This window comes from Lampetra fluviatilis, chromosome 29 (assembly GCF_964198595.1).
Source record: "Lampetra fluviatilis chromosome 29, kcLamFluv1.1, whole genome shotgun sequence".
NCBI classification, from domain to species: domain Eukaryota; kingdom Metazoa; phylum Chordata; class Hyperoartia; order Petromyzontiformes; family Petromyzontidae; genus Lampetra; species Lampetra fluviatilis.
In genome coordinates this window covers 12,353,178-12,415,677 of record NC_136303.1, presented here as the reverse complement: position 1 = coordinate 12,415,677, position 62,500 = coordinate 12,353,178, and the positions used below count along the sequence as shown (strand labels likewise).

The 62,500-nt window shown below is 56.0% G+C and overlaps 2 protein-coding genes across 2 annotated transcripts; one reads left to right on the top strand and one right to left on the bottom strand.

Annotated features, from left to right (window-relative positions):
• Positions 1–5,360: 5,360 nt before the first annotated feature.
• PEX16 (peroxisomal biogenesis factor 16) lies at positions 5,361–19,380 on the top strand. Its single transcript, XM_078870158.1, has 11 exons — positions 5,361–5,579; positions 7,883–7,918; positions 9,989–10,065; positions 11,880–12,013; positions 12,183–12,295; positions 12,967–13,080; positions 13,410–13,565; positions 14,898–14,970; positions 16,590–16,709; positions 17,273–17,337; positions 18,266–19,380. Exons 1-11 carry the CDS (start codon positions 5,465–5,467, stop codon positions 18,322–18,324), a joined length of 1,062 nt encoding a protein of 353 aa, XP_078726284.1. The 5' UTR covers positions 5,361–5,464; the 3' UTR covers positions 18,325–19,380.
• Positions 19,381–36,423: 17,043 nt separating this feature from the next.
• Positions 36,424–59,598, bottom strand: LOC144943022 (uncharacterized). Its single transcript, XM_078870157.1, has 7 exons — positions 59,182–59,598; positions 44,333–44,420; positions 42,488–42,574; positions 41,715–42,323; positions 40,584–41,048; positions 39,956–40,074; positions 36,424–39,190 (listed from the first exon to the last, which is right to left on the bottom strand). The coding sequence occupies exons 2-7, from the start codon at positions 44,382–44,384 to the stop codon at positions 38,969–38,971; spliced, it is 1,554 nt and encodes a 517-aa protein (XP_078726283.1). The 5' UTR covers positions 44,385–44,420; positions 59,182–59,598; the 3' UTR covers positions 36,424–38,968.
• Between the last annotated feature and the right edge of the window lie 2,902 nt (positions 59,599–62,500).

Here is a 62,500-nt window from a genome sequence, read left to right as displayed (position 1 = left end):
GTGCCAGCCCAGTCAGTGTCTGTGACCCGGGCATTAAAGCCCGCGAGCCACCTGGCCGCTCGTCTCTAAACCCCCTCTTATCCTCAAATCCTGTTACGTGCGGAGGCCGAGAGATCGACCGTTCCGTCTTCTTATCCCCTGGATCCCCGACCACTCACACGCGTGTCCGGTGATGGAGGGGGGAAACCATGCTGGCTAGGAGATGTTAACTACCTCGCCTGGTATGCAGGAGGTCATGGCTTCGATCCCTGACGCCTGCTGCTGTATATTTTGAGTTTGCGTGTCTCTCTCCCCGTGGTCGCGTGGATTATTTTCCGGGTCCTCCAATTGGCACGTTCTGTTTACGTGACAACCCTTACTAGTTGGCTGTGTCGGATGGTGGCGGGCCTTAACGACACATTTATATATTTACGCGATCTAACCCAAAAACCTATATTATGGATTTTATTGGTCGCGAAAGCCTTCGTGTTAACATGTCCACGTGATAAGCCATTTCATTGAAATATCGTTTGTGGCCAGGTCGCTTCTGAAAAATAGATATGCAGCTCAGTGGGCCTTAGCTGGTAAAAATAAAATGAAAAAAGTTGTTTAGTTTTTAGCAGAGCAGGCAGTGTTGATCAGTGGTTCTCAACGGTGGGGGGGGGGGTACGCAGACCCCTCGGGGCACGACGTGTCAATGTCCCAGGGGGTACGTGTGGTGATTCTTAAATGTGTGAAATGATTTCATATATCACAGTCATTGGTGAATACTCACGTAGGAATCTGGCAATATAAAATAACTACGATAAAGATCTGGATTTGAAGCTTTCGTGACTGCAGGAATTCCTACTCATTGGCTCTTTCGGTAAAGTCGCGTGGGTAGAACAGCAGTTTCCCTGCTGTGATTGTCTCACTTGATGACGGTCGCTTGTGTTGTGATCGAAACGTCGTGATTTGTTTTTTTCTACCCACGTGACTTTACCGAAAGAACCAAAGGGTACGATAAAAATGTAAACCTATATGATAACCTATAACGATATAAAATACCTTTCTAAACGCATTGATCGTAAACAATGTGGTTTCTAATCGTAAGCAGCGAGTGTGAACAAACGACGTCATGCATGTAGAGCGTCCGTTGAATTTTTGTTATTCGCTTGCAGTTACTAACGAGTTCGGGGATAACCTCACAAGATGGACAACTGGTTAAAATATCGATATTCATTATTCATTACTTTTATTTCCCAGGACCACATTGGGTCAGGCAAGGGAGCTACGACTCGGTTGAAACGAAATTCAACTCGGGGGTACAGCAGCAGGCAAGCAATGTTGAGAACCACTGCTGTGTGGATGGATGTGCATGGTGATTATGAACTCCTGCTGCACGGCTCGCGTGAACTGGGAGTGCAGGGAGGTGGGGCGAGCCGGCTGCCGCACGGCCCTGACAGCGCCGATTACAGCCCAGTGACGACGTCGCGGGGTGCAGCAGACACAATGCACGGACTTCGGGCGACCACAGCGACGAATGTTTAAACCGACAAGGATGCATTGAACCATCTCTCTTCTTGTTGTGCTTCCTCCACCCAGCGCCCAATGTCGCTTTCGCTCCTTCTCGCCGCTTGCCCCCTTCCACTGGAACAAACCCCCTTTCCACGTGCGACTCCCCCCCCCTCGCTCTCCTCTCCTAGCACAGCCCTCGGCTCGTCCTGTCTCTTTCCTCTACCTCGCATTTCCGCCTTCCGCTACCCCAACCAGCACCACCTCGACGTCCTGGACGCCTCCACTGTCGCAGCCTCCACCTCGCTCCCGCCACCCGAGTCACGAACCGATCCCCATTCCGTATCTTGTCAGTTTGTACTGGAGTCAGCAAGCATTGTTAAGCGCCTTGGTGAAAGGCGCTTTATAGAGACGGAATAGAATGAGAGTAACACGAGGCTGTATTCCCTTACTGGCGCCATTACAGGTGCAGCAGACCGCGACGCCTTACTGTGATTGGTGTCAAATTGGCGTCTTGATATGTTAACACCTCCCGTGTTTACGCCCGCAAGTACCGAGCCTATTTCACTAATCACTCTCGTGGCACGGGCGACAGGATCCAGTCGCTGCGTCACGAGGACATTAAGTGGTCCCTCTCGCATGCAAGCAACTGGTTGCCTGCAGCAACTGGTTACAGCGGAGACGCGCAACGCGTTCCCGAGCGAGTCCTTTGAGTGCAATCGAGTCGCACGCAACCGATCGGCCAGCGTGACGGAGACGCGTGGCCGGGACTGTGGCGCTTTGATGATCTGGAGGAGGAGGGGGGAGGGATGGAGGGGGTTGAGAGCCGGGAGTAATTCCCCTCCTGAGATCGCCTCACACCGCTCGTTAATTATCGTGAGCCTCTTCAGCCGCACCTGCGCCAGTCGCAGTTACCTCGCGTAAACAAAACAACTCTGACACGTGAAGTGCTCATGGGGAAATGGGCCATTGCTCGAAACGTCGCCCATTACATGTATATTGCTGACCCGCCCATACTGGACGTCTGTGAAAAAAAGAGCTTTACAGCTCATCGGATTCCTCCTGCAGTCTAAATAAACAAACTCTGAGTCTGAAGTGTATGTTCCCCCTGCATAGAGCAGCGTTAGTGGTGGCTGTGTTGAGTCTCGGTTGTTTCTGCTCGTGCACCACTGCCAATGCAGCGTCACCAGATAAGCTGTCATGTTCACTAACGACAGCTGTTGCGGTGATCAGAAGGCGTTTACTGTCCAACCTCAAACCGCACCTCTGATTAGCAGGGGCGGCTACGTACGGTGCGAAAGAAGTTCAACATTAAAACTAAACTTTTTTTTGTTATTTTACCAGGTAAGGCTCTACTGAGCCATTCGCTTTTTTTAGAAGCGACCTGGCCACAAATAATAGCTCAACGAAGTGGCTTATCACGTGGAAATATATAGCAGCCAAATACTATAAACGCGTTTTTTTTTTTTATAAATGTGGAGTGAAAAAGCGAAGGGCCTGGAGAAAAATCCACGCAACACTCGTGGATAGAGACACGCCAACTCCAACCATACAGGCGAACATTCACACAAACCGAGGAGGAGAGACGAGAGGCAGAATTCCCTCCGCAGTGGAGACCCAAGAGAGGGAGAGAGGAGTCGTGGCGGGCGGGACGGGGCAAGAGACTGGGGGTGGCTGTGGAGGCGGCAGCAGCGGCAGCGAGGCGCCACCGCCGAGTTGGGAGGCCGGGCACGGAGCGGAGCAGCCGCGGGCGTGGTGGTGCTGGTGGTGCTGGTGGTGGTGCTGGTGGTGGTGGTGGGTGGGGAGCGGACCTCTTGCGGCAGTGGGGAGTCCTCGGCTCGCAACGACAACCACAACAATAACGGCAACTGCATCACGCAAGTCGCCACCACGAGACGTTTGCAAGCGGTTTAACACAGCATGTCAGCAGGGTGAGGCTGTGAGTGATGCAACTGGAAACACGCCAAGTTGATTCCTTGTAGAACTGATCGTCAAGAGGCCAGTGTTCATCATGGCAAGGCCCTGGCGGGCCACTGGCGACCCCTAGTGGCCTTTAGTGGGGCCCCTGACGTGCGGCCCTCGACAACACACCACGTGTGACAACACCCCCCATTGTCATCGTGCTACTGCCAAACCCAACAATAGTTTAAAATGTGTGGCGGCCCTCACACTATTGATGATGTCGTATCGGCGAAAGTGGCCCCCCATTCAAAATTAGTGAAGGACACTGATCCATACAATTGATAATCAATAGATGATTTTCCGGAATCGATCATCTTGGCTTGATCTTCGAGCATTGGTCATCGACTGAGATCACCCACCATCGTCTCTCCCGAAGCTCTTACTAGCGCGCTCATTTCACGAAATGCGTTGACTCTCATCCACTAACACAACCAACATTGCCTGCATGGCCTGATGATGCTGGTTGCAATCACCAGTGCAACGTCGTGCTCAATAGTCGAGGGTGTGGGTTTGCCCTCTGACGCAACCATCCAGCGGTGCCGTGTACGTGACAAGCCTTACTATTGGCTGTGTCGGGAGGAGGTGGGTGTACTACACATTTACAATTACGCGATCTAAACCAAACAGCATTATAATGAATAACATTGGCCGTGACCCCTCCGTGTTAAATTCACACCACGCCATTGGCCGTGACCCCTCCGTGTTAAATTCACACAACACCATTGGTCGTGACCCCTCTGTGTTAAATTCACACAACGCCATTGGTCGTGACCCCTCCATGTTAAATTCACACAACGCCATTGGCTGTGACCCCTCCGTGTTAAATGCACACAACGCCATTGGCCGTGACCCCTCCGTGTTAATATCACACAACGCCATTGGCTGTGACCCCTCCGTGTTAAATTCACACAACGCCATTGGCTGTGACTCCTCCGTGTTAAATTCACACAACGCCATTGGCTGTGACCCCTCCGTGTTAAATTCACACAACGCCATTGGCTGTGACCCCTCCGTGTTAAATTCACACGCCATTGGTCGTGACCCCTCCGTGTTAAATTCACACAACGCCATTGGTCGTGACCCCTCCGTGTTAAATTCACACAACGCCATTGGCCGTGACCCCTCCGTGTTAAATTCACACAACGCCATTGGCTGTGACCCCTCCGTGTTAAATTCACACAACGCCATTGGCCGTGACCCCTCCGTGTTAAATTCACACAACGCCATTGGCTGTGACCCCTCCGTGTTAAATTCACACAACGCCATTGGCTGTGACCCCTCCGTGTTAAATTCACACAACGCCATTGGTCGTGACCCCTCCGTGTTAAATTCACACAACGCCATTGGCCGTGACCCCTCCGTGTTAAATTCACACAACACCATTGGTCGTGACCCCTCCGTGTTAAATTCACACAACGCCATTGGTCGTGACCCCTCCATGTTAAATTCACACAACGCCATTGGCTGTGACCCCTCCGTGTTAAATGCACACAACGCCATTGGCCGTGACCCCTCCGTGTTAAATTCACACAACGCCATTGGCCGTGACCCCTCCGTGTTGGGCTGTATGCGCCGCCGTGTGGTCACAAGCGCACACTGCATCGCCAGGAGCTGCAGATGTTGTCGTAGAATCGCCAAATTGCCGCGGACCCTTGCGCGATTTGTGCGTCGCGCTTGCTGGGATTATCCGAATCTGAATATTTATTTTATACTTGGAGGAATCCGGTGCTGTACCAGTCGTAAATATTGTAAAATAATCGCGGACCCCTGTCTGTGTCTTTTGAGCCGTGAATGTTTTGTCAAATAACCGCGGACCCCTGTTGTGTCTTTGAAGTCGTAAATGTTTTGTCAAATTACCGCGGACCCCTGTCTGTGTCTGTGAAGTCGTAATTTTTTTTTGTCAAATTACCGCGGACCCTCAGTCAGCCTGTGACCGCGTGTGGCTGTGTTGGTGGTGGAGCGAGCGCCGGTGTTGTACTGCACTTGTGCGTCCCCTTCCGCGGCCCTGGCACCCGTCGTGGCTGCGGCGATGTCGGCCGTGGCGCGGCGCGCGTGCGCCCGCTACGCGCAGTGCGTGAGCCGCCACCCGGAGCTCACGGCGCAGCTGGAGAGCGGCTTCCGCAGCCTGTCGTACGTGATGGCGGGTGCGTGGTGCAAGGGTGGGGGGCGGCGGGAGCGACACACACACAGACACACACACAGACAGATACATACAGACACAGACACACACATAGACATACAGACACACACAGACACACACAGACAGAGAGATACACACACAGACACACACACAGACACACACACAGACGTACAGACACACACAGACGTACAGACACACACAGACGTACAGACACACACACAGACACACACACACACAGACACACATAAACATGCACACCGACAGAGACACACAGAGACATGCACACCGACAGAGACACACAGAGACAGAGACACAGACAGAGACACACAGACACAGACAGACAGAGAGACACACAGAGACAGAGACACACAGAGATAGAGACACACAGAGACAGAGACACACAGAGACAGACACACAGAGACAGAGACACACAGAGACAGAGACACAGAGACAGAGACACACAGAGACAGAGACACACAGAGACAGAGACACATAGAGACACACAGAGACAGAGACACACAGAGACAGACAGAGACAGGCAGAGAGACACACAGACAGAGATACACACAGAGACCGATACACACAGAGACAGAGACACACAGAGACAGAGACACACAGAGACAGACAGACACACAGAGACAGACAGACACACAGAGACCGATACACACAGAGACAGAGACACACAGAGACAGAGACACACAGAGACAGAGACACACAGAGACAGAGACACACAGAGACAGAGACACACAGAGACAGACACACAGAGACAGAGACACACAGAGACAGAGACACACAGAGACAGAGACACACAGAGACAGAGACACACAGAGACAGAGACACACAGAGACATGCACACCGACAGAGACGGCCGCCCTTCGCCACCAAGTGGCAGTGACATCACCACGGCGCTTGTGCCAGGCTAGGTGCACTTTGAGGCCACGTGAAAGTGCCGAATGCTCGCTGCTGACAGGATGAGGTCACTCGACAGACCAGGTGCCACGGGTTGACCGCTGAGATGCCTGGCAGAGGCACCCGCCGTAATTTCCCCACTTGTGCCACTTCGCATGTTTAACCTGTGTGTGTGTACACACACACACAGGTTATATGTAGTAGGTAGCTACTACATATGTAGTAGTAGCTACATGTGTAGTAGCTACGGGCCCATCGCACTTTAAAGGGCCCCGCGCTAAATGCTTTCAAGCTATCAATTCCGGTTCAGTGATTCTGCACTTGCTCTATTACTATAGTACTATACCGCCTTCAACTTTTATGAACGACTGAGTGTTTAAGGTTAGCGATTTCTCGTATTATCTGGCTTATAGAAAATGACAAATTACAATTACTTTACTATGCAAGTGAAAATTTTGTGTTTTAATATTTATGTGTTTATTATATCATTTAGGGCCCCTTTATAACATATGCGACAGGCCCCGCACTAGCTTAGTCCGGCACTGGGCTGGGGTGAGGTGGTCTGGTGAGAGGTAAAGAGTTGGGAATCGTGGATGAGTCGCCGGGGGTCATGGGAGAGGAGGTGCAGGAGATTAGGTTTGGTTTGATGATGATGGTGGCTGTGGTTGAGGTGAGCAGACGAGGTCAGGCGTGAGACGATTGGGAGATGGATGAATGGGTGAATCAATCTGTTTTCAGACTGGAGGAATCCGATGAGCTATGAAGCTCTTTTTCACAGACGTCCAGTCATGGGGCCAGAGGTGACTGGGTGAGAGATTTTAGATGAGACAGTGAGGGGGTGAGGGGCGGGGCTGTGGTGGTGAGTGAGGCTGTGGTGGTGAGGGTGAGGTTGGGGTGAGTGAGGAGCGAGGCTGTGGTGGTGAGGGTGAGGTTGGGGTGAGGGGCGGGGCTGTGATGGTGAGGTTGGGGTGAGGGGCGGGGCTGTGGTGGTGAGGGTGAGGTGAGTGAGGGGCGGGGCTGTGGTGGTGAGGTTGGGGTGAGTGAGGAGCGAGGCTGTGGTGGTGAGGGTGAGGTTGGGGTGAGGGGCGGGGCTGTGGTGGTGAGGGTGAGGTTGGGGTGAGTGAGGGGCGGGGCTGTGGTGGTGAGGGTGAGGTTGGGGTGAGTGAGGAGCGAGGCTGTGGTGGTGAGGGTGAGGTTGGGGTGAGTGAGGGGCGAGGCTGTGGTGGTGAGGTGAGTGAGGAGCGAGGCTGTGGTGGTGAGGGTGAGGTGAGTGAGGGGCGGGGCTGTGGTGGTGAGGGTGAGGTTGGGGTGAGTGAGGAGCGAGGCTGTGGTGGTGAGGGTGAGTGAGGAGCGAGGCTGTGGTGGTGAGCGTGATGATGGCGTTGCTCTGTGTTGCAGGTCGCTTCCCGGACTCGGCGGAGCTCTCCGAGCTGGGTGAGCGTCGCCACGCTACAGAGTCACAATCAGTATATGCATTTATCCTGGAGGAGGAATCCGATGAGCTCTAAAGCTCTTTTTCACAGATGTCCAGTAGGGGCACAGGGTCAGAACGCTACAACAAGAAACAACACAAAACACGATAGGACTGAAAAGTATAGGAAAGATAAACAAATCACGGAAAAAATGAAACTAAACTTTTTGTTTTACCAGGTAAGGCGCAGAGAGCCGTTAGCTTCAGAAGCGACCTGGGCCACAAATGACAGCTCAACGACGTGGCTTATTGTGTGGAAATTTACAGGAGCCAAATACTCTAAATAATCATCACAGCCGCCCCCATTGGTCACACTGGCTGAAGAGGATGGTCACCTCTCGGATTGAGCGCGCGAGTTCATCCGTTCCGCGACGAGATGACTCGCATCAAACTGAATCCCGAATGAGGAAGTTGACTCATGCGGGCCCGTTTCTCCGCTGCCCTGCGGGTGGCGTGGCAAAGACGACGAGCCAACCCCATGCCCGTTGCCGGACACGTGTGTGAACGAGAGCTTCATAGCTCATCGGATTCCTCCTCCAGTCTAAATCAAGATTGCGAGTTTGCCTACCCCCCCTCCCCCCCCCCGTGTGTGACCCTCAGAGAGAAGTAGCCGGGCGAGGGGTTCACTTCCATTCTGGCATTGGAGTCGTTCCCAATGCAAGGGATCCCCACGCGTGGCGGCGGTGGCGGCGTCACAACTCTTCAAATGTTGCGATAAATTGGCAATCATTTACATCGTTATTTTATAGATTATTTGGCTGCTATGAATGTCGATGCCATAAGCCGCTTCGTTGAGCTATCGTTCATAGCCAGGTCACTACTGTATATAGCTCAGTGGGCCTTACCTGGTAAAATAAGTTAGTTTTATTTGTATTTTTTCACGTCATTCACTTACCTTTCCTATACTTTTCTTTCCTATCGTATTTTTGCATTGTTTGTTGTTGTAACGTTCTGATCCGCCGCGACTAGACATCTGTGAAAAATAGCTTCGTCCTCATCGGAATCCTCCAGGATAAATAAAGATCATTCTGATCATCCTCTCCCTCCCCCGCCCGCGTACTGCCAATGAATGACTGCCAACTGTGGCAGTGGCACGTAGCAGCCTCGTGGGTGAGAGCCGCTGTGCGCTATGAATCAAGAATCACCACTTGACTGGAGGAATCCGATGAGCTACAGATGTCTGGTAGTGAAAGCATCGCGCTGCGCTTTCAGTTGCGCTTCTGCGGCCGTCTGGAACGCACTTCCGTCCAATATCAGGAATCCACCGGAGCTGTGTACTTTTAAATCATCATCTAGATTGAAAACTAATTTCTTGAGAACTTATTTTTGTGTTTAGTTTGTCCTTCCCCCGCCACCTCCGATTAGCACGGTTGGCTACGTACGATGCGAAAGAAGTTCAACAAACATGCAGGCATACGGGAATGGCGCTGCTGGCGAGTGGATTGATCCTCTCGAAGCATGGACGACGGCCCGGGCAGTTCCCTCCACCTCGGGCGATAGAACACCGGGGAGGCCCTAATGGCTGCGTGGCCTCAGCGGGTTGGGCCCAATCGCCGCACCGTGCGCGGTCGGGTGGGGCGGCCAGAGTGTGTATGCGGATCACTACTCGCCGCACAATATGCACAACTCGCTGACGTGACCCAAGTCTCACGTCCCAGCCAGCGGTGGCGTGAGCCGCTGGAGTTGCGGTGCTGCGGCATCACCTTTGTGGTGGCGAGATGGTAACGACCTCACCTGGTATACAGGATGTCATGGGTTCGATACCGATCCTGGCGCCTGCATTGTTAATGGAGTTTGCATTTTCTCCTCGTGATCATGTGGATTTTTCTCCACGTCCGGTTTTTCCCCTCATTTGCAATCAGCATCCACGTGATGATAAGCCACTTCGTCGAGTTATCATTTGTGGCCAGGTTGCTTCTTAAAAAGAGCTACACATCTCAGTGGGCCTTACCTAGGGAAATAGAACATGGTGTAGTTGTAGTTTGCGACGCTTCGTGGTGACGTTTGGGTGATGTGACGCGCGACGCCTGCAGTTTACTCGACGGCAAACCTCCTCATCCTTGTCAACGACGGCATCTTGCGCAAAGCCATCAGACGGCCACTACCTCTGGTAAGCACACAACTTGTGCGCACACAATAGGGTTAACACCCACACATACTATAGTGTTAACACACTCAATAGGGTTAACACAAAATAGACGTAATACACTAGAGATAAAACACACCCACACACTATAGGGTTAACATACATACAATAGGCGTAATACACAATAGGGTTAACACACACAATTGGTGTAATACACAATGGGGTTAACACACACACCCACACAATAGGGTATACACAATAGGGTGAACACACAATAGAGTTAATACACACCAATAGGGTCAACTAACTAAACTTTTTATATTACCAGGTAAGGCCCACTAAGCTCTATAGGGTGAGTGAGGAGCCAGAAGCGATCTGGCCACAAATGATAGTTCAGTACACACACACACAATAGGATTATACGCACACACAGTGATAGGGTTTACACCCACAATAGGGTTATCACACACAATAGGGTTAACATACACCAGATAGGGTTATTACACAAAGGCATAACATGGTTACTACACACACACAACAGGGTTATCACACACACCGATAGCGATAGCACACAATCTCCCGTGTAGCCTTGAACAGGCTGTCGGGGCAAAGTGCTGTCTGTGAGACGCGATTGAAGCTGTCGCAACACACAAGCGGGAGCGATGTGGCCAGCACCACACCCGGCCACCTTCGGCTCCCCAGTGCTGGTGTTCACACACCACACTCAGCTACTCGCTCAAGGCTAAGTTGACCTAAGTGAGCCTCCGTACCGATTCAGATATTCATCAGTGATGTCGGTCGACAGCGGGAATCGAACTCGGGGTGCCGGATTGGTAGTGCGTTGCGCTAACCACTGTGCCACACTCAAGGATGGGTTAACCGTCGCTGCTGACAGGTGGAGTATCTACCAGATCCCACCGCGGTTTGTCGATTGGCAGGTTGATTGTGGTGGGGTAAAGTGTGGGTAATTCCCATCGTCCACCGAAACGTCTGGCCACAGTGGAAGAGTTAGGCCACGAATACCCCGTGTAGCGGAGGTCCTTCCACGAGTGGTGGTGCGAGCAGGCGCCTGCACGCCTGCAGGCGCCTGGTGCAGGCCTGCGCCTGCACCATCAACTCCTGCACCATCAACTGCTGCCCCCCTGCCTAAGTTAGAGGAGCGCTGCAGTCTGTGGGTGTGGACCATCGCCCCGAGTGTCGTGACGCCTCCTGCGGGTCAAACCACCACGCCGCCATTCACCTTGACCCACACGCCACTCGTGTGGATAATGCAGCCACAACAACCTTGCACGTGAAATGCCCACCACCCCTCAAGCGCCTGGGTCCCCCTGGCTGGCGCCTCTCCCCTGCCGCCGCCCTCCTCCTCACCCGGCAGGGTCGCTCCCACCGCCAGAGGGCGCCATGCGTGCTCGCTAGCCACCGTTTTCACGCCAATTGCGTTGCTGCACACTACATGCTCCTAGTTATCGATGTAGAGAGAGCTGATGAAAATTGGTCGAGAACGTGCGTGTGTGTGTACATACATACACACGTACATACACACGTACATACACGTACGAGTTGATTCCCGCTCATGGCCAACACCAGTGTGATTATCGATACTGGTCTTGGGCCTCCCCTAGGTCGACTCAGCCTTAATGAGTACCTGGTGCAGTGTGTAAACATCAACACTGGGGAGACAAAGGTGGTCGGGCATGGTGCTTGCCACCCACCCCCTCGTGTGTCGTGGCGGCCTTCATAGGTGCTGCTCGCTAACGTCACTTGCCCCAACGGTTCGTTCAAGGCTACACAGGGAGGGGGGGATCTTTGTCTTTGTGCTCCACGTGTGCCACGCACAGTCGCTGTCCCACGGGCGCCTGATCACTTGGCTCACGGTGCTGGAGTACGTGGAGGTGTTCTCGGAGATGGGCGCCGCGCGCCTCTGGGGCCCGGCCGGACGCTGGCTCATCATCGTGCTGGTGCAGCTCGCCAAGTGAGTGCGACCACGTGACCGCAATGATGATAACGACGACGACGACGACGACGACGATGATGACGACGATGATGAAAGACGACGACGATGATGACGACGACGACGATGATGATGACAATGACGACGATGACGACTGATGATGCTGATGGCATTGGCTCGTGGTGCGCAGGGCGGTGCTGCGCGCCCTGCTGCTCTTCTGGCACAAGGCCGGGATCCAGCCGTCCCCTCCCATCGTCCCACTCGACAGAGACGCGCAGCCCTCCCCGCCGGCACACGGGGCAGGTGGGAGATGCGCGCACGGTCCGTCGCACGGTCCGTCGCACGGTCCGTCGCTCGGTCCGACGCACGGTCCGTCGCACGGTCCGTCGCACGGTCCGTCGCTCGGTCCGTCGCACGGTCCGTCGCTCGGTCCGTCGCACGGTCCGTCGCACGGTCCGTCGCTCGGTCCGTCGCACGGTCCGTCGCTCGGTCCGTCGCAGGGTCCGTCGCTCGGTCCGTCGCACGGTCCGTCGCACGGTCCGTCGCACGGTCCGTCGCACGGTCGGGACCATTCGCAGCCAGCATCGCCACCTATTGGCAGCAGACTAATGCGTAGGTCGCTCAAGTGAATGATTCTGATCTCTCGAGTTCTCACCCAGGATAAATTGAATAAACTTGGGACCCGCGTGGGCGATTGTGCATTCGCTCACGGGGAGCGGCAGCGCCGTGGCGCCGTGCGCCTGTAACCCGGCACCCTGTGGGGGGCCAGGGTTGGTGGATCACACATTCGTGACACTCGCTTGCCTGCCCTGGCTGCAAGGTCATCGTCTCCTTGTTTGCCGGCATACGATGGCAGTGCAGCGCACGTAGCAAAACGTTGGACAGCGTGCCGCACGAGTTCATGCGTGTCCCACGTGTGACCTCTCATCACCCCCCCGTTAACCCCCCTCGTTACCCCCCTCGTGACCCCGCAGACTGCGAGAGGAGGGAGGGAGAGGGCGGGAGCCTGGAGCCAGAGTCTCTCCCCGCGGCCCCCTCCACCTTTCAGGGCCGCAGATCTCAGCGCGTCATCCGCTCGCTCCACCACAGTGAGAGTCCACCACCACCGTCGCCACCTAAACCATCGTCGCCACCTAAACCACCACCACAGTCACCAGCGTCACCTCCACCACCACCGACACCACTATCACGCACCAAACACATGTCGCCATCACCACCACCACCACCTCGCAGAGCCACACGCGGCATGGCCCCGCCACCACCGCCGCGTCCCACGCGGCCACCAGAGACGCACCTCACCGCTGCCGCGTTTTACGCTGCTGCACGGCTTCGCCGCGTCGCTCCGCACCACCTCAGCCCGGCTCGCTTCTCTCTCTCCCCCCCTTCATTATCCCCCCCCCCCCCCGCGGCCCCCCAGCCCCCCCTCTGGCACTGCGTGAGTGGGGCGCCCCCCAGCGCGAGGCGGCGGGGGGCTCAGCTTCCCGCGCCCATTCCGCCGACCAGCCCCCGACGGTGTTGGGGCGCCAGCGTGTCACGGCCGAGGCTCTGCACGTGGCTCGTCCCCTGCTGCACCGTATCCACCGCCCCCCCAACCCCCGGCTGCTGCAGGTCGAAAAAGGGACGAGAGACCCATAGACTCACACAGAGACCCATAGACTCACACAGGGACCCATAGACTCACACAGAGACCCATAGACTCACACAGGGACCCATAGACTCACACAGGGGACCCATAGACTCACACAGACCCATAGACTCACACAGGGGACCCATAGACTCACACAGGGGACCCATAGACACACAGAGACCCATAGACTCACACAGGGGACCCATAGACTCGCATAGGGGACCCATAGACTCACACAGAGACCCATAGACTGACACAGAGACCCATAGACTCACACAGAGACCCATAGACTCACACAGGGACCCATCGACTCACACAGAGACCCATAGACTCACAGAGACCCATAGACTCACACAGAGACCCATAGACTCACAGAGACCCATATACTCACACAGAAACCCATAGACTCACAGAGACCCATAGACTCACACAGAGACCCATAGACTCACACAGAGACCCATAGACTCACAGAGACCCATAGTTTGTTGTCCTTTCCCCGCACCTCCGATGAACATGATTGGCTACGCGCGGTGCGAAAGGAGTTCAAAGCACATACTTGTATATTTGGGTGCGGAGGGATGGTACATCGGTTAGTGGCGCTAGGCTACGAACCCGGTGACCTGTTATCTGATCTGGTCCTGGGCTTCCCCTAGGTCGACTCAGCCTCAAATGAGTACCTGGTATGGTGTGTAAACATCGCCAATGGGGGAGACAAAGGCGACCAGGCGTGGTGCTGGCCACCCACCCCCTCGTGTGCCGTTCCGGCCTTTATAGGTGCCACTCGCTAACGGCACCTGCCCCAACAGTCTGTTAAAGCTAAACGGGTGATCTTTGTCTCTGTGTGTCTCTGTGTGTGTGTCTCAGTGTGTGTGTGTGTCTCTGTGTGTGTGTCTGTGTGTGTGTCTTTGTGTGTCTCTGTACGTGTCTCTGTGTGTGTCTGTATGTGTCTCTTGTAGGCTACACGGAGGGGAGGGGGATCTTTGTCTCTGTCTATTTGCTTTCCGTCGGTTCAATGACCAACGGCGTTGCCTTCTTCTCCCTGTCATTGATGTGGGACTTATGTAAAATATAAATCTTCCGTGGCTGTCTCCGCTGAGTTCTCGCGTCGAACCCGCGTGCCGTTCGGCTCGATGTCCGACCTTTCGCCGCACGTGGAGCAAAACGTCGGACGTCGTGCCAGACGACATGCGGCACGACCCAAAAAAAGCGCGCTTCAGGAGCGGTGGTTGAGACTTGCCGCTTGCCGGTTCCTTAACTCCCGTGGCACCGCCGGTGCAGTGGCGAGCCTGGCGGCGTGCGGAGAGAAGTCGTGGAAGCCGTGGCTCCTCTCTGCCGCGATGGACATCACCAGGTAGGGCTCACGGCGCGGCCCCGCGTTGGAGATTTTGCCGCGGGGTTGGGGGCTCACTCGTTTCTTTAACCCTTTCCCATTTCCGATGACGTACACGTACGTATGCATTTGTCATCAGTAATTGATTTCCAAATGGAATCGGAAGTAAAAGGCCACGCGGGAGGGCGTGTGGCACTGTTTGCCGCCATCTGTCATCGAGTGTGCAGTGGTGTCGCTACAGGTCTCTGCGGTGAGTACAACGTCTTTAAAAACAGCCCCATCCTGCAACCTACAGACATCTCGGAACAGGAAAGGTTAATCGTATAATGGTGTAATTTCCCCAGGTTTTATCTTGATTGTGTTGGCAGCAACTCTGCCGATGAGACGTTGAATGTCGACAACGTCTGCTTGTGTTGAACCAATGCTGCTGATGAGATGCACTCCCAGAAGATCGCATGGCTGATGGGATGTGTAAAAAACATAAACTTCGATCCAGATTGCGCGATTGACATCACCAGAAGAAGAATCCAAGCGGATCTCGCGCAGAGCAGCGCGGCGCTACGAGTTAGAGAATGGCCCGTGGAAGCGGATATCACAGAGCTACCTCTGAGATCCCATCAAGCGGCCTCTGATCCACATACAGTGGGGAGCAGCACTTTCCCACCCACTCTACATATGAGAGGGAGGTTTGTCACGTGATAGCCTATTATCTAATTCTAAAATTAACCCTTTCCCATTCTGAGATGTATGCAAGTTCCAGGGTGGGTATCGTTCGCTTCTGAATCTTGGAACGGGCGAGTGTTACTCACCGCAGAGAACCATGGCGACACGACCGCACTCTATGATAGCTGGCGCCAGACTATACCACACGCCTCCCGCATGGTCTTGTTGGAGCATCGGTACCGATAAAGTTATTTTATTTAGTTTTTCTTCCGGTTCCAACCATTTCCGTCCCGATGACGTACACACGTACATTGATCAGAACGGGAGAAGGGTTAAGTGCGGAACTAAATCTAATGTGATGGTTGTTTTCTGTGCAGTCATTGGTGACCGGGCTGAGACCATCAACTGGCTATGCTTGAAAACTCTGTTTAGTCGCTGGCGCCTGAAGCCTCAGCTCATGCATATTCAGCAGAGGCCACCAGAGGGCAGCGCAGCGCAAGGGCCGGTCTATGGGGCTGTGTGGGGGGCGGGGGGGGGGGCGCTGTCTCTTCCCATGTGTGGGGCCCTCCCGGTACTTCACTCTCCTCCCACGTGAGAAAACAAAAGGAAGTGGGCCAGGCATCCCAACGCTTTCCCCTCTTGACAACAGGATCTTGAGCCTCGGCGTTGTCATCCTTGACGAGGGCTGCGCCTGCAAGCTCGGCGAGGCCATCGGCTGGAACCGGATTGAGGACAACGACGAACGTAGCTCTGACCGAGCGCCGAATTCCCGTCGAGACGGTCGTGAGATTGATTGGCGAGCGGAGCGGGCTGCTGTGTCGCGTACACAGCCAAAGCGGGCCACTGTGTCGCGCACACGGGCTGAAAGGAATCTAATCGATAATCGTTAGAGTAATCATTCGGTCGAGTAATCACATAATCCCAGCTCCACTCACAATTGCTGTGGCCTCCTTCCTACTCCTCCACTTCCTCCACAGCCTGAGCCTGATGGGCGACCCCAAGGAGTTGAACACGAGTGAGCGCGGAGAGCTGCGACGTCGCACCCTCGCGCTGCTCTACTACCTCCTGCGGTCGCCCTTCTACGACCGCTACTCGCAGTGAGGCGCGCGCACAACGGCGTGACCAATGCGCAGCCCTTCCAGGGTCCGCTCGGGGGCGACCGCCTCCACATGCTGTGTCGGTCCTGAAGGGGCAGGGAGGGAGGGGGGGAGGGCGGCGGGGGGGAGGCGGGGGGGAGGGCGAGGGGGACGGGGGGGGATGGCGGCGGGGGGGATGGCGGCGGGGGGGAGGGGGACGGGGATGGGGGGGGACGGGGGGGAGGGGGACAGGGGGGAGGACCCAATACAAGTTCAGATATCACTCACCACTGATATTAGCCCTGGCTGCAGGTTTGCCTCGTGTTGCGGATGCAGCCCACAGCTGCCGCACCGTGCCGCTTCCGGCTTGATCCGCTACTGCGGAGCGGCTGTCCCGCTGCCCGCCGTGGGCTCGCATCCCAGGTTACAGCACCCCGGCCGAGGTAGTCTTTGACTGGCTAGGATACCGTATGATGGAACACAATGCCTGGCTATGGGGAGATGACAAACCGGAATGGTTCGATGTGCCATCGTTCCAGCTTAGTCCACGCCGAGTTTTCACCACCTGTATTTTGTCTCCCCAGGGCGAGGATCATGCTGCTGCTCAGGATCCTGGCCGATTACATCCCGGGCTTTGGCTGGGTCGCTCGTAAGTGCGCGCCGCTCCCTCTGCCAGTACCGTGTGTGCAGCTTGTTCTGTTTCGTATGTGTGTGTGTATGTGTGTGTATGTTTGTGTATGTATGTGTCTATGTTTGCGTGTGTATGTGTGTGTAAGTGGGGAGTGGTAGTGTAGTGGTTAGCGCGCTGCGCTACAAACCTGGCGACCCGGGTTCGATTCCCGCTCACGGCCAACGCCAGTGACGATTATCTGAACCGATCATGGGCCTCCCCTAGGTCCACTAAGTCTCAAATGAGTACCTGGTGTGGTGTGTAAGCATCGCCGCTAGGGAGACAAAGGCGGCCAGGCGTGGTGCTCGCCACTCACCCCCTCGTGTGCCATCCCGGCCTTCATAGGTGCTCGCTAACAGCACTTGCCCCAAAAGTCTGTTAAGGCTGTACAGGGGATTATTGTCTTTGTTTTGTATGTATGTTGAACTTCTTTTACACCGTACGTAGCCAACCTCGCTAATCGGAGGTGGGTGGGAAGGACGACAAACTAAACACAAAAAGCAAACGAGACGCAGACTTAGACGCGTGTCAGGGGCACATAAACATTTGTGCGAAAGCAAGAAACCATCGGCTTTTCCTGAAGGAGTGCATTGTGGGTCCTCGTGGAGTGGAGGCTCCTCATTTGTTGTCCTTCCCCCGCACCTCCGATTAGCACGGTTCCGCACGTGCGGCGTGAACGAAGTTTAACGCGCACACGTACATACACTCGACGTACACACGTACGTGCACGAGCACCGTGGGGTCTGCGCTTGTCACGCGGCCGTGAGTCTCATTTGAAGCTGGTGGTTGCCGGCCACACTGTTGCGCACTACTACGACGGGCGTTCCTCAGCGATGACAATTGTAGATATTGAGCGTTATACCTCTACGGTGGCATTTGTCCTGTGCCCGTGCCGTCTGATCTGCAGGACCATTGATCGAATACCTCCCGGCCTGGCAAAAAGTCTACTTCTACATGTGGAGCTAAGGAGCGAGGCGACGGACGGAGCGCTTGCGTGGCACCGGCAACGTGTCCCGGGAACGGATCGCGCGAGGGCGCTGTCGGTCCAAACATCCTAATGGTTTGAAACAGCCGATGACGAATGGTAGCCGGACTCTAATCAAAATATCCTAATGGTTTCAAACAGCTGCCCAACGATTTGCACAAATTGCATTTGTCTGGAATCACAAGTGATTTGAAACACGAGCGAGAGATGCCTTGTAGGCGTTGGTAGAAAAAAAGTAATCTGACAGACGGAGGTTTTTCTGACCAGTGTCGCTTTCACGCTTTCTGAGCTGCGCGGCAAATACGCGGTGCGGAGGGCGGTGGTACGGTGTGACACACGGCACAGTGTGACGTACGTGTAGCACGGTGTGATGTGCGGCACGGTGTGACGTGCGGCACAGTGTGACGTACGTGTAGCACGGTGTGACGTGCGGCACGGTGTGACACGCGGCACGGTGTGACACGCGGCACGGTGTGACACGCGGCACGGTGTGGGGTGCGGCACGGTGTGGCAGGCGGCAGGGTGTGACACGCGGCACGGTGTGACACGCGGCACGGTGTGACGTGCGGCACGGTCAGATTTTGTCAACTTTGGAAAAATTACCGAAGCAAATTACTGTGCTCGGTCGAGCAGAGCAAAAGCAACATCTACCACCGTACCGGCAGATATCCCAATTGCAGGCCAGTGCTGCCATCAGCTTTTGCCGCAAAGGGAGGGCTGCCACCGGGGAGGGGGGGGGCCCAGCTGGGCATTGAAACTTTGAGATGAGACGAGATGCAAGACGCCTGCGGCAGCTGTGCCCAGACGCAGCGCCACCCGACGGGAACGTCGGGAACCTTAACACGTTCCACGAGAAGTGTGATTGCGCCTGTCCCCTTGAATGGCTCGGTGACTCCGGCTTTGTGACTGCTGCAGTGCCTGGGCGTGGCTCCGGGCGACGGTGCGCAGTGTTGTGACCCGTGGTGTTGTGACCCATGGTGTTGTGACCCGTGGTGTCGTGACCCGTGGTGTCGTGACTCGTGGTGTCGTGACCCACGGTGTCGTGACCCGTGGTGTTGTGACCCGTGGTGTCGTGACCCGTGGTGTCGTGACCCGTGGTGTCGTGACCCGTGGTGTCGTGACCCGTGGTGTCGTGACTCGTGGTGTCGTGACCCGTGGTGTCGTGACCCACGGTGTCGTGACCCGCGGTGTCGTGACCCGCGGTGTCGTGACTCGCGGTGTCGTGACCCGTGGTGTCGTGACCCGTGGTGTCGTGACCCGTGGTGTCGTGACCCACGGTGTCGTGACTCGTGGTGTTGTGACCCGTGGTGTTGTGACCCGTGGTGTCATGACCCACGGTGTCGTGACCCGTGGTGTCGTGACCCGTGGTGTCGTGACTCATGGTGTCGTGACCCGTGGTGTTGTGACCCGTGGTGTCGTGACCCGTGGTGTCGTGACCCGTGGTGTCGTGACTCATGGTGTCGTGACCCGTGGTGTTGTGACCCACGGTGTCGTGACCCGTGGTGTCGTGACCCGTGGTGTCGTGACTCATGGTGTCGTGACCCGTGGTGTCGTGACTCGTGGTGTTGTGACCTGTGGTGTTGTGACCCGTGGTGTCGTGACCCGTGGTGTCGTGACTCATGGTGTCGTGACTCGTGGTGTTGTGACCCGTGGTGTTGTGACCCACGGTGTCGTGACCCGTGGTGTCGTGACTCGTGGTGTTGTGACCCGTGGTGTCGTGACCCGTGGTGTCGTGACCCGTGGTGTTGTGACCCGTGGTGTCGTGACCCGTGGTGTCGTGACCCACGGTGTCGTGACCCGTGGTGTCGTGACCCACGGTGTCGTGACCCGTGGTGTCGTGACCCGTGGTGTCGTGACCCGTGGTGTCGTGACTCGTGGTGTTGTGACCCGTGGTGTTGTGACCCGTGGTGTTGTGACCCGTGGTGTCGTGACCCACGGTGTCGTGACCCACGGTGTCGTGACCCACGGTGTCGTGACCCGTGGTGTCGTGACCCGTGGTGTCGTGACCCGTGGTGTCGTGACCCGTGGTGTCGTGACCCACGGTGTCGTGACCCGTGGTGTGACCTGTGGTGTCGTGACCCACGGTGTCGTGACCCGTGGTGTCGTGACCCACGGTGTCGTGACCCGTGGTGTCGTGACCCACGGTGTCGTGACCCGTGGTGTCGTGACCCGTGGTGTCGTGACCCACGGTGTCGTGACCCGTGGTGTCGTGACCCGTGGTGTCGTGACTCATGGTGTCGTGACCCGTGGTGTTGTGACCCACGGTGTCGTGACTCGTGGTGTTGTGACCCGTGGTGTTGTGACCCGTGGTGTCATGACCCACGGTGTCGTGATCCGTGGTGTCGTGACCCGTGGTGTCGTGACTCATGGTGTCGTGACCCGTGGTGTTGTGACCCACGGTGTCGTGACTCATGGTGTCGTGACCCGTGGTGTCGTGACCCACGGTGTCGTGACCCGTGGTGTCGTGACCCGTGGTGTCGTGACTCGTGGTGTCGTGACCCGTGGTGTCGTGACCCACGGTGTTGTGACCCGTGGTGTCGTGACCCGTGGTGTCGTGACCCGTGGTGTCGTGACCCGTGGTGTCGTGACTCGTGGTGTTGTGACCCGTGGTGTCGTGACTCATGGTGTCGTGACTCGTGGTGTCGTGACTCGTGGTGTTGTGACCCGTGGTGTTGTGACCCACGGTGTCGTGACCCGTGGTGTCGTGACCCGTGGTGTTGTGACCCGTGGTGTCGTGACCCGTGGTGTCGTGACCCACGGTGTCGTGACCCGCGGTGTTGTGACCCGTGGTGTCGTGACCCGTGGTGTTGTGACCCGTGGTGTTGTGACCCGTGGTGTCGTGACCTGTGGTGTCGTGACTCGTGGTGTTGTGACCCGTGGTGTCGTGACCCACGGTGTCGTGACCCGTGGTGTTGTGACACGTGGTGTCGTGACCCGTGGTGTCGTGACCCACGGTGTCGTGACCCGTGGTGTCGTGACCCACGGTGTCGTGACCCGTGGTGTCGTGACCCACGGTGTCGTGACCCGTGGTGTCGTGACCCGTGGTGTCGTGACCTGTGGTGTCGTGACTCGTGGTGTTGTGACCCGTGGTGTCGTGACCCGTGGTGTCGTGACCCGTGGTGTCGTGACCCGTGGTGTTGTGACCCGTGGTGTTGTGACCCGTGGTGTCGTGACCTGTGGTGTCGTGGTGTTGTGACCCGTGGTGTTGTGACCCACGGTGTCGTGACCCACGGTGTCGTGACCCGTGGTGTCGTGACCCGTGGTGTTGTGACCCGTGGTGTCGTGACCCACGGTGTCGTGACCCGTGGTGTTGTGACACGTGGTGTCGTGACCCGTGGTGTCGTGACCCACGGTGTCGTGACCCGTGGTGTCGTGACCCACGGTGTCGTGACCCGCGGTGTCGTGACCCGTGGTGTTGTGACCCGTGGTGTCGTGACCCGTGGTGTTGTGACCCGTGGTGTCGTGACCCGTGGTGTCGTGACCCACGGTGTCGTGACTCGTGGTGTCGTGACCCGTGGTGTCGTGACCCTTGGTGTCGTGACCCGTGGTGTCGTGACCCGTGGTGTCGTGACCCGTGGTGTCGTGACCCGTGGTGTCGTGACCCACGGTGTCGTGACTCGTGTCGTGACCCGTGGTGTTGTGACCCACGGTGTCGTGACTCGTGGTGTCGTGACCCGTGGTGTTGTGACCCACGGTGTCGTGACTCGTGGTGTTGTGACCCGTGGTGTTGTGACCCGTGGTGTTGTGACCCGTGGTGTTGTGACCCGTGGTGTCGTGACCGTGGTGTCGTGACCCGTGGTGTCGTGACCCGTGGTGTCGTGACCCGTGGTGTCGTGACCCACGGTGTCGTGACCCGTGGTGTCGTGACCCGTGGTGTCGTGACCCGCGGTGTCGTGACCCGTGGTGTCGTGACCCACGGTGTCGTGACCCGTGGTGTTGTGACCCGTGGTGCTGTGACCCACGGTGTCGTGACTCGTGGTGTTGTGACCCGTGGTGTTGTGACCCACGGTGTCGTGACTCGTGGTGTCGTGACCCGTGGTGTTGTGACCCGTGGTGTTGTGACCCGTGGTGTTGTGACCCGTGGTGTCGTGACCCGTGGTGTCGTGACCCGTGGTGTCGTGACTCGTGGTGTCGTAACCCGTGGTCTTGGGGCGGTGACCGTCGTGTGCACTGCGGCGCCCTGCCACAGCGTGCGCGTGTCCCACGTGTTCACCACAATACCGACGATGGAGGCGGCCCGTAGCGGTCGAGGCTGCGCCGGTTACAATGCGGTTGTCGCAAGCTCAAACCCTGATTGGTGGTCGATACAACCAATAATTCCTCCGGGGTCGATAAAATCGGCTACCATCTCGTGCAGAAGTCGACGGTGGTCGGTCGTGCTATGGATAGACTCTCCCCCGTCATAGAAATGTTGAATTTCCATAGCTGGCGAAGGGCTTTCGACGGGAGACGCGCACCGCCTCAACGCTCGGCTGAGCAGGAAGTCGCCCTCGAATTTAATTTTTGACCTCGCGTTGTTAGTCACGATGTCCGGCGTTTCGCCCCGCGTCCCGAAGCGAAACGTCGGACATCGTTCCGAACAGCGTGTGGCGGCACAGCTGTAAAAACGCCTCCGAGAGAGCGTTTGGCCACCTGCCTTAGAATCGCCTCGCGCCATCCCAGCAGCTGCACAGGGACGGTCGCCGGCCCGTGAGTAGCTCCGGACACGGCAGCGGTGGCGGCCACAAGGGAGTGGGATTGGGGAGCTGGTGGTGCGTCGGCCATGCCGATTCGGCCTCCCCGGCGTGCCACCAACGTCGTCACCGATGCTCCACACCGAGCCGCCACGATTGCCCGCGAACGAACGAGTGGCAAGATTGGCGCGACAGGTTTTTAATTCACAACGAACACGGAGCCTTCTCGTGGTGCCGGCGCTCTCTGACCGATCGCCGCGTGCAACGCTGACTGCATGGGCGTGGTTGCGAGCGGCGCCTGTGACTCGCTTCGGTGGTGGTCGTCGTGGTGGTGGGTGGAGATGGCAAGCGGCTGACGAGGGCCTCGCTCAATAAACTCTTTTTCTACGGTCGCATGCCTCGTCTCCGTGCTGTGCCACGCGTCACCACGCGTCGATGCGATGACAACCATTCGCGTGGACGGCAACGGGCGGCGGCGCAGTGGCAGCAACAAGGGCCTGGGTTTCATTCCCCGACCCGGCAAGTGGGGGGGAAAGAGAAGGGCCGAGTTTGATGACAGTCGATGCAGCATTGTCACCATCGGCATCTCTGCCTTGGCCGCCGCGTGAGTGGCCAGGGCGGTTTGGGAGAGGTCGCGGTCATGGTGAGTCGCACGGCTGCGCGGTGGTGATGCTCGCGCCACCTTCTGGGTTAGATTCCTGACTGGTGTCCATCTGTGTGGAGTTTGTGTTCTATCTCCCCCTGTCCTGCGTGGGTTTCCTCCCGTGTCCGGTTTCCTCCTCCGATAGCGAAGTAAAAAACCACAATATCACCGGCATTGGCCAAACATCCCAATTCTGAGAAATCAGACAAGTCCACACAACCACGGGGAGAGAGACACGCAGACTTCGCATATCCAGCAGCAGGCGTCAGGGTCGGGATCGAACCCACGACCTGCATACAAAGGCGAGGAAGTAAACATCTCCTAGCCACCGAATGTGGGGACACTGCCACAGACGCCGGTGTCGTGGTGAGCACGCAGGATTCCAACCCAGAGGCTGTCGGCTCCAATGATCGCCAGGCGCGGCAGCTGAAACAATGGGGCGAGTTTCCTCAAAGCGCCCACCACATCGGTCCCCGCAGCAGCAGTGGAGAATCACGGGGACACGGCCAGTCGATTGACCCAGGTCGCGTGTGGTGGGGTCAAGTCTGGGCACTCCCACCTCTTCAACGACGTCCGCCCCGTGTGGAAGAGGAGGCCAAAGAATCACGATCAATGGGGCTCGGTCTCCGATAAGACATCCGAAGTGCGATGGCCGCCACACATTTGCGACCATTGGTTGGGTTTGCCAGCAGCACGATGATGGTGGAGTGTTGCCACGTGTTGTGTGGGGGCGCCAGGGGGCCGCGGGCCTTGCGATGAAGAAGACCCCCGGCCGAGAGGAGCGTTCCTCGAGCTCCTTCCCGGAGAGTCCCACGTGTCACGTGGTGGTGGCGGTTGGTGTGTGGGGTGAGTGGTGAGGCAGGTTGGTGTGTGGGGTGAGTGGTGAGGGGTGAGGCAGGTTGGTGTGTAAACAACATTCCTACTCACCTCTCTGTAAACAACACTCCCACTCACCCCTCTGTAAACAACACTCACACTCACCCCTCTGTAAACAACTCACCCCTCTGTAAACAACACTCCTACACACCCCCCTGTAAACAACTCACCTCTCTGTAAACAACACTCCTACACACCCCCCTGTAAACAACACTCCCACTCACCCGTCTGTAAACAACACTCCCACTCACCCCTCTGAAAACAACACTCCTACACACACCCCTGTAAATAACACTCCCACTCACCCCTCTGTAAACAACACTCCCACTCACCCCTCTGTAAACAACACTCCCAATCACCCCTCTGTAAACAACACTCCCACTCACTCCTCTGTAAACAACACTCCCACTCACCCCTCTGTAAACAACACTCCCACTCACCCCTCTGTAAACAACACTCCCACTCACTCCTCTGTAAACAACATTCCCACTCACCCCTCTATTTGAAGTATTTTATAGTTATAATTACTTTTAATATATGATAATTATAAGATAATTTCAATATAATATTCTGAACATCTGCAGTTTTAGACGATGAATATTTTCCAGTGAATTTTATGCTAAATTTCAGCTTTCCAACGCCTCCTTTTTAATACGTGTTTTCGCCTACAACATCAGAGTGCAGCGCCACATTAAATACGCACTACAATGACAATAGTTTAAAGCGATTTGAAGCATGTTTTTGTGACGTCATATTTGAGGGGGTCTAACTTTGTGTGACGCCGTGTGACGAGGGGGGGGTCAAAAATCGCGTGACGTCATTTATGGACGGCCCCTAAACAACACTCCCACTCTGTAAACAACACTACTAAGCACTGCTCTGTAAACAAGCCACTTCGTTGGGCTGTGTGGCCAGGTCGCTCCTGAAAAAGAGCTACATCGCTCAGTGGGCCTTAGCTGCTAAAATAAAATGAAGCAGTTTTAGCTTCGTGTTGTCGCGCGTGTGCTGTCAACGACGCAGTGGCGTCCAAAGCTGGCCTGGCTCTGCTGACGAGACACTGGCGACAGCGGCGCCATTCAGTGTCCACGCCTGGCGGCACGAGGCACTCGCACGGGGGAGGCGGCCGTGCCGCCGATGGGCTTCGTAAAACGACAACAAGACTGGAACCCCCCACTTTGTGCGTTTCTGTGGAGAGACAAAGGCGGGGGGGGGTTATTTGCGTCGTCGTGTGCGCCAGCGGCTGGAGCAGGAGGAGAGCGACACGCTCTGGTTTTGGAAGAGGGAAGTCACGGATCGCAGTCGGCGTCCTGACACAAACCAAGGCAGGCGGGAGGGGGGGCTCGGAGCAATTCATCTCCGTTTGGGGGATTCTTCTAAACGGAGACGCCTTTTAAATAAACAACGGCGGCGGCTGTGGAGCGGTGGCCGCAGTGGTTCGCGCGCTCGTGAACACGCAGCTCGCCGGCTCCGGCCCGCGAGCTCCAATATCGGGAATCGCCATCCCCTGGAGCGCGCCACGGGGGCGGCTTGGTGGGTGGGGGGCTCGCCCCCACCGCGAGCCTCGTCCTCGATAGAGCGACCGGGGGGGGGCGAGCCACCCGGCCCGAGCGCGTGCGGCTCCCGCTGTGGGGTCTGCGAGGTTGACGGGCAGGGAGCGGCCTCTGGCACGAGACTTGAACCCGTGGGTGGCCGTCAGCCGCTAGAGGCGCTCTCTGCGGGGCGCGAGGATCCCTCCTCTCGGCAACCCACGGGGGCTCGCCCCCCCCTCCCCCGGGGCACGGCCCCCCCCCCTCCCCCGGGGCACGGCCCCCCCCCCCTCCCCCGGGGCACGGCCCCCCCCCTCCCCCGGGGCACGGACCCCCCCTCCCACGGTCCCCCCCGCCCTCCCCCGGGGGCGCGGGCTCCGCCATGAGCCGCCAGCCACAATGAATCAACGGCGCAATCCAAAACAAACTCGCCAACGTAAACACCGCGCACTCTTACACTGCGCACTCTGACGATGTTTCATAAACACGGGGCCCGCTCTCCCTGCCCTCTCCCTGCCTCTCCCTCTCCGCTGATGCACAGAGAGAAGTTCACTGAGACCCCCCCCACGCCGCACCACCCTTCCCCACCACCACCACCAACTTGGCCGCCGCATCCATCCCCCTGCAACCACGACAGGGCCAGCCCCCTCCTCTGAGACGCACCCGCCCTAATGGCAGGAAGACCGCCGCTTTGCCACTCCGGGGGGCGGTGGCGGGGGGCCTCATAGCCTCAACATCAAGGGCCGCCTTATCGTTCCAGAGAGCAATTTGCGCCAGGCGTTCCGAGTCGGGGTTCGGGTTTAGGGGCAGCGTGGTGGTGGTGCGGTGGTGGTGCTGTGGTGGTGGTGCTGTGGTGGTGGTGCGGTGGTGGTGCTGCGGTGGTGGTGGTGCTGCGGTGGTGGTGGTGTGGTGGTGGTGCTGCGGTGGTGGTGCTGTGATTATTTTGTTCGGCTGGAGGATAATGGTCGCGTTGTGTTCCCAGCGCCTCATGTCAGACCGGTCCCTGAGCTGTTCCCGGAATTATTTTGGCCACGCCGCTTCCACGTCGCGTGAGCCTTTTGCCAAACACAAATGTATTATTAGCCTGCTCACAGGGCTGAATAAAAACAGGGTACAATAACATCTGAGTATGATGGATCGGTGTACCTTTGTTAATGTAGTGGTAGTGCCTTACGCCGATAATCCCGGCTTACTGAGCCAATGGAGCGAAGACTGAAGACGCGGAGAGCGCCGTATCCGTGGCGAGGGTGGTGTCGATGTTGAGGACAGGGCTCGGCATTATGGACATCGTGGAAAAAAGAGCTTTATAGCTCATCGGATTCCTCCAGTACACAAAACTATTCTGATGATTGCGATAGTGTTGCAGGTGTGGCCAGTGACTCAGCCCCTCGTCTCTCGGGAGATGCGTAATAAAATAAAATAAGAACCACTTTGCGAGGAAGTCAACAACCGCTGGATTCCCTCGGGAAGATACTCGCCCCAGGCATAGCAATGTGGAAAGACCACCACTGGCTCTGGGATGTAAACAGGTAATGAGCACCAATTTCTCTGCTCACGTGATTTCGGGAATCGCTGAATGTTGTCGAGTGTCTGGCCGAGGGGAATGTGTTTGTCGCTGTGGCTGGGATGAGGGTTGTGGCTAGAACTTGTGGTGATAACACAGCGGGGTTCGGTAATGTGCAGATATGTCTCGACTTACGAACACCCGCACAAACGAACACCCGACTTACGAACACATGACTTACGAACACCGAAGCAGCGTCCATGAAATATATACATTTTTTACGTGGATTTTAAACGCGAACTCGCACTTGAAAATTGAACCACGGAACTATTTTGTTGAGCCGAGCGATCCTCCGCGAGATGTAATGAGTCAGCCTGGTGCTGGAAGTGTGAGTGTGTGTGACAGTGAATGTCTGGGGAGTGTTCGTGTAGCAGTCAGTGCGCTGCGCTACGAACCCGGCGACCCGAGTTCGATTCCCGCTCCCGGCCGACACCAGTGATAGCGATGATCTGAACTGGTCATGGGTCTCCGCCTCGGTCGACTCAAATAAGCACCTGGTGTGGCGGTGTAAACATCACCACTGGAGAGACAAAGGCGGCCGGGCGTGGTGTTGGCCACCCACCTTCTCCTGTGCCGAACCGGACATCGTAGGTGCTCTCTAACAGCACTTGCCCCAAAAGCCTGTTAAGGCTACACGGGGGGTCTCTGTCATTGTTTGTTAGGGTTGTGGTTGTGGTTAGGCTCGTACTCGAGTTAGCGCTGTGGGTAGAACTTGTGTTGACAACACAGAGAAACATGGATAAATATTCCGCCAATAGCCTCCTACTCGTGCTCAAGCTGTCTGTAATCCATGACAGCCAACGCTCAGGCTGTCACGTCCCGGAACTATCCACTCGGGTTCCGGGACCACTGGCGGACTCAAAGTGGGGCAGCTCGCTGCGGGAGACATTCGCTAAAATAAACATTCACACACAGAGAGCGCGAGCGGCCTTGCCCCTGGCTGTCTCTGCTGAGTGTGATTCACACCCGAGCCCGGGCACGTGCGGAGCGAGGGCCACTCCCAACCGATTCTCGCTCCGTCCGCCCGTCTCAAACTCGCGGCCGCATATCCCTCGTGCGCCGCGCCACAAGCGACGCATCCCCCCTCGGGGGACGGCGTCGCTTGAGACTCCGTACCGAGCGACCACAGGGCAGAGGCCCACGCAGCCGGAGAGCTCCCACAGAGAATGGAAGTGAATGAACCTCAACGCCGGGGCCAGAACCCATGGGGACAATCGACTTGCAAGAGAGGACTCACGGCAGAGGGGATGAGCGGCCACCTTCGAGTAGATGGCACCAGGAGGAGTTGGGCCGAGGGGAGAGGGGAGATGGCGGTGGGAGACGATGCGTGGAGGGTGGCCGAGACTCAGAGAAGGGGGGGGGGGCGCGGTATAGAAGCTCACGGAGGGAGAAGATCCGAGATGCCGACCCCCATGCAACAACGGTTCGTTTGGCTTAGAATATGATGTACGTTAGTTTCCGTAAGTCCATGGATCTCTATATACCTTTTTGTGGGTATTGTAGGTGCATGTGAGGCGATGCGTCTGTGCGTAATTAGAGTATATGAATCACGCTTAACACGTAGGCTTTCGCGACCAATGTCATCCATAATACAGGTTTTTATGGGTTAGATCGCGTAAATATGGCATGAGGTCACGGGACAGACCCATGTGTCATGAGATGACTGGCCCATATACAGTACTCACATACACTATGATTTTCATAGAGACCCATAGGCTCACAGTCGTGATTCATAAATAATAATACAGCTTTTTTGGGTTAGATCGCGTAGATATTTACTGTATGTGAGCCAGTCAGTCATTCCTTGACACATGGGTCTGTCCCGTGACCTCATGCCAGCGAACCTTCGACACTTCACGTAGCCTTAAAGTGCACATAGCCTGGCACAAGCGCCGTGTTGACATCACCGCCACTTAGTGGCGAATGGCGGTTGTAGTTGGGTCATGTAAGTGTGAATCTGGGGTGTTCGTGTGAGTGTTTGTGAGTCTATGAATCTCAGTGGCCATGACCTGAGGACGAGGCACGGAATAGAAGTCAGTGGAGCGATGAGCTCCGGGCACAGCCATCGTGGGATTTGCGTCTCAGAGAAAGAAGGTGGATCTTCTCTTCTCTTATTGCTGCTGCTGCTGCTGCACGATGGCTGCAGCGATACGTTCAGGAGCCGATTGTCAAAAGTCGCGGTGTGCCAGCCACGAGGGGGCTTCAGGAGTTAGACCCCGGGGGTCACGGCAAACAAAGTAAAAAGAGGAGACATTTTGTCGAATTCGGTCAAGAAAAAAAGAAGCCCCTCGATATTCCAAGAGCCACAATGCAGTGTGTGTGGTGAACACGAGACGGTGGGGCCTTGATGCATCACGTCACGAGGCAGTGCTTGAAGAGCCACCGCGTGCGGCTCCCGAACCGCAGGTCGCCGACCCCTGAGTTCGAGTTTCTGTGGTTTCGCTCATCCTCCTCGATTGAAGGGGCGCAGACTGCCAGTGGCTTACGCTGTGATCCGTTGCTTGGGTTGCGTGGCCACAATCGCACTCCTGCGGCTTGAGTTTAATTTTCCATTCTAAAAACTAAACTAAACTTTGTCTTTTATTTACCAGTATAGAGCTCTTTAAAAAAATTACCTGCCCACATACGATAGCTCAAGGAAGTGACTTATCATGTAGATATTTAGAGCAGCCAAATAATAGAAACGTATATTCTCAGGTTTTTTCGGTAAAGTCACGTAGGTAAAAACATTAAAATTAATGAAAGTAAAATAAAACAAAACAAAAATAAAATTCACGACGTTTCGGAGGCAACACAAGTCTCCGTTATCAGGTGGGACCGTCACAGCCGAAATTAGCTGCATCAATTAGCTGCATCACTTGATGCAGCTAATTCGGCTGTGACGGTCCCACCTGATGACGGAGACTTGTGTTGCCTCCGAAACGTCGTGAATTTTATTTTTGTTTTGTTTTATTTTACTTTCATTAATTTTAATGTTTTTACCTACGTGACTTTACCGAAAAAACCTGAGAATATGAATCATTGCAGTCACGAAAGCTTCAAATCTAGAAATAGAAATGTATGTTTCTAAATGTGAAGGGAAAGTCGGAGGGCCCTGAAAAAATCCACGTGACCAAGTGGAGAGAGACATGAAAACTCCAGATATGCATGCGTCGTCGAGATCGGGATCCAACCCACGGCCTCCTGCATCCCAGGCGGGATATATAACATCTCCTAGCCACCGTGGCGCCCATTCATGAACAAGATGTGGACGCTGGCCGGATGACAACGGTTGCACCGGCGTCGAGAAGCGCTTCTGTGGCCGTCTGGAACGTTCTTCCTTCCGATATTAGAAAGCCACTGGGAGCGATGCACTTTGAAATGTAGATTGAAAACAAATTTCTCTACAACTGATTTTTCTGTTGAGTTGTCCTTCTCCCGCACTTCCGATTAGTACGGTTGGCTACGTACGGTGCTATAGAAGTTCAACAAACATAACAAGCAAAGCGGTGTGCTCGAGAGGCGCGGCGCACATAGGCACGAAGTAAACACCCGGCGGTGCTTCTGTGAAGGTTTGCGATCCGTAACACGGGGCCCGACGTCTCAACGGCCGCGACGAACAACGGCGGGCCGCGCTCCCTCGGGTGCCGAGGGTCAGCGCGGGGTGGCCCGGCAGAGCTTCCGCAGGAAAGGGCGTCGCCGCTCCGCCTTTTGTTTCGCTGCGTCTCTCGCCATGACCTTTCCGCTCCTCCGCATCCTGTTTTTCGGTTTTATTTTAGCTCCGCCGACGTCCCCTTTAACTCCCCGGCACAGCTACACCCCCCCCTCCCTGGCTCCCAACTTTCATTCGGGATCCGGCAACGGTTGTTGGTCGCGAGCAACTGAAATCGCTCCCGACGTCGCACGACCGCCTTTTGTCCTCATCCGAGCGGGTCGGTTGACTCGCAACGGATTCGCTTGCCGCGCCGTGGACGATGCTGTCCGCAAGCGGTTGCGAGGCGGTCGAGACCGACTCGGACTCCTCAAGCCGTCGAACCGCCCGGCGATCTGTCGCGACGAGTCGCGTTGCCTTCGCGCTCTCCGTCGCGGTTGACCTCAGCTCTGAATGCGCCGTTGAGTGGCCTTGTTGTGCAACTGATCGCTCGGGTATGGCCCTGGCCTCACTCGTCCATTTCGACTCGGTGGACACGGGGGCATTCGGGTGGCGCAGTGGTGGCACACAACAAGAAGCGCACGGGTTCGATTCCTAACTCGGGCGCCTTTTAAAATCCTTTATATTAAGTTCACTTGCTTGCTTGCGCGCTTACGACCGTGCAAATCTTTCGGTCGTTTTTTAACCCACTTCCCGTGATCCAATCGAGCTGACATTTTGCACACAGACTCGTTGTGCGTGACAATTTATTTTCGTGGAAATGTTTTTCCAAAATTTTACACTTTTTAGGAAAAATTTTTTTCGATTTAATTACCAATTGCTTAATGGTGGCAGGCAATCATCTGACCCATAGGTGGCAGCCATCTCAAGCCAGAGGACGAGAGGACTCTAGCCGCTACGCATATAAAGGATTTATAGTGAAAAACTTTGTTTTTACGGGTTATTTTTTTACGTGTGGAATTTGCACGTCCTCCCCCTGTTCTGCATCGGTTTCCTCCGTGTTCTCCAGTTTGCTCCGAGAGCTTAAACACAAATACAGTGGCATTGCTGTTGGCCAAACATCCCAATGGAGCAGAACTCTCCTGATACGGAGTTTTCGGATTCGGCGTGGCTCTTCTGGGTAATATATTTTGAAATGATTTTTTATTAAACGGCAACAGACGTTTGATTACGGGGAAGCGCGTTTTAAAGTTGGGAAATTTACCTTTACGAGAAACTGGGACGGGTTTAAAAATCCAGACAAATCGAAACGAGCGCCTAGGGATGTGTTTGGTGTGAGCACCGTGGAAGCCCATCCCAGGGCAAATGCTGAGAGCCATGCCGCCACAACGAGCCCCGTGGGCCGTCCGGTTTCCGGCTCGTGCTGCGAAACGTCGGACATTAAAACGAAACTAGTTTTTATTTTACCAGGGAAGGCCTCACTGAGCTATGTAGCTCTTTTTCAGAAGCGACCTGGCTATCACAAATGATAGCTCAACGAAGTGGATCATCACGTGGGATTTTATAGCAGCCAAATACTATGAACACGTGATGTTGTTTCTAAATGTGGAGGGAAAAACCGGAGGATCCAGAGAAAAATCCACGCGACCACGGGGAGAGAGAGATACACGCAAACTCCAAGTATACAGCAGCAGGCGTCAGGGTCGGGATCAAACCCACGACCTCTTCCATACCAGGCGAGGTGGTTAACATCTCCTAGCCACCGTGGCGCCCCTGAAACATCGCGCAGCACCGCACGCGGCTGGACTCTACGACCGCTGGGTCTGGTCGTGGCTGCGACGCGGCCCAGCGGTGGCGCGCTCGCCCCTCGTTCCCGGAGGTTCGCGGTTTGACTCCAGCACCCCCCCCCCCGCCCCCCTCCACGGTAAACGCTGTGGGCGTTTAGTCGCTCGGAGGCTGTGCGCGATTCCTGCTTCGCGGTGGTTACGAATACAGATTCCAGTGACGTCATTGGCAAGAAGTGAGCCGTGTACTGTACTGTTACGCATATGAAATAAAAGTAACGTGTATAAATTTCGATTTAAAGCTTTCGTGACTGCAGGGATTCATCTTCTTGGTTCTTTCGGTAAAGTCACGTAGAAGGGAAATAATAAAATAAAATAAATAAAACAATAAAATAATAATATTATATTATGGCCGAAACGTCGTGAGAATTATTTGATTATGTTTTATTTTTATTATTTTATTATTTCCCTTCTACGTGACTTTACCGAAAGAACCAAGAAGAGTAACGTGTGTTGAACTTCTTTCGCACCGTACGTAGCCAACCGTGCCCATCGGAGGTGTGGCGTCAATAAAGTCGAAGTTCGTTCCGTGTCACTTTGGCGCGCGGAAGCGACGACAAATGTGGCCGCTCGATGTCTCGCGGCAGCTGCGATTTGAGCGGAGGTCGTCTGTGAAACAAGGGCCGTGTTGGGTTCGGGCACGCAATGATCAGCTGCTCTGGTCTATCCACTGCTGGATGAACCCCCCCCCCCCCCAAAACAAAAAGCCGCCACCGCCACCTCTCATGAGCCTGCGATGCAACAACCCACCTGGCATCGACCTGCGCACGACGATCTGATGTCACATTTTTTTGAATTAAAAACGAATTTCTTGAGAAATGCTTTTTTTTTTTGCACGGTCGTCTACGTACGGTGCAAAAGAAGTTCAACATATATACATAGGGGGAACACCATGCATCCGTACATGGCTCCGTCTCCTTTGGTGGATGTCCTCGGGCGCATTCCATTCCTTGTACATATCTTGATGCAACCTCTCCCACACCTCCCCTTGCGTAGATCCCTGCTGACTACATCTCTCGTGCCGTCTTCCGATCTCGTCTCATTCACTCGCATCTGAGAAGCTCTCAATGTGGAGGGCCACTACGCGACCTACCCAGTGTCCCACCCAGCTTGTCTCAGTGTGTCCCACCCAACGTGTCTCACCCAGCGTGTCCCATCCAGCGTGTCTCAGTGTCCCACCCAGCGTGTCTCACCCAGCGTGTCCCACCCAGCGTGTGTGGGACACGTCCCACCTAGCGTGTCCCACCCAGCGTGTCTCACCCAGCGTGTCCCACCCAGCGTGTCTCACCCAGCGTGTCCCATCCAGCGTGTCTCAGTGTCCCACCCAGCGTGTCCCACCCAGCGTGTCCCACCCAGCGTGTCCCACCCAGCGCGGCGGTTTTTGAAGATTCACATCTACGCCACTCACCTGCCACGTTCTACTTCCGCAGCTGTGCGTCGCTTCTCCCGTCTTGCCACCGGATTCCCAGCATCCGCCTCGCACACCGCCTGCAGAAGCTGCTGGAGTCATACCTCGAGTCCTCTCTGATCCACGTGGCCGTGCAGACGGTGGCAGCAGCAGCACCCCCCTCCCCACCCCGTTTGGGACCTTTATTGCCAGTATCAAAATATAAGAACAGCTTTGACCCTTTCTTGTCTGCATGTTCACCACAAGTAGTGTGTGTGTGGGTAATGCAGACGGGATTCCTTGCAAAAGGTTTCTGTTTGGTGCTTTAACATCTTAACACAACAACTGTTTATTTCCAGAAAGGGTGAAACCCCTTGCCTCGAACGCCCCCCCCCCCTTCTCCACGCGATGGCCTCCGTGCCTCGCCGTGACAAAGCGCGCCTGGACACGAGCGGTGGTGGCGAGAAGCGCTTTATTGGTCACGCGACGCGACGGCGCGACGTGGTGGCCGACAGCGGCCCTCGTGGACCCCCGGCTACAGTGTTGCTACCTGGGACGCATTCGCACTCAGCCGCACAACCACAACCACGGCTGGTGGCGACGCGCGCCGACGCGGCGAGTGACAGTGTTCATGGCAGCGGTAAAACACAGCCCGACTATTGACGAGAGGTGTGCGCTCGTCAGTAAAGTTTGGTAAACCAGAGAGCCTCCCTCCAGTTCATATATTTATGTGTATATGTTTTGGCCTCTTCTCCCACGCTGGCCAAATGTCTTGGACAACGAGGGAGTGACCCACACTTGACCCCACCTGGAGATCGACTAACTACGGTGGTGGTGCTGTTGCTGCTGATGAACCCATTTAAACTCATGGTTGGACAGAGGCGCAGGGGATTTAAGGAAATGTCCCCATCGTGTGAGCTGCTGCGCTGATCTCAGCCAATGTGAGTGAGACAAGGAGGGAACTGAGCGGAGGGGATTCCGCTCCCTCTCAGACTCATCAGCAAAGCGTGGCTGGGGGACACAAACTACAATGAAAGACTCACGAGTCAATGGTTGGTGGGACCTAGATCAGTGTTCTCCACTCATTTTCAAAGGGGGGTGCCACTTTTACCGATAAGACATCATCAGTGTGAGGGCCGCCACACATTTGAAACTATTGTTGGGTTTTACAGCAGCACGATGATGATAATGATGGGGGGTCTTGTCACGTGTTGTGTCTTGTCGGGGTCCACACGTCGGGGGCCGCCAGTGGCCCGCGAGCTTTGCAGTGAAGAACGCCTCGACGGACGCTCGTGCATCCATCACTGGAGGTTCAGTGATCGTGGTCCCGGTTCCTCTGCCCCCCCCCACTCCCATCGCACTGCAGCGGCCGCGAGCCGCGTGGCAGGGTGGCCGCTTCCCGGGGCACCGCGCGGAGGCTTCGCGCACGCCGAGTGGTGGGAACTGGGGGGGGGGGGGGGTTGCGTGGTCGCGACGTCACCACGTCGGCCGCCGTGCACACGCCTAGGACATGCTTGGCCACGCGTGTCGTGGGATTATCTTAATTTACACGGCTAGAGGAGCATTACAAAATATAATACCGATGCCAGCATCATACGATACACCGTTACCCTAACTATTGCTTTACAAGTAACAAAATACAAAAACAAACCGCGCGACACCGTATGGCTTAGGGTATACAGACATTACTCGTATAAAATATAGTTTGCGATTTAATCTACGGGACGTTATGTTTGACCTACAGCGGATACCGCGAGATTCTTCGGGAATAAAAAAAACCCTCGATTGCTCGCTCCGGGCGGGGGTGGGGGGGGGCAGCAGGGCGGGGCTCTGGTGAGCAGCGCCGCTCTCTTCACAGTGCTCGCTGCGTCGCCAGCCACAACCCCGATCCAGCTCGCCGGGGTCGCTGCCACCACTGCGCCACCACCACCTCCTCCACCACCACCTCCTCCACCACCACCACCACCACCTCCTCCACCACCACCTCCTCCTCCCCGCTCGCCCGGCTCTGTCCACGCCTCGCGAGCCGGTCGGTAGCGCAAATCCGAGCCATGGGATGGCGCACGATCCGGGGTCGTGGCGACCGATCGCAGTCGATGATTGGTGTGGCGCGCAATCCACTGGCCTCGCCGCGCGTCGCTGAGCAGGAGACGCTCGAAAGAATCGCGTCTCGTCTCCGTCTCGAGCCACCGGTGCTGCCCACAAACGGTTGCGGAGGACGTCGCAGTGTCTGTTGGCTACAGCCTCTTAGAAAAAATATATATTTCAGAGAGAATCTTCGTAAAAAAAATCACTGCACACATTCGGAAATAACACAGTGGCGTTAAAACGGAAACAGTATTTATAGGGCGACGTTTCGGGTCATGCCCCTTCTCCATAGCACGCAGATCGATCATCTTTGTGCTCTGAAAAAAAGGTAGCAATTTCCAGAAACGTCGCCTGCTTGTATATATATATTTTTGTTCTGCCTGTGCCATCCCTGCCGAGGCAGTGGTTACTACAATCACGTCAAGGCTTTTGGATGATAGCACCATGGGGCTGGGGATCGCTACTCCCTGCAGTACCCCTCCCTGCCACGCAGCCCCGCACGTGCAGGGGGTCAGCGGCACAGGGGTCCGTGCGGACACGGGGAGGCAGCGGGGGGGGGGAACTGTCCACCGCCGTTCCTAAAACCCCGCGAACGGCAACTCAGCGAGCATCCCAGAGGTCAAGGCTCGCACGCTGGTGGTCACGTGGCGGGGTCGTGACCCCCAGTGTGTCACGCTAACCAATCCCTGCGCGGGGGGGGGGGGATGCGTCGAAATACAAGTGGGCCTCCGCGCTTTTTCCACTGCGGAAGCCGAGCCATGCCTGACCAAGATGATTCAGTGCCGACGTATGGCCCTGCTGAGCCCCGAACCAGATATCAGATGTCGTGTGGGGGCCCATCATGGTTGGATTCCAGCTCGGCAAAACAGCCAGGGGAAAACCTCACCTAGTGCGAGGGACCTGCACTGGCTCGGATCACAAGTGGCAGTGGAAAAAAATAATCTGTGACGGAATTGAGGAACGTGTCCAGAGTCAAAGAACGTGTCCACGATCAGGCTGTGGGACGGGCGGCGACACAGGCCCCACGGGAACGGAGTCCGTGCCGCGCGAGCCCACGTGACGTGTGGCGGCGCCTGCCGGCACTCCAGGCAGCCAGAAGCCTGAGGCAGCGGCGTTCACGTGGCGACGCGGAGAGGGTGAACGCTTCCACCCGCGGTGGGCGACGGTGGGCGACGTTGCTCCCTCCCCAGCCCGCGGGACTCGCCCAAGGCACCGACGCGGGTCACCAGGGTTCGTGACATGGCGAGCGACGAGCTGCTCCCAATTCACCACGCGACGTCATTTGGAGATGGTGGGTGGGGATGTGGGAGAGGGGGGAGGGCGGTGGTGCGCAATTCGGTGACCGCAAGCATAGGAGCCTCGCTCTCGGTTGGCGCCGCACCGGGCGCCGCTCTGAGCACCACCGTGGGGCCCCGCAACTCGGAGTGGTCCCGCGGTGGCAGCGGTTCGGCGCCGGGGCGGCGCGTTCCTCGTGCTCCAATCCGTTCTCATCCTCCATTTCCAATTCACCTCAAATTGAGCCCCCGACCCCCCTTGATTCCCTCCACCCCTCCCTCTCTCTTTCTCATTGAGCCTGCAATGAGCACTGCGCTCATTCAGAACTGAGACACCGACCTGAGAAGTGGCGATAGCTGCTGTGGCCTGCCGGGCCAACCAGTGGCTGACAGATTTGGTTTAATTGCGCCCATTTAAGATCGGCACAGGAGCGAGTGACGGTGATGATGATTTGCGTGAGCCATGGGCGACGGGTCCAATACGTCGGTCAGTCAGTGTGTACGTTTGTCACCGCCGGCTGTAATCACGAGTCCAGTCCAATCTCGAATGCGCCGCCGCGCTGATCACGTGCCCAGCGTGCACCCTCCAGAGTAACAAACAACAGCGCCGCTGTCTTTCAGTATTTTGCAACAACGGCTCGATACTCGAGGACGGATCGCAAACGGGGCCAGAGAGCGCCGAAAGCGGTGATCGTCAATCGTGCCCAGAGCGCGGTGCGACGGCCCCCAGCCGGTCACAGGGGTGAGCCGCTCACCACGAGTGAGGCTCTCGCGTCCGGCTGAGAACACGGCGGCAGGAGAGCGGTGCGAGAGCTGCCGCTGCTGGCGGAGTTGGCTTTGCGTGCGGTTGACTACCCTGGGGTCCTCTTTGATGACAGCGGCCGTGCCCACATCCTGACGACGCCGATGACCTCACCGAGCCGGACGCCCGCCACCGCGTAGCCAGCGGCGGCATGTGTGGTAAAACAGGCGACAATTCCCCTCCCCCACCCCACCCGACCCCACCTCCCCCAACTAAAGTCACGCGGCTCACGACTCGATTTCCCGGACGGTCGGACATCCGCACGCCGGTCGGCGGCCGCAAAGTTCCGACGGCCACGAAAAATGGACGATAAACCCGGGGCAGAGGAACCGGGGCAGAGGAACCGGGGCCGCCGCCAACGCCACCAGGCCGCCGGGTCAGGGCTTGCCGTGAGCGGCGAGGCCGACCCCCAGCATGGCGTGCAGCTCCTGCGGGGAGTAGCCCAGGAGGCTGTGCAGGTCGCAGGCGAAGCGGTAGACGTAGCGCTTGCCCGACGACTTGTACAGCAGGTTCTTGTGGTAGTAGTAGCGCAGCGCGCGGCTCAGCTTCTCGTAGTTCATTTTGGGCTTGTTCTTGCGCTTGCCCCAGCGGCGCGCCACCTGCACCGCACACGCGCAGCCCCAGCGGCGGAGTTAGCGGCGGAGTTGGCGGCGGAGGTGGCGGTAGCACCGGCGGCTCCGAGTGAACGAGCGGAGAGTAGGCCGGGCGCTTGCCCCCACTGCGGGGGAGTGAACGTCTCCGGAACGTGGGAGTTGTGCCACCGCGTGCAAAGCGCACACGCACACACACGACGCGCTGGGTGGGTGTGGGTGGTTAATCAGTCGGGGTGGATGTGCGATGTCGTGCTGCCACAGCGGTGGAGCGGTCGGCGCACTGGACTTGCGATCCAGAGGTGGCCGGTTTGGCTCAATCTCCCGGCGCGGCGGCTGGAAACGTTGGGGAATGTTTCCTAACGACTCCCTCCCCCTACTTCTCTCCACCGAATGGTGTACGTGGGTATGGGTACGCCAATGGTGAATCAGCAGCTGGTGGGATAAAGAGTGGGCACACTGACCTCTACGTTCAAAGACCAACTAGCCTCTGGAAGGAAGCGACTCCCTCGAGCGGAGGCAATTTGAACAATTAAAAATTTAACTCAATCATCTCTGCTCGGGACATCTTCTGTTTGTCTAAAACGTGGCTTCCCTCGCAGATAAACACCAGCCTCACAGATTTATATATTCCAATTCGACAGACAATCACGAGGAGTTGTGTCAGTATATGTGTGGAAAATCACCTCTCTTGCACACAACTCACTCCCCCTCCCCCTTAGCCATACAGCGGGGGGGGGGGGGGTAGGGGGACAGGGGGATGGAGCCCCTCACCTCGTCGGGGTCGGACAGCTTGAACTCCCAGCCGTCGCCGGTCCAGCTGATGAAGGGCTGGCACGCTGTGTCGGTCAGCAGCTCCAGCAGGAACTGCCACAGCTGGATGGGGCCGCTGCCTGCGGGCGGCGAGCAACGGGGCGAGGGGGCCAAGCGTCAGCGCTGGTGTGGAGAACGCTCACAGGGCATCGCGCCTCCCGCACGTGTGTGCGTGTGTGTGTGCGTGTGTGTGTATGTGTGTGTGTGCGTGTGTGCATGTGTGTGTGTGCGTGTGTGTGTGTGTGCGTGTGTGTGTGCATGTGTGTGGGTGTGTGCATGTGCATATGTGTGCGTGTGGGGAGTGGTAGTGTCGTGGTTGGCGCGCTGCATTATGAACATGACGGCTCGAGTTTGATTTCTGCTCACGGCCAACACCAGTGACGATTATCTAAACCGGTCCTGGGCCTCCCCGAGTGAGTCCCTGATGCGATGATGGGTAAACGTCGCCACTGGCGGCCGGGCATGGCGCTGGCCACCCACCCCCTCGCGTGGTGCCGTGCCGGCCTTCGCAGGTGCCGCTCGCTAACAGCACTTGCCACCGGGCTCCACGGGGGATCTGTGTGTGTGTGTGACGTCGCCAGCGCCCCACCTGTGTACCCCGCGAGGATCGCCGCCGGTATCACGGGCTTGCTGACGCTGCTCGCCTCCGCCGCGTCGCCCAGGTAATCGCGGAACGTGACCTGCGACTTCCCGCCGTCGGGATAGTAGCGGTCGTCCGCCAGCTTCGCCTCCGCGGAGCCGTAGCCCGCGGCCTTGGTGCCGAAGCGCCGCTTGTGCGCCGGCGCGGGCGGGCCGCGGCCCGGCACGTCCGCCGCCGTGGCGAAGGAAGAGGAGGAGGGCTCGTAGGGGCCGCGGTAGTCGTCGAACGCCGCCGCCGCCGCTTTCCGTTGGCCCGGCTGCTCGAGGCTCGTGAAGTTGTCCGCCTCGAAGCTGCTGTAGCTCGGCACGCGCTGCAGGCCGCCCAGGGGTGACGGCATCCACCAGACGCGCTCAGGGCTGGGCACGCACTCGCCGCCAGCGCTGCCCTTGTCCGCAATCAGCTCGCCGAACGCTCCTGCACAAAGGCAAAGATCCCCCGTTTAGCCTCAACAGTGCTGTTCGCGAGTAGCACCTATGCAGGCTGGCACGGCGCACAAGGGGGTCGGTGGCCAGCACCGCGCCTGACCGTCTTTGTCTCCCCAGTGAAAATGTTTTTTCACACCGCACCGAGTTATCATCTCCTAGGTCGAACTGTGGGAGGCCCAGCACCGTGAGCGGGAATCGAACTCGGGTTGCCAGATTCATAGCGCAGCGTAGCACGAACCGCTACACGACCGCTCCCCCTGCGCACATGCACGCACGTACACGCGCACACACCGCGATCGTGAGCGACGCCCGCATGCTGTGCCAAACGCGCTCGGACCTCGTGCATCACTTGGCACGGCGCGACGCTGCTCGCCGCAGAGGCTCGCGGTTCGAGCTCTGCGGTCGCCCTGGTCAATGCTGCCGGGGAGCCCGCGGAAGAAGTACATCACGTGTTGGATGCGAACGATCCCATGACGTCCGCGTGGACTCCCGCGAGGGGTGCTCAGATTTCTAGTCTGGGCACTCCGAGGTCCCGGCGTGCCCAGAGATGGTGGCGCTACGATACGTCGTCCAGCCGACGTCACGCAGCATGACGGGGCAGCAGTAGCAGCAACGTGCCGGGCAGTGATGGAGCGTGGGGGGGGGGGGTCGCTACCTTGAGTGGTGACGCCACCGCCTCCTCCCCCCAGCACGATCTGCGCGCCGCTCTCCTGCTTCACGGTGGTGGCGCGGAACATCTCCGGCGCGTGGCTCCCGCCGTGGGCCAGCCGACGGTCCCCGCCGTGGGCGGCCTCCGCGCTCCGTCGTTCGCCGCCGCCGCCGCCGTGGAAGAGTGCGACGGCGCCGGGCGGCGGCTCCCGAGCACCGCACGGAGGCCCCGGCTGCATGCGCGCGTGCGCCAGCAGCCGGTAGTGGCAGTCCGCCTCCATCTCGCTCTGCTGGGACGACGCCGCCACCACCACAGCAGGTTTATGCTGAGGTTGTTGTTGTTGATGATGATGATGCTGCGGTTGTTGTTGGTGATGCTGCGGTTGTTGTTGTTGTTGCTGCTGCATGGCGGCGGTAGCGGCGGCGAGGACGTAGAGTTTGGGTTTTGCGGCGGGGTCCGCGGGGGGCTCCGGGCGGGGGGCCGGGCCCTGCGAGGACGCCAGGCACAGCACCTCCTCCCACGTGATGTCGTGCAGCGTCTGGAAGGACTCGCAGATGAAGCCCGGCTCGCTGGACTCGGCGTGCGGCACGTACTGGCTGCTCTCCAGGCCGTAGCCTGCGGAGGGATAACGCGCAGATGCTCTCTGTGACGACCACGATCGTCATCGTCGTTATCGCTAAGCGCGTTCGCAATCGTTCTCATAGCACGGCGGTCATCACGGACGCGGGCTGCCGTGCGTCACGGACGCGGGCCGTCGTGCGAGATGTGCGGACGCTCACCGCTCGTGAAGTTGAGGGAGCTGAGTTGGTCACAGTAGGAGGGAGTGGACGGCTCCATGAGGTAGTTCTTCATTTCCTCTTGCCACTCTGCGATGTAGGAAGAGGAACGTGGGGCAGGAGGAAGCAGGAGGAGGAATGAGCGCGATCGTGAGCCACGTGCGAGAGTGAGGGATCGCAGCCATGCTCCGCCAGGAATGTAAACAAGGGAATTTGTGTCCGTCCTGCCTCTCTCCCATGCCTCTCCTCTCTCCCTCTGCCTCTCGCTCCGCACAGATGTTTGCTCAAAGGTCACGGCGTACATTTTACGTCTCTCTCGCGTGCGGCCATAAAGCACGGGAGGCCGTCCGAGTCGCATCCGCGTGGTGGACGTACCGGCGGAAGCGTTCCGGCTCGCCCCTAACGTACACAAAGCGCCGCGTTCAGCCGTGACCCCACGCCCGAGAGTGCAGCCGTCTGGAGACGATCGCAAGGGTTTGGAAGTGGCCGTGACAGTCTGCGCCGCGCATCGTGAGAATCTCAAGACTCGCGGCTTATTTCGACGACGACGACAACAACAAAAACATTTTCAGATAATCCAGACGATCCGCATTTTCCCTTCGCCGACAGATTCCACATCCCCTCCTCCCCATAGGAAACGATAAATCCCAGCCGGGAGAAGCCTCCACAGTCCCTCGGCTCAGAGTGGAGACCAATATGCTCGCAGTGCCTCAGGGCGCCGCGGCGGCGGCCAGGAGATGTTGACCACCTCGCCTGCTACACAGGAGCGCGTGGGTTCGATACCGACCCTGACGCCTGCTGCTGCTGTATACTTGGAGTTTGCGTGTTTTTCCCCGTGGTCGCGTGGATCTTTCTCGGGGTCCTCCGGTTTCCCCTCTACATTTAGAATCAACACCCGTTCAGCGTATTTGGCTGTTATAAATGTCCACGTGATAAGCCACTTCGGTTGGCTGCCATTTAGTGGTCAGGTCGCTTCTGAAAAACAGCTACATATAGCTCAGTGGGCCTGACCTGGTGAAATAAAAATAATAAACATAATTCAAATAAAAAGAATTCAAATAAAAACTGATTTACTGGCCTTGGTAGCTCATGGCACTTTTCAACTCACTTCAACTGACATTATGATGTCACTATGCACTTTTAAACCATCCAGATTGAAAACTAATTTCCTTAGAACTGCTTTTAGTGTTTAGTTTGTCATCCGATTTGCATGGTTGGCTACGTAGGGTGCGAGAAAAGTTCAACATACGTACAACCAGTGGTGTAGCAACGACACTATCAGCTCACGGGGTGCAGCAATCAGTCCGATGGGTTCCCAATTTTTGATTCGTCTCGCACCTCGGCTATTAGACATCGCGGCTCCTCTTGCCTAATCACATCATCGTTCAGATCAGGGTCTCGAACATTTAGCGCTGTATGGGCGCTCCGTCTTCGCAAAAGGCAGCCACGACAGCTCCGTAGTGCGGTGGCTGTCAAGGGGGGCCCCAACTCGTAGCGTTGGTCGCCGGGGGGCGGGGGGGGGCAAGGCACCCCCTGCTCCCACGCTCGCTATGCTTCCACATACAAACATTCCCAATGTCCTGCCACTCTCTACCCTCGGGGAGCCGTGGGGTGTCGTTGGAGCGGATCCCACCTCGGGGCGCAAGGTTTTATGTGCGCGGTGCCCGCGACGTTTATCACTTCCCGACGTGCCAGGAGACGGTTCAATTCGGGAACCGCAAATGCGAGGCGGCGCCACGCGGAGCGAAGCGTCGAACGTCGCGAAGCGGCGTGACGGAAGCGAGGCGCCCGGGGCAACGCCCGCGCGGTGGTGCCAGCGGCACTGGAGCGGCGGCGCCGGTGCGGTACCTTGCGGGAGGTACTCGAGTGGAGAGGGGACCTCCTGGATCGCGAGCTCCATGTCTGCTCCTCCACGCTCGTGGCACGGGGTCTGCTCCTGCGGCGCGGTGCGCAGAGAGCGGCGGTGCCGGTGAGGGGCGGGCACGGGAATCCAGACACTCACGTGGAGATGAACAGAGAGGCCAAAAGACTCAGAGAGAGAGGCCAACACATTCACACAGAGAGGCCAACACATTCACACAGAGAGGCCAACACATTCACAAAGAGAGGCCAACACATTCACACAGAGAGGCCAACACAGTCACACAAAGAGGCCAACAAGCGCGGGTCGCATGGGCCCTGGCGGAGTTGCACCACCTGCACACTCGACATCTGCACCACTGATTCTCATGCGGAGATCGCATTCTTCACATCGGCTGAGAGAATGGACCCCATCAGTTTTAGGCGATATCTGAACCGCACACGCAGCTACACACACACACACTACTACACACACACACTGCTACACACACACAGTGCTACACACACACTTCTACACACACACTGCTACACACACACACTGTTACACACACAGCGGCGCTGGCAAGCGCTGCACTCTCGCGAGGAACACGCAGATGGAACAGATGGAAAGGGAACCTTCTTCGCTCGCTAACCCAGGCGGGGGCGGGTAGGGGGGCGTGAACTCGACATCGATGACTTCGGCGGCTCGTAGCCCCTCGCGAAGGGAAAGTCTCTGTGTGTGTGTGTCTGTGTGTGTCTCAGTGTGTCTGTGTGTGTGTGTCTGTGTGTGTGTGTCTGTGTGTGTCTCTATGTGTGTCTCTGTGTGTCTGTGTATGTGTCTGTGTGTGTCTGTGTGTGTGTCTCTGTGTGTCTCTGTGTGTGTGTATGTGTGTGTCTCTGTGTGTGTGTCTGTGTGTGTGTCTCTGTGTGTGTCTCTGTGTGTGTCTCTGTCTGTGTGTCTGTGTGTGTGTCTCTGTGTGTCTATGTGTGTGTCTCTGTCTGTGTGTGTGTCTGTGTGTCTCTGTCTGTGTGTGTGTCTGTGTGTGTCTCTCTGTGTGTGTGTCTATGTGTGTGTGTCTCTGTGTGTTTGTCTGTGTGTGTGTCTCTGTGTGTGTCTGTCTGTGTATGTGTGTCTCTGTCTGTGTGTGTGTCTCTGTGTATGTGTTTCTGCGTGTGTCTAGAGAGCCGCGCGCGAGCCGTGCCCGTCGTGAACTCTGCGTGAACCCCCACAGAGGCAGCAGCAGCCGCTGCGACTCCCCACCGCTGCTAAATCGTGGCGGCGGTTGTTGAACGAGGGCTGCCGCCTCTGCTGATGAGACCCAGAAGGTGCGAGACCGCCGCGGGCGGGGCTCGCTTGCTCAAGCAAACGCTGCCGCTGGATTACGATATTGGAGGATCGTTTTCGGGATGATGTCCGACGTTTCGCTCCACGTGCTGGGGAGCTGCTGCTGGGATTGCTCAAACGCAGGGTGTGTGGTGGTGGGGGGCTTTGTGTGTACAAGTGGAGACTGGGGGGGGAGGGTGCTGGTGGTGGTGGTGGTGCTGCTGGTGGTGCTGCTTGTGGTGGTGGTGCTGCTGCTTGTGGTGGTGGTGCTGGTGGTGGTGGTGGTGCTGCTTGTGGTGGTGGTGCTTGTGGTGGTGGTGGTTCTGCTGGTGGTGGTGCTGGTGATGCTTGTGGTGGTGGTGGTGCTGGTGCTGGTGGTGCTGGTGGTGTTGCTTGTGGTGGTGCTGCTTGTGGTGCTGCTTGTGGTGGTGCTGGTGGTGCTGCTGGTGCTGCTGCTTGTGGTGGTGGTGGTGCTGCTTGTGGTGGTGCTGCTTGTGATGCTGCTTGTGGTGGTGCTGCTTGTGGTGGTGGTGCTGCTTGTGGTGGTGCTGGTGGTGGTGCTGGTGCTGCTTGTGGTGGTGGTGGTGCTGGTGGTGCTGCTTGTGGTGGTGGTGCTGCTTGTGGTGGTGCTGCTTGTGGTGGTGCTGCTTGTGGTGGTGCTGCTTGTGGTGCTGCTTGTGGTGGTGGTGCTGCTTGTGGTGGTGGTGCTGCTTGTGGTGGTGGTGCTGCTTGTGGTGGTGGTGCTGCTTGTGGTGGTGGTGCTGCTTGTGGTGGTGGTGCTGCTTGTGGTGGTGGTGCTGCTTGTGGTGGTGGTGCTGCTTGTGGTGGTGGTGCTGCTTGTGGTGGTGGTGCTGCTTGTGGTGGTGGTGCTGCTTGTGGTGGTGGTGCTGCTTGTGGTGGTGGTGGCCTCGGCTCAGAGGCCGACCCAGAAACGTCCCAACGCGAGGGCTGGGAGAGCGGCTCCCTCCCTCCGACACGAGTAACAGCAGCATCATCGCGTGTCGTCTCTCTCTCTGTGTGCTAAATATCAATAAACACGGATGGTCAGGGTCTCAAGAGGAAATGAGTGGGGAGTGGAGGGTAGCCCCCCATGGCCCTCCCCCTGTGAGCCGCCACTGCCCAAGCTGGTGGCGGTGGGGGGAGGGGGGGCAGGTTGGGGGGGGGGCTTTAGCCCCCCGCATTTCCCGCACCTCCAATTAACGCGGTAGGCTACGTACAGAGGCGTAGCTAGGATATTTTGCGCCCGGGGACGAACTATAAAATTGGCGCCCCCCCCCCCCCCCCCCGTTTAATCACATTTTCCTATTACATCGAATAAGGAATAACAATTTAAATTTTAATGAAACATTGTATTTAAAGAAGCAAGATTTATAGAAATTATATTACATGGCTCACTCAGTCACTGTCGTAGACTGGTTGACATAGTCTACAAAAGATTAATTTTTCTTGATTTCACTGTCGCAAATTGGTCAATCACGTAATCAAAATCAGTTTTTTCCAATGTTTCTCTTTCAACGCTAAGAAGAGCAAGATCGCTGAGACGATCTTGTCCCATTGAAGCACGCAAATACGACAAAATAAGTTTCAATTTGCTGAACGACCGCTCACAGCTTGCAATTGAAACTGCTATTGTTAATAAAATTTGCAGTGAAATTCGCAAATTCGGAAATGTCGTCTCCATAAAACACAATAAAACTAAGAAGATCCGAAGAAGTTTCTGGTAGAACTTCATTCCGGTTACTGAGCAGCATTTTGCAATCTCCAATTTCTGTGAAAAGTTCGTGGCCATTGATGTCGGTGTCATAGAAATTTCCAAAATCTGCAATTTCGGCGAATTGCATCGACATCTGTGTCGGATAGAAGAGTTTTGACGTCCAGCAGAAATCCATATTTTGTGTTCAGGTCTTTTAGTCGTAAAAACCGTGTTGACATCTCCTGTTGAAGTCGATAAAGTACGCTCTTCATAACGCGCACAATTTCTTCTTCTGCTGAAAGTCCTGCATCTCTTGCCAGTTTTCATGGCATCTTCTTCTGTCCACATCTGTAGTATTCTTGAATGAGACAGAGACGTCGTAGAGGCCACACGCTTTTATTCCAATAACACTAGTCCTCCGGACTCACTGGGGGGAACAGCCCAACCACACAACCTAGGGAGGTACAGCCTCCGGCTCTATTCTCATTACTCTCCTTCCCTAGCCTACAGCTACTCAATTACTCTCCTTCCCTAGCCTACAGCTACTCAGCCCACTCAGTCCCAGCGGGGCGGCATCCTCGAGGCTTGAGGTCCAGGATCTCCGGCCGCACCTCCTTCAGCTTCTCCTGAGATGGACCCCCTCCGCTCTCCGGGAGCCGTCTTATATATCCCCTCTCTCTGAGGGGCGGGGGTGTCTCGGGGCCCTGGCTCTCGCCAGCCCCCTCCCCTCAGAGCGGTTCCAACCACCTCTCGTCCCTGCCGGTCCGGACCGGACCAGACCGGTACGTACCTCTCCCCTAGCTTGTGTGACCTGTGTGACCTGTGTGACCTGTGTCAACCTTGGTGTCAACCTTGACCACCACACATCTATCCCCCAGGCTGAGCATCTTGTTTTGGCGTTTTCTACAGCAACTTGGCTCAAATCATCACGAAGCTTGACAAATTCATGCTCCAAAGATTCAAGATCAGTTGCTGCTTCCTTGAAGTTCATAGTAGGATCCTATTGTATCTATGCCCCGTTTTCCAAAAATTCCTGTAAGCGCTTCTGAACACGATACATTTTTCCAAGAATGACATTCTAGAAATGTAATAAAACTATGAAGTTAAAATTTAATACGCATGCCTGTAACTGTTTTGCATCGCTTCTGGTTTCAGGCGTCTAGTTACATCCTCCGATAATTTGTCTAGCAGCCCTACTAGTTCATCCAGTCCTTCATAGATAGCTTTAACAGCTTCTGATCATGCACTCCAGCATGTTTCAGACTCCCGCTTTACTGTGATGGGCACAGCTTTTTTTAACTCTTCCCAACGAATTGTTGAACGAGAGAAAAACAAATATATACTTTCAACTGTTCCAAAAAATGTGACGAAATGTGGATCCTGTTTGGCTTAGTGTACTCCTGCTAAGTTTAAGCTGTGGTTGTCACAGTTGACAAACAATGCTCTGTGATTTTTGTCACATATTCGTTGTTGAAGGCCGGATATATGCCCAGTCATCACAGCAGCATTGCCATAACATTGTGCCCGACAGTCGGCTAGAGGTATGTTGTCAGATTTCAGTATTTCGACGATGACTCTTTCTAGGCTTGCTGCATCTTTTGCATGTATATCGATATAACCTAAAAAAAAATATTTGATAGTTACTTTTTTAGTTTGAAAATCCACATCCACAAATCTTATGACCTGAGAAAGCTGTTCCCGATGTCCTAGATCAGGAGTTGAGTCAAGTAAGATACTGTAGTACTTGTTTTTCCTGATATCACTCAACAATTGGTTCTTTACAGTCGACGCAAGTATGTGGATAAATTCATTCTGGATTTCCGGTGACAAATAAGAAACTGATCCCGGATTTTCTCCTGCGTGCTGTACGTGTTTTGCTAACAATGGGTCATACTGCGCAACGAGTTTGATCAGCGCGATAATTTTTCCAACATTTTTATCCTCATCCGCATTCAAATTTTCCTCATGGCCACGTAGTGCCTAATTTTGTGAAACCAGAAACTTAATACAGGTGAGTATTCTTTGCAATATATCTCGCCAACGTTGTTTTTCCAAATGAATCTGAGCTTGAACCACTGCGTCAATTCCAGTACCATCAATTATCCTTCATTCGGCTTCCTTCCATGCAGTAAAAGCTGTGCGGTGGCTAGGATTGTTTTCATGAGAATTTAGTTTTTCTGGCTTTCTCCACTTGTTGAAACCGTTTGTTAACTCAAACGAAGCTCGTGAGTTTGAACGCGATGATGTAAATAATAGACAACAAAAACAGTAAGCAGCTTTATTGATTGGTGAATATAATAGCCACGAACGATTCACTTCCTCTCCGTTCGCTAGTCGCCGTTTAAACCATGATGATGTAATTGAACGTGCGTGGGCTGCTCCGGCTGCTGCAGCCGCCTGGAGCGTGGTGTCACTAATAAGAACTAAAAATAGGCCGTCGTAGTTTCTGCCACCAAAAAACAGGCCAGTGACTAAGGCTGAAAGACTGCGCCTGTCTGTTGTTTGGGACGTTCTTCCATGTAAGTTCTTAATAGGCGCGTGTACCAAAATGTAATTACATGAAATGTAGGCTGTGTGTAGCGGCATATATAAACTTTTAGGTTGAGGTGTAGATTTGTGCCGTAGTTTCAGGCTGCCGCGCCCGCCGCAATAAGTTATAATGTTACGTTGTAAGCCTCATTTTGGCGCCCCTTTACCTTGGCGCCCGGGGACATATGTACCCCCCTGCCCCAGCCTAGCTACGCCTCTGGCTACGTACGGTGCGAAGGAAGTTCAACATAGATGCACACATCATGGGACCTCCCTTGCCAGTATTCTTTATTTTTCTTTTTATATATAAAAGTCTCTGCGCGCTCGCGCTTGCGGGGGATTTGGCTCTCGGACGGTGGGCTATATGTAAAAAAAAATTTGCTAGGCGGCACGCCCTAAGCCCCGCGGTGGGAATAGGCTATTTCATTTTCCCATCCCTAAACTTTAAAGTAGTTTAATTAACACATTTGTGCAGTTTATTATTATTTATTTACTTATTGCGCGACATTGACCGTACCAACTGACGCCAATTGCGTGGGGGGGGGGGGGCGGACCCTGCCAAGTGCTGCGCCTTCGCTCGAGCTCACGGGGGACATTTCCTTTTATGCGTTTTACAGCCAACACATACACACATAACCAGTGGCGGCTCCTGCAAAATCTCTCAGGGGGGGCAAATGTCTGGATGATTGATAAGGATAAGGTCCACCCATGCAATGAATAAATTAACAGCTTAAGCATGTAAAGGCAACTTCACTTCTTTAATATTAATGAAAAACAAAGTGACTCTTACAATACATCTTGTTTGTTTATATACTCACTATTAAAACAAACCACTCAAGTTTTTTTAATTAAAGATTCCACTAGGTGGCGATAAATTATATTGTTGGATGAAACGTGCTTACGTATGATGACGTTAGCACGTATGATGACTTAAGCACGTTAGTGCATGCCCTCCCGGAAGCCATAGAGAATGCATTGCAGCGCCCCCGTTCGAAAAAAAACATCTTTGAATGTAAGTCTATGGGGCCACTCGGGGCGATTCTCAGCCGTAGTGAAATCGCCCAAAAAGAGGCGGTACTCCACAGAACGTGACATGACGCTGATTAGACTATATCCAGAGGCTGACAGTGACGGCTAGCGTGACTCTGTGGTTGAATGACATTGGTGGTGCGTCGCCCAATCGCCCTAATGAAGAAACCGCCCCTGCACATAACGCTGCGGATATTTCTTCAGTGTCATGTCCTCTTCGCCCCCCCTAACACGATGCGTCCAGTTTATAGTACAGACTCCGTAGATAATAATATTTTAGTGCTTACATACCATTATTCTTGCACGGGCGGGGGATGCTGGGGGGGTAGCGGCCCAGCCCCTAGCCTGGCAACGTGCCAACTCCACCGCCTCGCCAATGTAGGCCAGGACGGGGACTACGCATGGCACAAGGCCTCAACACGCCTATGGCAAGTACAAAGTTCCTTGCTTCTTACGCTAACAACTCAAGTCCATTGTTTACTATTGTTAAACACATTAGTTGACAAACATTACTATAATAATGTTTGTGTGCAGATAAGAACTCACATTGATTGCTTACTATTATCAAACAAATACGTTGGGAGATATTACAATAATAATGTTTGTGTGCACAAAACTCTTTATTTTTAGGTTGCTAAATTTTCCCTTTTTTTGCTGCGCTTTTATGACGCTGCGACGGTCTGCCAGTCTGTGATGTGGCCATGTACGTCCATGTGTATGTGTGTGTCAGTCCATATGTGTGTGTGTTAGTCCACATGTGTATGTAAGTCTATACATGTGTGTGTCACTCGATGTGTGTGTGTAAGTCAATGCGTTTGTGTGAGTCCATATGTGTGTGTTCATCCATGTCTGTGTATCTCAAGTAGATGTCTGTGTGTCACATGTGTATGTGTGTAGGGCTGTGTGTGTGTCAGTCTATCTATGTGTGTCTAAGTCCATGTGTGTGTGTCTTAGTCCATATGTGTGTGAGTAAGTACATATGTGTGTTTACGTCAATGTGTGTGTGAGTCCACGTATGTATGTGTGTGAGTCGCTGTATGTGTGTACGTCCATATGTGTGTGTAACTCCATGTGTGTGTATCTCAAGTGGATGTCTATGTGTGTGTCAATCCATATGTGTGTGTGTAAGTCCATGTGTTTGTGTGTGTGAGTCCATATGTGTGAGTGTGTCTGAGTCCATGTGCGTGTGTGTTAGTTGATGTGTGTGCATGCCTCCATGTTAGTCAGTGTAAGTCCATTTCTGTGCGTGTCTGTAGGCCCATGTGTGCGTCTTAGTCCATGTGTGTGCTTTATTGACCTGCTCAAGGCCTATGATACCATCAGTAGGCCTGGCCTCTGGGTTGTTCTTCGTGCTTTCAGCGTCCCTCACCCACTGCTCACCATCCTTAAGGACCTTCATGATGGTGAGCGGCCCCGCGTCAAACTACGTGGCCATGAGTCAGAGCCATTCCCTGTACACCTTGGGGTGCCACAGGGATATCCTCTGGCTCCCACATTATTTTACATATATTTGGACCACGTAGTTCGTGAAGCCTTCAATGGCTGTACCGCTACAATTTCCATCTGGTACAGATACAATGGGAGGCTGATCGATGCCCGGGTGCGGTCAAGGGATGGCTCCCTATTGCTCAACCACGTTATGTATGCCGATGATCTGCTAATTGCTGCTCACTCGGAGGAGGAGTTCGAGGTGCTGCTGCTGAACCTGGAGCTTGCCACTAAAAGAGGTGGGGCCTTACCATCAGCCCCACCAAAACTAAGCACCTGCCTGGGTATTTTGTACCATCGGACACTCCACCCCCACAACTCCCAATTGGTGATGGGGCAGTTGTGGAGAGAGTGGAGAGTTTCCCATACCTGGGCAGTGTGCTTATGACCGGCTCCAGTTTATCAGCAGAGGTCTCACTCCGAATCAGTCGAGCGGCAATATCTTTTCATCGGTTGCGTAACGCTGTGTGGAAGCTACCTGGTCTGTCGCTCCGCACGAGGCTTCAGGTCTTCTCGGCCACGGTCATTCCCTCCCTTCTCTACGCTTGTGAAACGTGGACCCCCCTAGTGGAGCATCTTCGCCGGTTGGAAACATTTAGGCTGGCCTGCCTACGATCCATCCTGGGTTTAACCAGGCTGGATTGTGTGAGGAGCTCACAAGTCCTTGAAAGATCTGGGCAAAGTCCCATCAGTGAGCTCCTCCAGCAGGCAAGGCTGCGTTGGCTGGGTCATGTAGCCCGCATGCCCAGCCACCGCATGCCTAAACAGCTTTTGTTCGGCCGGATCGAGGGGGCTAAACGGGCGCGGCACGGGCTGGAGAAGAGATGGAGTGATGTGGTACAGGAGGATGTGGAGCTGAGTGGACTTGCCGATGACTGGTACCAGCGGTGTCAAGATCGGCCTCAGTGGAGGAGGCTCGTGAAGGACGCTACTGGGCAGTTGGAGGCAGTCGCCCTCCAGCAACAACGGAGGGCGGAGGAGCAACGCTCACAACAACGAGCGAAGCGCCGGGTAGCTAAAGCACAGCAAGTTGGTACAGTAGGGGGCACAGGTGGTGCATCAGCCAGTCATCTCGGTCATCTCGGTCAGTCGACCCGTGGCACCTGGGTCTGCCCCGTGACCTCCTGCCAGCGGGCGTTCGACACTTCACGTGGCCTCAAGGTGCACATGGCCTGGCACAAGCGTCGTGGTGACGTCACCGCCACTTAGTGGCGAATGGCGGTTGTTGTTGTTGTCTGTGTGTGTGTCTGTGTGAGTCTGTGTGTTAGTCTGTGTGTGAGTCTGTGTGTGAGTCTGTGTGTGAGTCTGTGTGAGTGTGAGTCTGAGTGAGTGTGAGTCTGAGTGTGTGTCTGTGTGAGTGTGAGTCTGAGTGTGAGTCTCTTCCCTCCTCCCCCTCCTCTCTCTGCTCCCCTCGCCTGCTGCCCTGTCGAGTCCAATGCCCCCGCGATGCGCCCCCCTCGTCCCCGCGTCCTCGCGGAACGGAGACCTCAGTGCGACCTCAGTGAGCGAACCGCGACACCTCCGCAGATTTGACGCCGCGGGTCGAGCAAGGAGGAGGAGCGGTGGCGCAGTCGTTAGCGCGCCGCGCTCTGAACCCGCGGCGACCCGCGTCGAGTTGCGGTGCGCGCCGCTCCCCTCGCTCCGTGCGGGTCGGGGGGGGGAGGGGGCGCGAGGAGGGGGCGCAGTGGAGACAGCGGGAAACCCCAGGGCTCGCGAGCTACGGACTCCACCCCTGGCTCTCTCTCCCCCCCCCTGGCTCTCTCTCCCCCCTGGCTCTCTCTCCCCCTGGCTCTCTCTCTCCCCTGGCTTTCTCTCCCCCTGGCTCTCTCCCCCCCTGGCTCTCTCTCTCCCCCTGGCTCTCTCCCCCCCTGGCTCTCTCTCCCCCCTGGCTCTCTCCCCCTGGCTCTCTCTCCCCCCCCCCCTGGCTCTCCCCCCCCCCCTGGCTCTCCCCCCCTGGCTCTCCCCCCCCTGGCTCTCTACCCCTGGCTCTCTCTCCCCCCTGGCTCTTTCTCCCCCCCCCTGGCTCTCTCCCCCCCCCTGGCTCTCTCTCCCCCCCTGGCTCTCTCCCACCCTGGCTCTCTCCCCCCCCCTGGCTCTCTCTCCCCCCCTGGCTATCTCCCCCCCCCTGGCTCTCTCCCCCCCCCCCCGGCTCTCTCCCCCTGGCTCTCTCTCCCCCCCTGGCTATCTCCCCCCCCCCCTGGCTCTCTCCCCCCCCCCTGGCTCTCTCCCCCCCCCTGGCTCTCTCTCCCCCCCTGGCTATCTCTCCCCCCCCTGGCTCTCTCCCCCCCTGGCTCTCCCCCCCTGGCTCTCTACCCCTGGCTCTCTCTCCCCCCTGGCTCTTTCTCCCCCCCCCCCTGGCTCTCTCTCCCCCCCTGGCTATCTCCCCCCCTGGCTCTCTCCCCCCCCTGGCTCTCTCCCCCCCCCGGCTCTCTCTCCCCCCCCCCTGGCTCTCTCCCCCCCCTGGCTCTCCCCCCCCCCTGGCTCTTTCTCCCCCCCTGGCTCTCTCTCCCCCCCCCTGGCTCTCTCTCCCCCCTGGCTCTCTCTCCCCCCCTGGCTCTCTCTCCCCCCCCCCCCTGGCTCTCTCTCCCCCCCTGGCTCTCTCTCCCCCCCCTGGCTCTCTCTCCCCCCCTGGCTCTCTCTCCCCCCCTGGCTCTCTCTCCCCCCCTGGCTCTCTCCCCCCCCCCTGGCTCTCTCCCCCCCCCTGGCTCTCTCTCCCCCCCTGGCTATCTCTCCCCCCCCTGGCTCTCTCCCCCCCTGGCTCTCCCCCCCTGGCTCTCTACCCCTGGCTCTCTCTCCCCCTTGGCTCTTTCTCCCCCCCCTGGCTCTCTCTCCCCCCCTGGTTATCTCCCCCCCCTGGCTCTCTCCCCCCCCCCTGGCTCTCTCCCCCCCCCTGGCTCTCTCTCCCCCCCCCTGGCTCTCTCTCCCCCCCCTGGCTCTCCCCCCCCTGGCTCTCCCCCCCCTGGCTCTTTCTCCCCCCTGGCTCTCTCTCCCCCCCCCCTGGCTCTCTCTCCCCCCTGGCTCTCTCTCCCCCCCTGGCTCTCTCTCCCCCCCCCTGGCTCTCTCTCCCCCCCTGGCTCTCTCTCCCCCCTCTGGCTCTCTCTCCCCCCCTGGCTCTATCTCCCCCCCTGGCTCTCTCTCCCCCCCCCCCTGGCTCTCTCTCCCCCCTCTGGCTCTCTCTCCCCCCTGGCTCTTTCCCCCCCCCCCCTGGCTCTCTCCCCCCCCCCTGGCTCTCTCTCCCCCCCCCCCCTGGCTCTCTCCCCCTGGATCTCTCTCCCCCCCTGGCTATCTCCCCCCCCCCCCTGGCTCTCCCCCCCCCCTGGCTCTCTCCCCCCCCTGGCTCTCTCTCCCCCCCTGGCTATCTCTCCCCCCCTGGCTCTCTCCCCCCCTGGCTCTCCCCCCCTGGCTCTCTACCCCTGGCTCTCTACCCCTGGCTCTCTCTCCCCCCTGGCTCTTTCTCCCCCCCCCCCGGCTCTCTCTCCCCCCCTGGCTATCTCCCCCCCCTGGCTCTCTCCCCCCCCTGGCTCTCTCCCCCCCCCTGGCTCTCTCTCCCCGGCTCTCACTCACCCCCCTTGGCACTCACTCCCCCCTGGCTCTCTCTCCCCCCCTGGCTCTCTCTCCCCCCCTGGCTCTCTCTCCCCCCCTGGCTCTCTCTCCCCCCCTGGCTCTCTCTCCCCCCCTGGCTCTCTCTCCCCCCCCCCCGGCTCTCTCTCCCCCCCTGGCTCTCTCTCCCCCCCTGGCTCTCTCTCCCCCCCCTGGCTCTCTCTCCCCCCCTGGCTCTCTCTCCCCCCTGGCTCTCTCTCCCCCCCCCTGGCTCTCTCTCCCCCCCTGGCTCTCTCTTCCCCCTGGCTCTCTCTCCCCCCTGGCTCTCTCTCCCCCCACTGGCTCTCTCTCCCCCCCTGGCTCTCTCTCCCCCCCTGGCTCTCTCTCCCCCCCCTGGCTCTCTCTCCCCCCCTGGCTCTCTCTCCCCCCTGGCTCTCTCTCCCCCCCTGGCTCTCTCTCCCCCCTGGCTCTCTCTCCCCCCCCTGGCTCTCTCTCCCCCCTGGCTCTCTCCCCCCCCTGGCTCTCTCCCCCCCCCTGGCTCTCTCCCCCCCTGGCTCTTTCTCCCCCCCCCCTGGCTCTCTCCCCCCCCCCTGACTCTTTCTCCCCCCCTGGCTGTCTCTCCCTACCGGCTCCACGCGTCGCTCCCTCCGCATCAACGCGACCGCCGCAGCGCGTCCGACAACATCCCATCAGCCAGTGTACTATGGACACACACACACTATAGACTGTGTGTACTATACTACTATAGACACACACTATAGACTGTGTGTACTATAGACTGTGTGTACTATAGACTGTGTGTACTATAGACACACACACTATAGACTGTGTACACTATAGACACATACACACTATAGACGGTGTGTACTATAGACACACACACTATAGACTGTGTATTATAGACACACACACACTATAGACTGTGTGTACTATAGACTGTGTACACTATAGACACACACACACTACACACACACACACACTATAGACTGTGTGTACTATAGACTGTGTACTATAGACACACACACACTATAGACACAGACACTATAGACTGTGTTTACTATAGACTGTGTGTACTATAGACTGTGTGTACTATAGACTGTGTGTACTATAGACACACACACACTATAGGCACAGACACTATAGACTGTGTTTACTATAGACTGTGTGTACTATAGACTGTGTGTACTATAGACACACACACACTATAGACTGTGTACACTATAGACACACACACACACTATAGACTGTGCGTACTATAGACACACACACTATAGACTGTGTGTACTATAGACTGTGTACACTATAGACACACACACACACACTATAGACACACACACACACACACTATAGACTGTGTGTACTATAGACTGTGTGTACTATAGACAAACACACACTATAGACTGTGTACACTATAGACACACACACACTATAGACTGTGTGTACTATAGACTGTGTGTACTATAGACACACACACTTTAGACTGTGTACACTATAGACACACACACACACTATAGACTGTGTGTACTATAGACACACACACTATAGACTGTGTACACTATAGACACACACACTATAGACTGTGTGTACTATAGACACACACACTATAGACGGTGTGTATTACAGACTGTGTACACTATAGACACACACACACTATAGACACACACACTATAGACTGTGTGTACTATAGACAAACACACACACTATAGACTGTGTGTACTATAGACAAACACACACACTATAGACTGTGTACACTATAGACACATACACACACTATAGACTGTGTACACTATACACACACACACTATAGACTGTGTGTACTATAGACACACACACACTATAGACTGTGTGTACTATAGACACACACACACTATAGACTGTGTGTACTATAGACACACACACTATAGACTGTGTATACTATAGACACACACACTATAGACTGTGTACACTATAGACACACACACACTATAGACACACACACACTATAGAGAAGGGAGGGAATGACTGTGGCCGAGAAGACCTGAAGCCTCGTGCGGAGCGACAGACCAGGTAGCTTCCACACAGCGTTACGCAACCGATGAAAAGATATTGCCGCTCGACTGATTCGGAGTGAGACCTCTGCTGTTAAACTGGAGCCGGTCATAAGCACACTGCCCAAGTATGGGAAACTCTCCACTCTCTCCACTACTACCCCATCACCGATTGGGAGTTGTGGGGGTGGAGTGTCCGATGGTACAAAATACCCAGGCAGGTGCTTAGTTTTGGTGGGGCTGATGGTAAGGCCCCACCTCTTAGTGGCACGCTCCAGTCTCAGAAGCAGCGTCTCCAACTCCTCCTCTGAATGAGCAGCTATTACCAAATCATCGGCATTCATAACGTGGTTGACCAATAGGGAGCCATCCCTTGATCGCACCCGGGCATCGATCAGCCTCCCATTATATCTGTACCAAATGGAGATTCCCCCGGTACAGCTATTGAAGGCTTCACGAACTACGTGGTCAAAATAGATGTTAAATAATGTGGGAGCCAGAGGACATCCCTGTCGCACCCCAAGGTGTACAGGGAAAGGCTCTGACTCTCGGCCACGTAGTTTTACCCGGGCCCGCTCACCATCAGGAAAGTCCTTAATGATCGTGAGCAGAGGGTCAGGGACTCCGAAAGTACGAAGAACAACCCTGAGCCCAGGCCTACTGATGGTATCATAGACCTTGACCAGGTCAATAAAGCAGAGATGTAGGTCTTGTTGAAATTCCCTACACCTCTGCTGTAGCAGACGGACAGAAAATATGGCATCTGTGCAGGACCGCCCTTTCCTGAAACCACATTGGGGCTCCGCAAGCCTCTCCTCAGCGTGCCTAGCAAGGCGATGTTGAATAATCCTTGCCAGGACCTTACATTACACACACTACACACACACACTACAGACACACACACACTATAGACACACACTATAGAAACACACACACTATAGACACACACACTACAGACACACACACTATAGACACACACACTATAGACACACAACACACACACTACAGACACACACTATAGACACACACACACACTATAGACACACTATAGACACACACACTACAGACACACACTACAGACACACACACTATAGACACACTACAGACACACACACACTATAGACATACACACTACACACACTACACACACACTACACACACTACACACACACCACACACACCATAGACTCACACTGCCCACGTGTTGCGCGCTCCGTACTCGTCTCACCTGAGAGAGCGACCGCGCTGACTCCGGGACCCTCTTCCCGTGTCTCCCGTGTCCCTCTTCCCGTCTCTCTCTTCTCGTCTCTCTCTTCTCGTGTCCCGTGTCTCTCTTCCCGTGTCCCTCTTCCAGTCTCTCTCTTCCCGTCTCTCTCTTCCCGTGTCCCTCTTCCCGTGTCTCTCTTCTCGTGTCTCTCTTCTCGTGTCTCCCGTGTCTCTCTTCTCGTGTCTCTCTTTTCGCGTCCCTCTTCTCGTGTCTCCCGTGTCTCTCTTCTCGTGTCCCGTGTCTCCGTCTCCCGTGCCTCGTGTCCCTCTTCTCGTGTCCCGCGTCTCCACGGGCGTGCCGAGCGCCTCACTGCGCGACACTTCTCCTCCTCGCCCTCTCTGCGAGTCTCCGTCTCCTCCTCCTGCTGCTGCTGCTGCCCCCTCCGTCTCCTCCTCCTGCTGCTCCCTCCCTATTTTATTCCGCCCGGCATCCGGCCCAGACTCAGCTCACGGGGAGGAGGAGGTTGGGCGGAGTGAAGGGGTAGAGGGGGTTGGGTGGGTCCTGCTGATGATGATGATGAGACGCGCTCACGCACGACGCTAATGGAGGTGGTGACCTCGTGGTTATCTTCATCAGCAGATCGACGCGGCGGGGGGGCAGAGGTCCCGGCTCTCGACTCGCTCACGACATCGTGACTCGACTCAGAGCACGCACGCGCCGCGACACGACCCCACTCGCTCACGCAGCCCACTCCTCACTCACCCACCCAGCCACTCACCCACCCACCTACTCACCCACCTACTCACTCACCCACCTACTGACTCACTCACTCACCCACTCACCACTCACCCACCCACCTACTCACCACTCACCAACCAACCCACTCGCTCACCCACCCACCTACTCACCCACTCACTAACTAACCCACTTGCTCACCCACCCACTCACCAACCAACCCACTCGCTCACCCAGCCACCTACTCACTCACCCACCCACCCACTCACCCACTCCCCCACTCACTCACCCACTCACTCACGCACCCACTCCTGACTCACTCACCCACTGACTGCACCACTCACTCACACACCCACCCACGTACTCACTCACCCACTCACTCACCCACTCACCCATCATCCACTCGTTAACTCATCCATTCACTCCCTCATTAAGTTATCAATTCATTCACTAATTTACTCACTCGTTAACTCACTTGTTCAGTCACTCATCTATTCACTAACTCAACCACTCCTTCATTCACATCCATTCAAACACTCACCCACCCACTCACCAACCAACCCACTCGCTCACCCAGCCCACTCCTCACTCACCCACCCACCTACTCACCACTCACCCACCCACTCACCCAGCCCACTCCTCACTCACCCACCCACCTACTCACCACTCACCAACCAACCCACTCGCTCACGCAGCCAACTATTCACTCACCCACCCACTCACCAACTAACCCACTCGCTCACCCAGCCCACTCCTCACTCACCCACCCACCCACCACTCACCAACCAACCCACTCACTCACCCAACCACTACTCACTCACCCACCCACCTACTCACCACTCACCAACCAACCCACTCGCTCACGCAGCCCACTCCTCACTTACCCATCCACCCACCACTCACCATCCAAACCACTCACTCACCCAACCACTCCTCACTCACCCACCCACTCACCACTCACCCACCCACCTACTCACCACTCACCAACCAACCAACCCACTCGCTCACGTAGCCCACTCCTCACCCACCCACCCACCACTCACCAACCAACCCACTCACTCACTCAACCACTCCTCACTCACCCACCCACCCACTCACCACCCACCCACTCACACACACATTCACTCACTCGTTCATTCACTTGTTCAATCACTCATTCACTCACTCATCAATTCACTTACCCCCTAATTCACTCATCTACTCACATGTTCACCCAATCATATATTCCTTCACTTATTCACTGATGTATTCACTCACTCGTTTATCCACTCATCCATTCACTCACCCACTCACTCGTTCACTCATTAACTCACCTATTCAGTCACTCATCCATTCACTCATGCATCCACTTGTTCACTGATTCATTCACTAAGGCCCTTACGCATTCACTCACTAATTTGTTCGCTCATTCACTCACTCATTCACTCACTGGTTCACACACTCATCCACTCATTAACTTATTTGTTTATTCACGCATTCATCCATTCACTCACTCATCCAATCATTGACTCACTCGTTCACTCACTATCCATTTTCTGACCCATTCACTCACACTCATTCACTCACTCGTTTACTCACTCATTCACTCGTTCATTCACTCATCTACCCACTCATCCACTCGCTCATTTACTCACTCGTTCACTCAATTATCCATTCATTTACTCATGAACTCACTCATTTACTCACTTATCTACTCACTCATTCACTCACTCGTTCTCTCACACTCACTCATCCATTCACTTACTCATTCAATCACTCTCTCATTCACTCACTATTTAATTCAATCATCAATTCACTCACTCATCCACTCACTCGTTTACTCAATCATCCATTCACTCGCTCATCCATCTACTCATTTATTCACTCACTGGTGTACTCACTAATTCATCCATTAGCTCACGCATCTACACACTCGTTCGCTCACTCCCCTACTCACTAATCCGCTCACTCATTCACTCGTTCACTCAGTCGTTCTCTCACTCATACATTCAATTACTCATGCATCCACTCACTCATTTGTTCACTGATTCACTCGTCGATTCACTAACTCATTCGCTCACTCTTACACTCATAAATTGAATAATTCACTCAATCGACCACTCACTCATTAATTCACTGGTTCACTCACTCACTGATTCACTCATCCACTCACTCATCAACTCGCCCACTCGTTCACTCACTGATTCACTCATCCACTCACTCATCCACGCACTCATTCAGTCACCCACTTATTCACGGCCCCTGGTCGTGAGTATGGATGAGAACGAGGTCTCTGCGCTCTCTCCGTGTGTCCTGCACTCTCTCTCTCTCTCTCTGCGCGCCCTGGGAGGCAGTCGCACCTAGCGAGCGCTCCTGCTTTCCCAGGTGTGCGGACGGAGGCCTGGGCTTCAGGGCAGCCTGAGCCTGGCCTGAGGGAGAGGTAAACGGGGAAGAAATGCGATCGTCACTGTTACCATTGTTATTATTATTATTTTTGTTTCTATTGTGCTGTTGCCATGCGAGTGTCATGGCTCAGCACGATAGCATTGAAGCCCTCACGGATGAGCACGGCTTCATGTGCTTTCCTCTGCCGGGGACGTCTTCCGACGACGTCGCCGTTGCGGTG

Excerpts from the sequence above, each read along its gene's own strand:
- PEX16 (XM_078870158.1), top strand. The coding sequence starts at position 5,465 with ATGTCGGCCGTGGCGCGGCGCGCGTGCGCCCGCTACGCGCAGTGCGTG. Across the intron at positions 12,296-12,966 it reads CCCGCCGGCACACGGGGCAG|ACTGCGAGAGGAGGGAGGGA; the intron begins GTGGGAGATGCG and ends GTGACCCCGCAG. Across the intron at positions 13,566-14,897 it reads GGCTCGTCCCCTGCTGCACC|TGGCGAGCCTGGCGGCGTGC; the intron begins GTATCCACCGCC and ends CCGCCGGTGCAG.
- LOC144943022 (XM_078870157.1), bottom strand. The coding sequence starts at position 44,384 with ATGGAGCTCGCGATCCAGGAGGTCCCCTCTCCACTCGAGTACCTCCCG. Across the intron at positions 42,324-42,487 it reads CTCCCTCAACTTCACGAGCG|GCTACGGCCTGGAGAGCAGC; the intron begins GTGAGCGTCCGC and ends ATCCCTCCGCAG. Across the intron at positions 39,191-39,955 it reads AGCTGTCCGACCCCGACGAG|GTGGCGCGCCGCTGGGGCAA; the intron begins GTGAGGGGCTCC and ends TGTGCGGTGCAG.